The 72089-nt window shown below is 39.0% G+C and overlaps 1 protein-coding gene across 7 annotated transcripts; it reads right to left on the bottom strand.

The window, feature by feature from the left end:
- Positions 1 to 20198: 20198 nt before the first annotated feature.
- LOC131548308 (uncharacterized) lies at positions 20199 to 59624 on the bottom strand. 7 transcript variants are annotated; one of them, XM_058789537.1, is made up of 18 exons: positions 59393 to 59624; positions 58320 to 58439; positions 54161 to 54306; positions 53941 to 54031; positions 53556 to 53663; positions 48284 to 48350; positions 47636 to 47794; positions 31116 to 31223; positions 30780 to 30977; positions 30423 to 30661; positions 29735 to 29847; positions 29033 to 29169; positions 27564 to 27614; positions 27237 to 27414; positions 26820 to 26962; positions 26277 to 26576; positions 25984 to 26138; positions 20199 to 20827 (listed from the first exon to the last, which is right to left on the bottom strand). In XM_058789537.1, the coding sequence occupies exons 5-15, from the start codon at positions 53616 to 53618 to the stop codon at positions 26926 to 26928; spliced, it is 1350 nt and encodes a 449-aa protein (XP_058645520.1). In that variant the 5' UTR covers positions 53619 to 53663; positions 53941 to 54031; positions 54161 to 54306; positions 58320 to 58439; positions 59393 to 59624; the 3' UTR covers positions 20199 to 20827; positions 25984 to 26138; positions 26277 to 26576; positions 26820 to 26925. The 7 variants fall into 7 exon arrangements, with proteins under 7 accessions (XP_058645520.1, XP_058645515.1, XP_058645518.1 ...); XM_058789532.1 differs by having other exon boundaries at positions 27254 to 27414; XM_058789535.1 differs by having other exon boundaries at positions 25984 to 26135; positions 27254 to 27414.
- Positions 59625 to 72089: the final 12465 nt, after the last annotated feature.

Genomic DNA, 72089 nt, shown 5'->3' with positions numbered 1-72089 from the left:
GATTGTGTTACCATCTTCTAAGTTGTCTACCAACTACTCAAAATCAATGTGTCAGTTGAAAGTCTACAGTCATGTCAACTTATGATCAAGACCATATTACATCATCCTTAATCAAGAGTCTCAAACGTATCAGATTAATAAATATTTAACACCTCGTTTTTATCAAAATCACTAGTTTAATATCTGTTGATAGTCAACCAAAGATTAGTTGCATAGCTGTTGCTTTTCAACTAATCTAAAGTTTAGGATCAGCAGACTATTAGTAGGCATTCTCAACTAAACATTTGTAGATATATTTTAGGACCATCCAATTAAAGTGAAAAACAGTTGATAACAGTAGAAAGTCTATAAACTATCAACAGATCACATACAGTCATCCATTAATTATTTACATAATTTAACATATTTACCATTTGAAATGAGAAGTCAATACCAGACGATGCAGTACTATAGAATAAACACTATAGACAGGACATTAGAGAAAATTATTTTATTAATGTGATGCCCCAATTGTTGGTTATTCACAATTGTTGACACTAATATTGTTTCTGCATGTGTAAATGCATTAAGGGAATGGTGGTTCCACTAGACCAATAGAGGGCACTATGAGAGTGCAGTGTGTTGCAAGGCGTCTGCTGGGTTGCTGGTCATAACCCAGCAAGACGAGAGCTGATCACACGCACATTGTTGTCCTGTCTTTATTCCACCATTCCACAGGTTAGTCGACTGTTTAATGTGTCAATCTTTATGGATGTTGAAAGAACACATGTTAGTGCATATCCAGTGCTTTAAATCGATTTGTTTTGATAAAGTTTTGCATGTTTAATCATTAATTGAAATTGCGATGTTAACCCGCGATTGGAGGAGATGTGTGACCTGTGATGGTGGTTGCTGAAGGTGAATATGCTTTGATGTGTTCGTATAACAGTTCCTACAATGTTTTGTTTACTTTAAAAGTGCATGTGAGCGATCTAAAATGGGTAAAACATTCAGAGAATGTCATATTTGAATGTGTATTTGGAACAGTTGAATCGAGGGAAACTCAGAGTCATGTGACACCGAATAGCATGTGAATATGTAAACGAGTAAAACAGCAATTGGCTGATGGACAGATCTCCATGGAAATGCTGTGTATTTACAAGAAAGAGACTGAAACAATGGACATTTACATAAGAAAAAAAAGCAATTTATTGTTTTTTGACAGTTGTGTTTGTTCTAATGTGAACGTCTTTGAAAAATAGATATAACCCAGCAAGACGAGAGCTGAGCACACGCACATGGTTGTCCTGTCTTTATTCCACCATTCCACAGATTGCTGGGAACACTTAACTGTCAGCTGATGCAGAAGTCCTGTACCCGCTACAGTTCTTGGGGGCTCGTCCGGGATCAGCGCCATCTGCTGGAGGAGTGGAGCTCATTCGAAAGAATCCGAAGACCAGCTTGCCGTGGATCCCTGCATGGAATCCTTGCTGTCGTTTGAGTGTCGTTAACGGTGGCTCGGAGGTCAATACGATGGCAAACGAGAGAAGAAATTTGGTGAGAGAGATCAGGAAAGCACTCTGTGAACTGCCTGCTGATGAACTCTTCCTTATTGCTAAAAACATTGAACAAATCGACGAGAGGGAAGAATCACAAGTAGAACTGGGGGATGAAGAGGGATGTTTTGACTTTGTAAGTGGGTTTTTGTGCTGTAAGAGCCTGATGGGAAGGGAAGATGAGGGTATGTCTGTGTTACTTGATCTAAGAGATAAAATTTCACAAATTACTCAGTCCCAGCACAAAGCAGCCCAAAAAGACAAAACATATGACAAGAGTACAGGACACGCTCAGGGTCATCTTGATCGCACAACACCTGACACAAACACAACTACTAGTCATACCCACACATACGCAGCAGACACTGAATATCAACAGATGTTAAAGATGTACGAGGAGCTTGGCAGAAAGATTCAAGCAAAGAATCCCTACGCCATGTCCCCACCATCCAGCACTCTCCCACTTCCTCTTCAGACGTCCACAACTCCAGGCAGTGCAGAGGACCAGATGTTCAGGAGGGAACTTCCATATCTCTCACGGAGGGAGTTTAGAGTTCATGGAGGTCAGATTGGTGACTCTCTGAGCTCTGAGATTAGCTTCAACAGCTTATGCAGACAAATCGAAGAGGGTCTATACGAACAGTTTAGTGAGAGTGAAATCATCAGAGGGGTGCTAAAAATCACTAAACCTGGTCACTTCAAGGAGATGTTAATGGAAAAAGAGGATTTGACGGTGCAAGAGTTGAAAGGACTGCTGCAGTCTCACTTAGGTGATAAGAGTAGCACTGAGCTGTTCCAAAATTTGATGTGTGCACGTCAAGGAGAAAATGAAAATCCGCAGCAATTTCTTTATCGTGTCATTGGTCTTAAACAAAAGATCCAGTTTGCTTCCAAACACAGCACTGCTGATATAAGGTATGATGCTAAGACCATTCAAGAAGTATTTCTCCACACAGTTTACCAGGGTTTGGGGCCCAAGCACAGTGATCTTCGTCGTGAGTTTAAACAACTTGTTGCTGCTGGAGACGTAACCGATGACATGCTTCTGAGGCGGCTTGTAAAGGTTACAGGTGAGGAAGAGGAGAGACAGCGTCGGCTGCAATCACTTCCACGACCTAAAGTCACTCATGCTCGGAGTGCCCAGATTGAAGGTGTTTCAGAAATTAAGGCAGCAGCTGCAACTACGGAACAGACTGATAAAGAGATTCGCAAACTTATCACCCAAGTAGAAGCACTGACAAATGTAGTCAATTCACTGCAACAGGCCAAGGAGAAAGAACAGCAGTGTCAATGCATGGCTAAAGCACCTGAAAAGAGGAGAAGACCAGGTTGTCCCAACTGTATCAAGCAAGGGAAAGAGCAGACCTGCAGCCACTGTTTCTTTTGTGGTGAGGAGGGTCACCGAGCTGTTGGCTACCTCAACAGACAAAAAAGTTCAGTGCCCAACGTCAGGCCAAAGAGTACAACGCAGACAGCAGTCCCCGATTCAGAGTCGGCCTGCCGTAACTATACAGTTAATGCTGGGTCATGGAATCACATGGGTAGGACTGCAAGAAAACCACAGACAAGACAACCTCAAGATTCAGGAGAAAAGACTGTCCAGTTTGTTGGGAAGAAGTGTCTACTGGAAGGAGAAATTGGAGGTCATCAAGTAAGCATGCTTCTCGACACTGGAGCACAGGTTAGCATTATCAATCAAGACTGGAGGAAAAAGTACCTGCCAACACATGATGTTCAGCCTTTATCTGAAATAGTGGGACCCAGTGCTGGTCTGGAGGTATCCGCTATCAATGGGGAAATAATTCCATTTAGCGGCTGGGTCGAAGCCACAGTAAGCTTACCTGGACATAATGGGACTCGCTACTCCATCCAAGTCCCCTTTCTGGTCAGTCAGTTACAGTTGGAGAGGCCTCTGTTGGGGTTTAATGTTATCTCAGAGTTAATTACAGGACCTAGAGATAATGAAGGCATCCTTACCACCTTGCATTCCCTGATGAGTAGCACCGGAAATACACAAGATGACCTGGTTGAAGTGTCGGTTGGCTTCATCCGTGCAGATAAAGCATATGCAGACACCGCTCGGGTGAGGGTAGGGCCGCAAGGTGTCACCATTCGGCCTGATTAGGTCGTCAATGTAAAATGTAGGGTACCTCCTAACTTCAAGCTAACTTCAAGTCCTGTTTGAGCCAAGTGAAGAGATGTCACCTTTAGCACATCTTGACATTGGAGAAGGACTGATTGAAGTTCACAAAGGGGGGCAGTCATATATAAGAGTCCCAGTTGGGAATCACACCAAACATGATGTGACCATTCCAAAAAGAACTATACTTGGGGAAATAGCAGCCATTGCTAAGATTATACAGACAGACCAAGTTGAATCGAACAACCGACGGGAGACTACTTCATCCCAGCCAGCAGAGTCAGAGGATGGCGACATACTGTGGCATCCTCCTGTAGATCTGAGTCACCTGAAATCAAGTGATCAAACAGTTGTGAGACAACTACTTTATGAAGAGTCGGCTGTGTTTGCGCGTAACGAAAATGACATTGGGAACATCCCCAGCCTACAGATGACGCTGAGTTTAAAGGATGATATCCCTGTGCAGAAGGCCTACACTTCTATACCCAAGCCACTCTTAAAAGAAGTAAAAGAGTATGTTCAGGGCTTGCTTGCTAAGGGTTGGATAGTAAAATCTCGTTCACCCTATGCTGTGCCAGTAGTGTGCATCCGAAAAAAAGATGGCACACTGCGACTATGCGTAGACTACCGACAGCTTAACAGGAAGACTGTTCCCGATCGTCATCCTCTACCAAGAATCCAGGATCTCATGAACACCTTGGGTGGTTATCGCTGGTTCTCCATACTCGACCAGGGAAAGGCTTATCATCAGGGGTTTATGGCCGAAGGGTCGAGGCACTTGACAGCGTTTGTGACCCCTTGGGGCCTATTCGAATGGGTAAGGATACCCTTTGGCCTATCAAATGCCCCTGCCGCTTTTCAGCGGAGTATGGAAGAAATGTTAGAGTCCATTCGTGATGAGTCTTGCCTGCCCTACCTGGATGATGTTCTGTGCTTTGCCAAATCCTTTGAAGAGCATGTAGAGAGATTGTGCGTTGTGTTCAGAGTCCTTCGGCAGCACAGAGTCAAACTGCGTCCAGCGAAGTGTGAGTTGTTTAAGCAAGAGGTACGGTACCTGGGTCGTCTTGTGTCGGCAGAGGAAGTGAGAGTGGATCCAAAAGATCTGGAGGCTGTGAGAGTACTCCGTGACAAAACACCTCAGAACGTTGGAGAAGTTCGCCGTCTTGTAGGCTTCCTCAGTTACATTCAAGATTTTGCTAGGTTAGCTAAACCTATTTATGAGCTGCTTCAGGCACAGCAGAAACTCCATCACAAGTAGGAAGGAAGAAGGAAAGGAAGAGGGGTCCACAGCTACCATCTCGACATCCGGTTGTGTGGGAAGACAAACACCAGCAGAGCTTGGACATACTCATTGATATGCTCACCGACTACATGCGTACATGCGTGCCCTGACTTCGATTCCCCGTTTGTACTGCACACTGATGCTTCGGAGCAAGGATTAGGGGCAGTACTTTATCAGAGGCAAGAAGGGAGATTACGGGTCATTGCATACGGTTCAAGGGCATTGTCGCCTGCTGAGAAGAACTACAGACTCCATTCCGGCAAGCTGGAATTTCTTGCACTTAAGTGGGCGGTGTGTGAAAAGTTTTGTGACTACCTTTTCTATGCCCCGTATTTCACAATTTACACCGACAATAACCCTCTCACTTATGTGATGAGTTCCGCAAAGTTAAATGCAACAGGTTATCGTTGGGTGGGGGAACTTGCAGATTTCCGATTTGAGATCAAATACCGTCCCGGCAAGAGTAGCAATGATGCAGACATGTTGTCACGTTGTCCCTTGGACATGGACCGATACATCAGTGAGTGCACAGAGGGTCTGTCACAAAGTGCCATCCAAGCAACCTGGGAGGGCAACATGATGTCCAAGAATAGAGATGTAGCCTGGGTAGCAGCTCTAAACTCAACAGCGCTAGACACGGTTACTCTCCATGACAAGTTTGCACCGGCCATCAGTCCTGATGAATTGAGTAGAGCGCAGCGGGAGGATCTGATGATTGGGCCAGTAATCGAATTAAAGGAAGCTGGTAAGAAAGTGACCCCTGATGTTCGGAGCATGGCAGCTAGTGACACAATGAAGCTGTTAAGAGAATGGCACAAGCTGGTCCTAGAAAACAACATTCTGTATAGGAGAACGATGCAAAGGAGACAGCTGGTACTACCTGCAAAGTATCAGCAGATGGTCCTTCAGCAGCTGCATAACCACATGAATCATGCTGGAACAGAGAAAGTACTACAGTTGGCTCGAGAGAGGTTCTACTGGCCTGGGATGCGGAGGAATATGTGACCCGTCAGTGTCCATGCATAACCCAGAAACAGCCTGTAACGCATGGGCATGCACCAATGGGAGGAATCACCTCAAGCGCACCCCTGGAGTTGGTGTGTATTGATTACTTGCATCTAGAGGTCAGTCGCGGGGGGTATGAATACATCCTTATGGTAATTGATCACTTCACCAGATTTGCTCAGGCCTATCCTACCAGGAACAAATCTGGGAAGACTGCAGCTGATAAAATATTCAACGACTTCATACCTCGTTTCGGGTTCCCCGCAAAACTACACCATGACCAGGGGCGTGAGTTTGAAAACTCCCTCTTCCACACCCTGCAGAAGCTCTCTGGGATTGGTCGCTCCAGGACTACCCCATACCACCCCCAAGGTAATCCTGTAGAGAGACTGATCCGAACCTTGCTCCAGATGCTGCGGACACTGACTGAAAAGGACAAACAGAGCTGGAAGGAACATCTGCCGAAGGCGATCCACGCCTACAATTGCACCAAACATGAGTCGACAGGGTATTCTCCTTTCTACCTAATGTATGGTCGCCATCCGCGACTCCCTATTGACTTATTGTTTGGGCTAGTGCAGGAAGATGGATTCACCACCCCACGTGAGTATGCTGAACGCTGGGCAGATCGGATGGCTGAAGCCTATAGGATTGCAGCACAGAGTAGCAAGCAGAGGAGTCTGCGTAATAAAGAATACTACGATCGGAAAGCCAGCTGTATCATCCTACGACCTGGAGACCGTGTCTTGGTGAGGAATTTGAGTCAGAGAGGCGGCCCAGGGAAGTTGCGCTCTTATTGGGAGCCCACCATTTATGTGGTGAAGGAGCAGTTAGGTGACAACTTTGTATACAAAGTGCACCTTGAAAAGGATGAGCGCAAGATCAGAACACTGCACCGAAACCACCTCCTACTTGTGGATGACTTGCCAACACCAGAGAGCCTGGACCCAAGGAGACAGGAGGTCTCTAAAAGAGGAAATGTTGGGACAAGGGAACATCCAAAGAGAAAGGTGACACAAAAAGACGAGGTAGGAGAAGATGAAGAGTCTAGCTCTGACGAAGTGGAAGGATACTACTGGAGAAGAATAAGCTATCCAAAACATTCAGGATGTGAAGGAGAGGATCCAGAAAGTGGGCTGTCCCAGGGAGGACTCAAAGGAATTGACACCATGGAAAGAGATGATTCGCCGAGGGCTGGCACAAGAGGGATTTTAGGACAATTACCGACAGAACCAGAGTACATACCTCATGATGCTGACCTGACAGCAGATAACTCGCTACCTGAGGAATGTCAAGAGGCAGAACAAGGCATGGAGTCAGAAAGCGAAGGTCCACAAGAAGAGCAGACCATTGAGTATCAAGAGGAAGAGCCACTTCAGCGGGAACCCTACGGAACAAGCAGACGGTCACTCAGAGAAAGAAGACCTGCTCAAAGAATGACTTACCCATTCCTTGGACAACCCGCATTCCAAACATTCCCTACATTAAACACAATAACAGCCAACACAATTCAATCACAACCATTGACACCCACATCTGCACATACATGGTTGGGCCATGTCTGTAATCCATACCAAGTAGTGCCAATTTCAGTTATGGTTCCAAGTTATTAAAGATATATATATACAGTGAGGAAAATAAGTATTTGAACACCCTGCTATTTTGCAAGTTCTCCCACTTAGAAGTCATGGAGGGGTCTGAAATTGTCATCGTAGGTGCATGTCCACTGTGAGAGACATAATCTAAAAAAAAAAAAAATCCAGAAATCACAATGTATGATTTTTTTAACTATTTATTTGTATGATACAGCTGCAAATAAGTATTTGAACACCTGAGAAAATCAATGTTAATATTTGGTACAGTAGCCTTTGTTTGCAATTACAGAGGTCAAACGTTTCCTGTAGTTTTTCACCAGGTTTGCACACACTGCAGGAGGGATTTTGGCCCACTCCTCCACACAGATATTCTCTAGATCAGTCAGGTTTCTGGCCTGTCACTGAGAAACACGGAGTTTGAGCTCCCTCCAAAGATTCTCTATTGGGTTTAGGTCTGGAGACTGGCTAGGCCACACCAGAACCTTGATATGCTTCTTACAGAGCCACTCCTTGGTTATCCTAGCTGTGTGCTTCGGGTCATTGAAGATGGGTCGAGGCTGGGTCTTCCAACATGACAATGCTGTAACTGAGGGAAGGAGGTTGTTCCCCAAAATCTCGCAATACATGGCCCCGGTCATCCTCTCCTTAATACAGTGCAGTCGCCCTGTCCCATGTGCAGAAAAACATCCCCAAAGCATGATGCTACCACCCCCATGCTTCACAGTAGGGATGGTACTCATCATTCTTCTTCCTCCAAACACGTTTAGTGGAATTATGACCAAAAGTTCTATTTTGGTCTCATCTGACCACATGACTTTCTCCCATGACTCCTCTGGATCATCCAAATGGTCATTGGCAAACTTAAGTCGGGCCTGGACATGTGCTGGTTTAAGCAGGCGAACCTTCCGTGCCATGCATGATTTCAAACCATGACGTATTAGTGTATTACCAACAGTAACCTTGGAAGCGGTGGTCCCAGCTCTTTTCAGGTCATTGACCAGCTCCTCCCGTGTAGTTCTGGGCTGATTTCTCACCTTTCTTAGGATCATTGAGACCCCACGAGGTGAGATCTTGCATGGAGCCCCAGTCCGAGGAGATTGACAGTCATGTTTAGCTTCTTCCATTTTCTAATGATTGCTCCAACAGTGGACCTTTTTCACCAAGCTGCTTGGCAATTTCCCGTAGCCCTTTCCAGCCTTGTGGAGGTGTACAATTTTGTCTCTAGTGTCTTTGGACAGCTCTTTGGTCTTGGCCATGTTAGTAGTTGGATTCTTACTGATTGTATGGGGTGGACAGGTGTCTTTATGCAGCTAACGACCTCAAACAGGTGCATCTAATTTAGGATAATAAATGGAGTGGAGGTGGACATTTTAAAGGCAGACTAACAGGTCTTTGAGGGTCAGAATTCTAGCTGATAGACAGGTGTTCAAATACTTATTTGCAGCTGTATCATACAAATAAATAGTTAAAAAATCATACATTGTGATTTCTGAATTTTTTTTTTAAATTATGTCTCTCACAGTGGACATGCACCTACGATGACAATTTCAGACCCCTCCATGATTTCTAAGTGGGAGAACTTGCAAAATAGCAGGGTGTTCAAATACTAATTTTCCTCACTGTATATATATATGCATATAAGAAAAGTTAAGTGTTTCACCTTCTGTGGTGGGGAGAGTGTGATGCCCCAATTGTTGGTTCTTCACAATTGATGACACTAATATTGTTTCTGCATGTGTAAATGCATTAAGGGAATGGTGGTTTCATTAGACCAATAGAGGGCGCTATGAGAGTGCAGTGTGTTGCAAGGCATCATATTTTAGACCTGGTGATTTCAAGTGGTTCTCTTGTGTCTCAGTTGTCTACTGTTGATTTGGGATTGTCTGATCATCTGGCAATCTTTTTTGATCTGTATTTACCTGGTGTTAATATTTCCTCGTCTCGTATTATGACATATCGGAAATGGAGATCAATTGAGCTTTCTGATTTTTCTGTTTTTATTGATTCCTCATTAAGTAGTTTTTCTTTGTCTGATCCATTAGAGACAAAGGTTTCCATGTTAAATTCTGTTCTCCTGTCTGGCCTTGATACTTTTGCTCCTCAAAAGTCACGTTCTGTTTCTTTTGTGCGTCCTGCTCCTTGGTATAATGATGACTTGCGTATGATGAAAACATCTTGTCGTAAAATGGAGCGGAAGTGGCGTCTTTCTGGTTTGACTGTTAATTATGAAGCTTGGAAAGATTGTTTACAAGAGTATAAGCTTAGAATGGTTTCTGTTAGATCGGATTATTTTTCTAAGATGATTGATGACAACCAGAGAAACCCGAGACAACTGTTTAACTGTATTAACAGATTGCTGAAGTGTAATAGTTCTTTACATGTTACTGCTTCAACTCATCTTTGTAATAAGTTTCTTGACTCTCTTGCTACCAAGATTGATAATGTACGCAAGGGTATTTGTGCCTCTATTTTATTGTCGCCCTCTTCGGTTTCGTATTCGGTACTGTTTTTCAAATTTTTGTACACTTGATTCATATTCTCTTCAAAAGGAGGTTTCTCAAATGAAGCCAGTCACTTCTTTGCTTGACCCCATACCTACTAGTCTGTTTCAGTCATGTTTTGCTTCCTTGTGTCCTGTTGTTTTGAGCATTATAAATGATTCTTTGTGTACTGGGGTTGTCCCGCCAAGTTTTAAAATTGCTGCAGTTACCCCAGTACCAAAGAAGACAAATATTGACTGTGTAAACCTTTTACATTTTCGTCCAATATCTAATCTTCCTTTTCTTGCTAAAATTCTGGAGCGAGTGGTTGCTTCTCAGTTAATTTCTCATTTGACTGAAAACAATCTTTTGAACCTTTACAATCTGGCTTCCAAATTTTATAGTACTGAAACAGCACTGGTCAAGGTTACTAATGATTTGTTAATTGCTGCAGATTCTGGTTATCTTTCGATCTTGATCCTGCTTGATCTCAGTGCCGCTTTTGACACTGTAGATCATTCGGTTTTAATTACTCGTTTAGAAACTGTCTTTGGGGTCTCTGGTATTGCACTTAATTGGTTTAAGTCCTACCTCTCTGATCGTAAGCAATTTGTTGCCATGGGTGGATTTAGGTCTAAAATTGGTGTTGTGCAATCTGGAGTTCCTCAGGGATCAATTTTGGGCCCCTTGCTTTTTAACATCTATATTTTTACACTTGGTCAGCTTTTGAGATCTCTTGGTCTAAAATTTCACCTTTATGCAGATGATACTCAGATTTATATGCACACTAAACCTAACGATTTTGTGTCTGTTGATTTTCTTTCCACTTGTATTTCTAGGATAAAAGAATGGATGTCACAAAATTTTCTTTGTCTTAACAGTGAAAAACTGAGGTTATGCTCATTGGTTCACCTCACCAATTACGTAAAGCTGGGTCGATTACTTTGTCCGTTGATGGTTCAATTATGGAGTTTAAAACAAAACTAAAGAATTTGGGGGTTATTTTCGACTCCAATTTAACTTTTGAACCTCATGTTCAAAGCACTGTTAAAACATCTTTTTTTCATCTTAGAAATATTGCCAGACTACGTCCAATGCTGTCTTTTCCTGTTGCTGAGAGGTTGATTAACACTTTTGTGTTTACTCGGATCGATTATTGTAATGCCTTGTTGGCTGGGGCGTCAAAAGCTACCCTAAACAAATTGCAGGTCGTGCAAAACTCGGCTGCTAGAATCCTTACTAGAACTAGGATGAGAGATCATATTACACCAGTCTTGGAGTCTTTGCATTGGCTTCCTGTTAGTTTTAGGGTTGATTTTAAAATTCTGATGCTTACTTACAAGGCTTTACATGGGTTGGCACCTCAATATTTGTCTGAGCTTTTAATTCCTTATATTCCAACACGTGACCTTCGTTCTTCTGAAACTGGTCTTCTAACCGTTCCTTTAACCCGTTTAAGATTGATGGGCGATAGGGCTTTTTCATCATTAGCTCCAAAACTGTGGAATTTTTTACCGATTGAGATAAGGCAAGCTAAAAATCTTAGCACTTTTAAATCTCGTCTTAAAACTCATTTTTTAGGGTAGCTTTTAATTAAAAAATTTTTTGTTTTTATTTGTCGTGTTTTTGATTGTTATTGTGTATGGTTTTATTTGTTGTTGTAAAGCGCTTTGAGATCTCCATTTAAAAGCGCTATAGAAAATAAAGTTTATTATTATTATTATTATTATCTGCTGGGTTGCTGGTCATAACCCAGCAAGACGAGAGCTGATCACACGCACATTGTTGTCCTGTCTTTATTCCACCATTCCACAGATTGCTGGGAACACTTAACTGTCAGCTGATGCAGAAGTCCTGTACCGCTACATTAACAATATATTTATACAATCCATTGTTCACTAGGGTATCAGATCTAAACAGTCTTATTATATGTGGCAAACTTTACATGAATTAACATTATATGAAAAACTACACTGAGAAAAAAAAGAGAGGGAGAGAGAAAAAAAACATGCTGCACATATGTCTTTACATTGTTGCACACATGGCTTTACCATGTTGTCTTATTGGAGGTGTGGCATAGGGAAAAATCAACTTGAACAACAGCCACCACCATTTCAAATTATGAAAAATAAAACTTACCTAGTTAACACTAATCTACTTAGACTTATCTAGTTAACATCCTGTTGCCTATAGTCAGTCTTTCTTGGCAGAAAAGGGGATGAGCTGTTTGTTGTTTTTCATTTCAATGATCTTTTCTGCCAGTTCACCAACTATTTTTTTCTGACAAAGTTGTGCTAGTTTCAAAAGTGTGTATTTACCCTTGAACTGGTCTAGGACACTTTTGTTTGCTATGTAAATCTCTGCGATTGCTGCCGTGTCTTTCACAGCATTTCTTGAAACGTGAGCTTTCTTGAAAGCTGTGGTCATCCTGAAGCCTCTTTGCACAAGTTTGAGGACCCGTCGATATCTTTTCACCACATCTGAGATTGAATAAATCACCAACGAATGTTGTGTCTTTTGTGCTGTCATAGTTGCAGGGATGGATAACTTGGATGAAAGTGTGTGTAGCTTATCATTTGATTCAGAACATTTATCGTAATTTATAGTAGGTAGTGTGAGGGCAGTCTGCCAATTAAAGCTGATTATTTGTTTTAAATAAATTCTGGTAAACACTGACAAGAATAACTTCACCGTAATAGGTAAGTGCATACATAGTGTATCTCTATTTGCTTCATTCATAACATACACTATATTGCTAAAAGTATTGCGTCACCCCCTTCTAATGAACAGGTTTGACTACTTTAATAATTTCCATGAGTCCAAATCTTAATTTTTAAGCATATAATGATATTCTAGGGAATTGTGTGCTTCTAATTTTAAAGCAACAGTTTGGACAGGACCCTTTTCTATTCTAACATGACAATGCCTCTGTGTATAAGGCAAGTTTCAAAAAGAGATGATTGATTTAGTCAGTGTGGAAGAACTTGACTGGTCTGCAGAAATCCAAGTCCTAATCCCAGCTGAACACCTCTGGTGTGACTTTAAATGCAGATCTTGAGCCTAAAACTCTTTACCAAACACCAATGACTTGTACATATGGATGCGGTCATTTAGACACTTCAAAACTGTTGCAACAGAGATGGAAATACAATTTTTAAATGAATGCATTATGTTTCCATCTTTGTCACCTCAGTTTTGGAAGTGCCCTTTTCTGTTCTAAAGAAGGGGGTGTTCCAATACATTTGTCCATATAGTGAATGTACAAGTCATTGGTGTTTAGTGATGAGTTTTAGGCTCAAGATCTGCATTTAAAGTCACACCAGAGGTGTTCAGCTTGGATTAGGACGTGGCTTTCTGCAGAGCAGTCAAGTTCTTCCACACTGACTAAATCAATCATCTCTTTTTGAATCTTGCCTTATACACAGAGGCATTGTCATGCTAGAATAGAAAAGGGTTCTGTCCAAACTGTTGTTTTAAAATTAGAAGCAAACAATTCCCTAGAATATCATTATATGCTTAAAAATTAAGATTTGTACTCATGGAAATGACTAAAGTAGTCAAACCTGTTCATTAGAAGGGGTGGTTTCGAGCAGTTTTGTAATGATACAGCACACAGTGATTGCTTTTGATCTACGCAATGTATACAGTACTTGCAGTGTTCATATTGTAATTTATTGTAGATCTTTGTAAGAGCGCAATTTCTTATCATGATTTTACTTCCATTTTTAGCCAGCAGCTGGAAGTAGTAAAAACACAGATATTTCAAAATAAGAGTTTTTATAACATGGGCTGCCCATCATTAAAAAATCAAATAAAATCTTTAGTATTTATTTTTAACACATTAAGTATATAGATGTTACTATGAGCACAATAATCAATTTATTGTTTTTCTTTACACACCTGTATTTCATTATATATATATATATATATATATATATATATATATATATATATATATATATATATTTACATTAATTAAATATCCAACTTACTGTGTGTGTGTGTGTGTGTGTGTGTGTGTTGAAAGACAAATGTTAACATTTTTGTATATCATTCAATTTGATTTCCTAAAACTTCCCAGGGAGTGTCGACGTAAAAGATGTGGGCGGTTGAAAAGAAGTGTCAGGTCAAAGTCACTCTTTTCACAATCACACTGCAGTCTATTCACATGGATGAAGTACATTCACAGGTAAGCAATGCAAGTGCATTTCATAAGAACTATATTTGGAATATTACACTATTTGTATAGTGCTTTTGAGTGCATAAACTATTATAGCGTATGCTGTAGTGCAATTGTTCTATGTTGGCATGGATTTAAAAAGATATTGTGGTCCATCTAGCGTAGCATTATATTACAAAAGAATGTTCTGTAATATGTCACCGTAGTTTGCCATACATGTTACAATAACCAAAAAGTAAAATATAAAATATATATATATTTTTTTTTTTAATTGTATCAAGCTGCCTATATTTTGACCATAATTGTAACTATGTAATGTACATTTCTAACAGAAGATTATGGTGGTGACTGTATAGATGTGGCACTGTGTTGCAAGGAGCATCACTTTTAGTTACTGTACTATACAGTACTGTTTAGTCAGCTATGGTTGGTGGACAGAATGTGTTTTTATGCTTATGTTTTGTTATGTTTAGAATTTGAGCAGCAACACGTCAATAGTCAAAAAAAAACTAGTGTCCAAAATACAATCAACAAATTATGCTTTGCAGTCTACTATTTCATAAATCATAGATTTTCTGTATGTGAAATATACTGTTCTTATTTAATGGTAATCAATTTTGTTAATCCTTTGTAGATTTGCACAGGGTTTACATCTACGGCAAGTAGACATGCTTCAAGATGGCATTGCAAAGAGCACAGCAACACTTTCTATGATGTCAACGAAACTCAGAAGAATTTGTGTAAAAAGCCTGGAAAAGCACCGAAAGAAAAAAAGGCAGAAAGTTGGCGGAGTTAATGTCGTTGTTCACATTGATGAGAGCAAGTTCTGCCATAAACGCAAGGTAATGTAATCTAAATGTGCAATGCACTTGACAAAACGTGTTAAATTTTGTAGAACCTGAAAGAGCTGACATCAATATGTGTATCGTAGTTTATATTTATAAGTAGTGGGGGTGGACATCACTTTCCCCAAAGATGTCAATCAGTTTATACTGATTGATTGTAGTGCTGGGCGGTATGACCAAAAATGTATATCACGGTATTTTTCAAAATTATACCGGTTTCACGGTATTTGACGGTATTTATTTTTTTCATGCATTATCGGGTGTTAACCACATTTTCTACTGATTGAGAGAGGAAAAACTGCAGTAGATTGACTTCCATTAGAAGGTTCCATTAGTTAATGTTAATTAATTTATCAACTAAAATGAACAATAACTTTATTACAGTATACGTCCTTTGTTAATGTTATTGAAAATACAGTGGTTTATTGCCAGTTATGTCATGTTAGTTCACAGTACATTAATGTTAACAAACACACGTTTTGATTTTAATAATGCATTAGTAGATGTTGAAATGAACATTAACTAAAGTAGTTCTACACATAAGATGTGTTCTGTTTTAACTCCAGTTGCTCCATTTTGTTGTCTTTGATTTACAGTCATTAATTCAAAGACAATATTGTGTTTAATTGTTTAATTATCTTTTGATTAGTAATGGGCAACTTTAGTCCACTCACCCTCATGTTGTTCCAAACCTGTATAAATTTATTTGTTCTGCTGAACACAAATCTATTCATTATAGATAGTGATTCACGGTGGGATAGATGGCTTTAGCCGTCTGATTGTTTATCTGAATGCTGCCACAACAACCGAGCTTCTACAGTGATGAGAAGATTTCTTGAAGCAGTTGAAATGTATGGAGTGCCTTCACGTGTTAGGTCTGACAAAGGAGGAGAAAATGTTGAAGTGGCACGTTTCATGGTGTCCACCAGAGGAACAAATAGGAATTCTCACCTCACTGGAAGAAGTACACACAACCAGCGGTAATATGTCCTGTTAAATGTATGATTTATGTCTACAGTACCTGTAAGGCCTGTCTCGATAACCAAAAATATTTTGTGGCCTAATATAAATTTTCAGACTAAAGTTTATCTGGTAAACTTTTTTCTCATTTTCTAAGAGGTTACTTTCAAACATGCTTTGTGTTCAACAGAAATTGTTAGTGAATGTATGACAACATTTACAAATTATTCAGACACCAGATATAATTTTAGATTTTATTTTATTTTTACTAGTGGGTGCCAGACACTATAGTTCATTTATGTAAGTGAGGATAGCAAAATAAATGATGAAATATTATACCCAAAAACTCTTCATACAGTGGACTACCAGTAAAATTGATATAAATTTGGGACCAAAAATTATTCAGACGCTTTGAGAGCATGTTTTAGAGTGTTTTTCTTTAATTGATTGTGAATTTTTACACCCCAGACTGAACAAAATGAAGCATTTCTTAGTAATTGGTTGAGCTAAATTGGTTTTATCTAATTGTGTTCTTAAATTTAACAGCTGACAGCTATTCAGCCGAATTCATTACATAACTTTCTATCAAAGTTATCTGACATTATCGAGATGAATTTGTTCTGACACAGTTTAACTCTGAGTTTTGTCATTTTATTACCATTTTCTAAACTATAGTGAACAAACTAAATTTTGGTTTGACTATCTGTTCCTTATTAATTTTTTTTTTTTGGTTTGTTTGAATTTCGATTTTGTGTTTGATCATATTCAGCATTGAACGATTGTGGAGGGATGTCTTTGGGGGAGTGTTGGACCTCTTCTACAGTTGCTTCTGAAACCTTGAGAGGGAGGGCCTGCTTAACCCTGACAGCGAAGTACAAATGTATGCACTACACTGGACCTTTTTTCCACACATCCAGAAACACCTGCAGTTCTTCAAGAATGGTTGGAATTACCATGGTTTGCGCACTGAAAGGCACCAATCACCACATCAGTTATGGTCTGAAAACCAAAAGGAAGGCCATGATTCCCTCCAGGTCTGTACCCTTAAACTTTGAACTTTTGTGTAATGGATATTCCACAATGTTTGTACAGAGTAGCATATTAAAAGGATAGTTGACTCAAAATTATAAGTGCCCATTTACTTTCATTACTTTTCATTGCCGGTTTCACAGATAGGGCTTAGCTCAGGGAAACGCAATGTTGGTCCTGCAAAGCCACATTCCTGCAGAGTTTGCATCACTTAAAGCACCGCTCTATGTTGACATCAGCTTGTCAGATAGTTTGTTCTGCCCATTAGGACCAATGTTGCCGTGTGTGTATAATATATATATATATATTTATCATACATTAGGTTGATCCAGAGCATGGCATTGACTGGGAAGGCCCAAGTGGCCACCATCTTGAGGGAGTTACAGTCCCTGAAGTTCACCTTCCAAGGCAACTGACTGACGTCGAACTTCAGAGACTGGCAGATCCACATGGTTCTTTCTCCAGTGTGCTGAATGTGTACAGTGAAACAGTTGCTATATTGTCTGAGATCATGAATGTTTAAATGCCAGAAATCTAAAGAGTTAAGAACATAATGTTTAAATAAAATACAAGAGTAGGAAGACAAAGCATTGTAGACTGTTGGATTTTTTTTTTTTTTTTTTGGGGGAAATTTCATTGGAACTCATTACAAACAATCACCAAATACACGTTAAGCAAACCTCTGTCATCATAACTTTGGCCTCTTGGTAATACAAAACACATTAAATGCTAGCCGTGAACTAATTTTTACTGGAAACCATAGCCATCAACTTTGGCTCTGAGGTAATTCAAACTGTGGAGTCAGCCATCATAACTATTGGCTCAAGGTAATATGCAAACTGTAAACACTCAAAATGTCAAAACTGCTTCAGCATGAAATGTTTAAATTTGACCAAAACCAGAGTAAATGGAGCTAATGCTTGCCATCAGGTCACGCTCAAAATTCTCATGTTGTCACATTTTTTGATGATTTTAGAGTTAAAAAACATGTTGATGCCTGTGGCAAAGGACATTCAACTACTTCAACTTCCAGGTCTGATGATAACACATCCCACCCAGTCCAGAATGTGAGCAGTGACTTCAAAAGCTCTCCATATCCTGGAAGAGCATTAAAGTATTAGAAAATAATCTTCATGGGGATTTGGCAATATGTGGTCAAGCGAAAAAATAAAAAAAAGGAAATGCCCAATACTAGGGATGTCCCAAGCCAATCTCAAGGATCAATATTGAGGCAAATCAAGCATATTTTGACCTGATCTGTATTGGTTCTCATAAGCTTGATCCATTTTATGTCAGCTGCCATGTATTGTGGAGTAGGTGCGCTTTGCACCTTCAAGTTAGTTTGCCAACCAACCAATTTTTATTTTTATTTTTATTTTTTGCATATTTTAACTCCCTGCCAAATTATTACCCCTCGGATTGAATGTACCTGATTGCCTGCAAGTAGTTTATATACTACTTATTTTCATCTGCCATATTGGAATAAAACAACATTGCGAAAATGCACTGCTAAGGCTATATCTTCCTTCAGGCTTGTGTATCAGACTTGCATTCTGACACTGCTAGGTTCAGGCTTTGTATCTTTTGCTCCGTGTGTTTTTATTTATTTATTTTTTTCCTTTTTGTTTCAATTATTCTGTTTATTGTACATGCAAAACACAAGAAGTTTATCCTGTTAACCCATGGGAGGATAGCGGCCCACTGAAACATTCTTTGTTAGTTCAAAGATTTGAGTATATTTACAAGGATTAATAAACTATACATCATTAAAAAAGGTCTAAGACTCCAGCATTATGGAGCCTTAAACACTGTCATATAATGTCACGTCACAGGATTTTCTATGTCAAGAATAGTGTTTGTGGTTGATCTGTGATCGATACCAGCTGCCTCCTGGTTTGGAATGCATGTAATTCACAAATGAATTGCAAAGTTCAGATACATATCACACCAAAACACAATTTGTCTCTTTTTCTCCAATATTTTGCAGCCCTAATAAGACTGGGAGTATTGGAACTAATGTCTAAAATCAGCTTGATTACAAATGTGATGTTGGAGAAAAATGGCATTCTATCTGTGTTATTGGTGAACTATATTAAATGATATAAATACAAAAGGTCACACAGGGCCATTTTTGCCCTTTATCTTGATTTTTGAGGGCATTCTAAATGCATATTAATAGTCTAATAACAGTGAAAGTGTGCAGTCTTAAATGTGCAGGCGCTGTAATCTAACCTAAGACTACATCACAGTGCATGCGTGCACTCATTGGGAGTGCTTTTGTTTTGTTTTTTTATAAAGTGAGGGATGTACTCTAATATGAGATCGCACCATTAAAACAAAAATTACAGTACTGTCATAGTCAGTTCATATATCGCACACCCCTACTGCAAATGTGTGTGTATAAACTTGTAAAATGGCTAATCAGGTATCTCTATGCCAATGGGATCACGTATGGTCCAATAATGGAGACCCAATTTGCAATCAGGAAAATGGCCCAGGGAAATTAGTTCTCAGGGAACTGGTGGCTAGTTCCCTGAATTCCTATAAATTAATACAATTAAAAAATTCGAACAGTAGTGCATATAGTTACAAAAGATTGCCAATTTGAATAAATGCTGTTCTTTTTAAGTTTCTATATAACAAAGAATCCTGAATGTATCACAGGTTATAAAAAATATTAAGCAGCACAACTGTTTCCAACACTGATAATAAATCAGCATATTAGAATGATTTCTGAAGGATCATGTGGCACTGAATCCGGCTAAAGTGAGGCGATAGTTTTGAACACTGGCTGGTTATGTATTTGCTCAAATATTGATTTTGGGTCATTTTTAACCCAAAAAAGTTACGGACTGCAGCTTTAAATTATAATAGTATTTCACTCTGTTAGTATTTTTTTCTGTTTTTGATTTTTTTAAAAATGCATAAGAGACCAATGTAAAAAACATAAAAAATATTTACAGACTTTTATATATTAGGGCTGGGACAACAAATCGATGCATTGTGATTGTCCAATGTTTATGGATCGATTCTGAGATTTTCAGTATGCATTGCGTCTGTCAAAAACAGGGGCGTGAACCAAGAGTGAGAAGTGAACAGAGATGTTTATTGTCAGACAGTGCGATAATGATAATAATGAGCGTGAGTGTAGAGTGAGAGCAGTCCAATAGGGGAATAACTGGGTCTTCGGGTAGCTGATAGTATTCCGATGGATATCCAAAGGGCTAAGGAGTCTGTCGCGGGAATCGCTGGAGAGACACGGGAGAATCACTGCCGAGTAGCTGGAGAGTAAACACATAAAGGTTAGTGTGGAGGAGAGGCAGGTTACTGTTCCACATGTGAACCGTAGACCGGACGATGAATGTCAGAGAGTGTGGGTGCTTTATGGGAGTGCTGATGAGGGCGAGCAGGTGCAGGTGATTAGAACACAGGTGACTGTGATCTGGTGATTGCTGGTGACGACGGTGACAATGACTCTCTGACACTACCCCCCCCTCCAGGGGCGGCTCCTGACGCCCTTACACGGCGACGGGGGCGACCTCGACCTCTGGGTGCGGGACGATCGGGATGATCGCGATGGAATTCTTGTAGTAACAGGGGGTCAAGGATGTCGTCCCGGGCCACCCAGGATCGTTCCTCCGGTCCATAGCCTTCCCAGTCCACAAGGTATTCCAGTCGGCCTCCCAGTCGCCGTGAATCAATAATCTCGTGGACCTGGTAGATGGAAGGCTGTTCAAGGATTTCTGGAGGAGGAGGCTCGTCCGGCTCGTGTGGGTCTGGGGTGAGAGAAGAACAAGGTTTTAGTAATGACACGTGGAATGTGGGGTGAATTCGATACCTGGGGGGGAGTTGGAGCTGGTACGAGATCTCGTTGATCTGCCTCTGGATCTTGAACGGACCTATGTAGCGGGGACTCAGCTTTTTACAAGGCAGGCGGAGTCGCAGATCTCAGGTGGAGAGCCATACCCGATCCCCAGGGTGGTAAATGGGAGTGGGATTGTGGCGGGCGTCTGCAAAGGCCTTATGTCTCCGCACTGCCCATTGCAGGTGGATGTGTGCTGAGTCCCACACTCTCTCGCTCACCCGGAACCAGTGGTCTACAGCTGGAACCTCTGATGGCTCTCCTGTCCACGGGAAGAGCGGTGGTTGGTAACCGAGTATGCATTGGAACGGTGTTAGGCCGGTGGTGTTCTGCCAGAGGGAATTTTGTGCATACTCGGCCCACGGGAGGAAACGGCTCCAGCTGTACTGATCTTCTTGACAGTATGCCCAGAGGTACCGTCCGAGTTCTTGGATCTTCCACTCAGTCTGGCCGTTAGTCTGGGGATGATAACCTGAGGATAGACTCACTGTAACTCCCAATAGGCGGAAGAATGCTTTCCATACGTGGGAGATGAATTGAGGCCCACGGTCGGACACAATGTCTTCAGGTATCCCGTAATTCCGGAAGACATTGTGGAACAGGTGTTCTGCTGTTTCCATAGCAGTGGGCAAGCCGGGGAGAGGAATAAGCCTGCATCCCTTGGAAAATCGGTCAACTACTAGGAGGATACAGGTGTTCCCATTGGAGTCAGGCAGATCGGATACAAAATCAATTCCAATGTGGGACCAAGGTCTACGTGGAACGGGGAGAGGAATGAGCTTGCCAACAGGTAGTTGTCGGGGAGTGGAAGACATGGCACAGACTGAGCAACTGCGGCCGTACCTGGTGACGTCACGGGACATACTGGGCAACCAGTACCGAGCTTGGAGGAGCGAGAGGGTCCGTTGTCTGCCTGGGTGTCCAGAGCCCGGTACAGAGTGCACTGAGCCCAGAAGGGTTTGCCGAAGGGAAGTAGGGACAAATGTTTTCCCTTCTGGGCCTCCCAGCGGAGCAGGCTCAGTGAGGGTGGCGGCTCTGATGTCGTCATCAATATCCCAGACAATGGGGTTAACAATTAAGGCTGGAGGGAGAATGGGTTCCGGATCTGAGGGCGAGTCGGGTGAGTGAAGACGGGAGAGGGCATCAGCCTTATTATTGCGATTTCCAGGACGGTAGGTGATGGTGAAATGGAACCTAGTGAAGAATAAGGCCCATCGGGCTTGTCGGGGGTTGAGTCGTCTGGCTTCACGGATGTATTGGAGATTCTTATGGTCTGTAATGACAGTGAAGGGATGGTTGGCTCCCTCCAGCCAATGCCGCCACTCCTCAAGGGCTAACTTGATGGCCAGTAGCTCCCTGTTGCCGATGTCATAGTTCTGCTCTGCTGGGGTCAGTTTCTTCAAGTAGTAAGCGCAAGGCTGGAGGCTGGGAGGCTCACCATGTTGCTGTGACAGGACGGCCCCAACTCCGGTGGTGGAGGCATCCACTTCCACAATAAATGGCAGATCCGGGTTGGGATGGCGGAGGATGGGGGCCGTACTGAAGGCGATCTTAATCCTCTGGGGTCGACAAACGCGTATACGCGTTTTGAGGCAGATTTTCCTGATAAGCCTAAAATGAGCTTGAATTACTCTGCCATTTTTGATCGTACATATAAGAGAAATACACCATTCGAATCTGTAAGGGGTCTACTTTTATTTGTATACACTCATAATAACAACTAAACTTTGTGCTTTTGAAGAATAAAGAAAACAAACAGGGTGCGCTCTCGGTCTTCTCCATCTCCACGAAGTGCTTTTTGAAACACGTCACTAAAATGAACTGTAACTCAGCAAATACTTCACACAGAGACATGATAAATATATCTATAGAAAGCGTGACATGTCTACTGTTAAATGAAGTAAGTCTTACCGAAAACAAATATTCTCTGATAAAGTAATCCGTATGAAACCAAGGACATGTCCAGTTTTTCCGTCTGGTCTCATTATCTCTAATTAGGTTACGCCCACGTGCTGCTCGTGCTATTGTTATTACAAATCTCCACGTGAGAAACGCGGCATGTAAACGCCCACACCACCGTAAACAAAGCAACGCATTCATCTCGGATACTTTTCAGTTTTGGAAGAACACGCTGAGAGGAAAAAGAGTTGTATTTACCGCCTGAAGACGCGCTGAGAGGAAAAAGCTTTGTTTATCTCACAGAGCGCAGCTGGAGCCGGCAGAGGAGGAGATACTTTATACCGAGTAAGTAATGTTTCTTATTGGCATTCAATAATGTGTTGTTGTGACAAAGTTGAAGGCATTTACTAGGTGAACTTTTCCCAAACTATAACTCCAGAATAAAATGTGTGAAATCGAGTGAAACATTTTGAAATATGATAGGCAACCTTTCATTGCATTTAAATGTTGCACGACGTGAGGATAGTTATATGTTCTATAAACAATGATCTAAAAGTAATGTCTAAGAAAGTTTAGACCAATCTTTACTGTGAAGTAGCCTACTCTGTTTGCAAATACCTGCTCAGACATGTTTATAATAAGCTTAATAATAATAATTTAGTTTCTCAGTTATAAAATGTTGTTTTTGTATTGTATGATAATACATGCAAAGCATGTGTGCATCTATGTTATAAAATCACGTGGGCAATATTGGTGATTGCTAATGTAATAATATAGTTGCTCCTGATAAGCCTATCAACATGCTCACTAATTTATTTAGTAATTTTAGTGGGGGGTTGCTTTATTTATTTTGAATGGTAACAATATGTAGGCCTATACAGTATATTATAATAAATATAATGTACTGTTTTTGCTGTTCTTTGTATCAAATAAATGAGCTGAAGACACTTCTTAAAAAAGAACACATTACAAATCTTACTGTTTAAATAATTTGACTGGTAGTGTATGTATTGTCACCATGTTTGCTTTGTCCGTTCATTGTGTTGCTCACGTCTGTTTTGTGTTTTCTCATGCAGTTTCTGCTGTCTCCCGTTTTCCTGGGTTCCAGTTTCCTGCCACTGTTTTGGATATTTTGGATATTGCACCCACAATGTCTTGACTTGTCTTGTTGTTTATTTGTTTGTTTGTTCCTAATAAACTGTTTAACTGTACTCGCAAGTGAATCTCAAGTTATTTTATGTGATAGTTATATGTATACACATTTCTTTTTTCCTCACATTCTTTCTTGTAACTCTTCTCTCTCAGTCACACACCTGACTGAATGGCTCATTATGGAGCTCATTATGAGGGCCTTTGTCTTCTCAGGTGTGAGTCACGCCCTCTCGCATAGAGCCTTTCCACTCAAAAAGTGACTTAGAAAATTTAAATCAATATATTGTTTTCTCTGAATGAGTGAATGAGTATGAGCAAATATTCTAGGCTACAAGATCCAGTTCTCAAAAGTCTTGTGAACAAATGTTCTGTATGTGTTTTATGGCCTTATTTCAGTTACTTTAAAATTTTAGTTTTTTTCAAACCACGCATAAACGTTGTTTTCTCAAAAACACAATCATGTACGTACATGCTGCTCACATATTATTGTAGCCCAGTTTGTGCTGAATACAGTGTTTTTAGACTTTAGACATTAAAATATTTATAAGCAACTGAAAAAAGCACAAATGTCAGGGCATGTCAAAACTTCTCCGGGGCCCCAAAACACCCTCAGACCCCAGAGGGTTAAGTTCTTCAAAGGCTTCGTGGGCACTGGAGTCAAAGGACAGGGACTTGGGCTTTCCTCGGAGCAGGGTGGTGAGTGGTGCTGTGAGCATGCTGAAGTTTTTTTATGAAACGGCGATAGAAGTTGGCAAATCCCAAGAATCTTTGGAGCTCTTTGACAGTTTGAGGTATGGGCCAGTTGGAGACGGCTGTTACCTTCGCCTGGTCCATCTGGATTCCCTCCTTGCCGATGATGTATCCGAGGAACTGCACCGTGGGGCGATGGAACTCGCACTTTTCTAATTTGAGGTAGAGATGGTGTTGTCTGAGCTTCTTTAGGACCTGCGCAACGTGATGGCGATGGTCGGCCAGGTTCCGGGAGTATATCAGGATATCATCAATGTAAACTATGACGAAGTGATATAAGAACTCCCGGAACACCTCGTTCATAAAGCCTTGGAACACAGAAGGGGCGTTGGCAAGGCCATACGGCATCACCAAGTATTCGTAGTGGCCGGAAGGGGTAATGAAGGCTGCTTTCCACTCGTCTCCTTTCCTGATCCGAACGAGGTTATAAGCGCTGCGCCGGTCCAGCTTCGTGAAGATGCGGGCCCCACGGAGTTCCTCGAGGGCGGCCGGGACCAGGGGAAGTGGATAGGGGAGCTTGACGGTTTGAGAATTGAGGGCACGGTAATCAATGCATGGCCGCAAGCCCCCGTCCTTCTTACCCACGAAGAAGAAGCTTGATGCCGCTGGAGAACTGGATGGCCGGATATATCCCTGTTTAAGAGCCTCCTGCATGTATTCCTCCATAGCCTTGCGCTCCGGGATGGACAATGGATATACTCTACCCTTGGGGAGTTTGTACCCAGGCAGCAGATCTATGGCACAGTCCCATGGCCGATGTGGTGGTAACTGCGTGTCTGCCTGCTAACTGAAGACACCCTGGAATGCCTTATAATCAGATGGGATTACGGGAACTTCATCGGAGTCTGGACTTTCAATCCGACTTGAAGCTCGGAGGACTTGAGAGGAGGTCGTGGAACTTCCTTGAGACAATGTTGATGGCACCATTCGCTCCAGCGAATGAGTTACCTCACTTGAATCCCATCTGATTTCCGGAGAATGGAGTATAAGCCAGGGGTGTCCCAGGATGATGTCCACGGTGGAGCCCTCCAGTACCAGAAACTTAATCTCCTCCTCATGTAGAACTCCGATCTTGATCTTCATCGACGGAGCTTCATACTTGACATGCCCACGTCCTAGCAGCTTTCCAAGGCAAGTTAATGCTCTCCCGGAGAGAAGGGAAATTAAAAAAGCTACCTTGGAGCGCTCGGTGGGAAACTTTTGTGGTTGCATTTCCAAATAGAGAGACAACTGATGTAAAAAGCCGCCACACTCAGCCGAATCACCCACATAGGAAGCAGGCAGTGCCATGGGACTGGCAGAGGCAGATTGGGGCGCTGGTGGTGGAAGTAATGAGGCCCGCAGAGTGTTGACCAGCTCCTCCAGGATCTCAGAGGTTGAAGAGGGCCGGGGATCCATGCTGGTGACGGTGTTGGTCCGGTCTTCTGTCACAAACAGAGACGTGAACCAAGAGTGAGAAGTGAACAGAGATGTTTATTGTCAGACAGTTCGATAATGATAATGATGAGCGTGAGTGTAGAGTGAGAGCAGTCCAATAGGGGAATAACTGGGTCTTCGGGTACCTGATAGTATTCCGATGGATATCCAAAGGGCTAAGGAGTCTGTCGCGGGAATCGCTGGAGAGACACGGGAGAATCACTGCCGAGTAGCTGGAGAGTAAACACATAAAGGTTAGTGTGGAGGAGAGGCAGGTTACTGTTCCGCATGTGAACCGGAGACCGGACGATGAATGTCAGAGAGCGTGGGTGCTTTATGGGAGTGCTGATGAGGGTGAGCAGGTGCAGGTGATTAGAACACAGGTCACTGTGATCTGGTGATTGCTGGTGACGACGGTGACAATGACTCTCTGACAGCGTCTCTCTCTGCAATCAATTTTTGAGATTTATTTTAGATGCAATTTTGATGAACTTTCAATTTGATAAACAATTAATCGATCTGACAGCCCTAGAACATTTATACAAGTATACCCACACACACACATATATACTGTATATATGTATATATAATAAACTATTTATAATTACACATTAAATATTTACATGTTTACCTTTTAAATATTACTTTCTAGTAATGACGCTTTAGTTTGACTAGCATATTAGGATTACCTGTGGTGTTAACACTGTATCACTGGTCCTAGGGAACAAGAATGGGATGCCATCTGGCCTGGAGCTAAAAAAAAATCCCAGACCCCGGTGTCTTTCAAACCCCTCCTCATTTGTTTAACCTGCAGAGTTGTTCTTCGCAGTACCTTAACATAAATAAATAGACACATAAATAAACAAAGTACACACACACACACACACAGTGGAGATATAAATTACAGAACAGAAAATTAAAAATTACATAACATGCCTGTTGACACCATCGCCAATCGCACAATCACCTTTCAATAACAAATACATTTATACACACAAACTAAAAAAAAAAAAAAAAAGAGTCTTGCATTGGAACAATAATAATACAATTAGAGAAAGTAACTGATAAGAACTATTTATTATGTTTGAAGAATTTGTTATTATTACCAATCAGCCCACTCCACCTTTGGCTTTTTGTAGAAATGAATGCTGGCCCTGTTTCTGTCTTCCAAAGATTCTCTTAGATTCAGGTTGAAGTTCAGACTTTCGTTGTTGTTTTTTTCCTCAAGTGCTGACTCTACATACAGTTGAGCTGACTTGTCTGGATTTGGTTCTGTAACCCAAGCTTAAAGAAAACAATGAATGTTAATATTGTATTTAAATACACATTGAATAAATAATCCATTTTGAAATGCAAATACATCACTAACACATAATAAATCGAGTCCAACAAGGCTTAACTGTTAAGTTATTCAATCTTCATGATTTGCTTACCCTTGACAGTGAAATCTAATTTCCCCAAGACACAAGCAGTGGGAGAATTATCTGTTGATAAGGAAAAAGCCTGTAGCATTACATGTAGCAATAACAAGTGTTAAATGTTATGTATGTGAGGTCTTAAAAGTGCAATATGTAAGATTGACAGCTAGCAGTTAAAATATATGCTGTAGTCCAAGTTCAAATTATTAGATAGTTGTTCCCCAGATTCTTTATCTTCAGACATGAAACTTTCACATTGCCAGACTGAGGACATGCAACAAGAATACGTGCAATTGACAGTGGTAAGCAATGAGCCTTACACTGTGATATGTATCCGTGTTTTACTCTGCCTTTGGTAAAGAAGCTATGTGCACGAATGCCAAGGCTTTTTAGGTCAGGTAGAGTCTGCAATCTCTGACCACTTTCTTTGTTGGCTTCCATGGCAGCAACACACTTTGTTTTCCACAAACTGGCTATCCAACATGTCTTCCAACCAATACGCCAGTATAGGTCGTTTGTCACTTCTCTGAAATATGACCCTTAGGAGTGTTTAGTATGTTTGATCCCCTATCGACAACAGGACACTTTCATACTAATGCATTGTACCCTTTTATCTGCATAATTTTTTGGGATTTGAGTATCTCAATTGATATTGGAGTATTGCATTATAGCCCGGAACATACCAAACTGACAATGATGAACTAGTGGTGACGAAAGCAGACTATGGGGTCAGCTCACGTCAAAGGCCACCCAAAGGCCAAGTAGCATGCCTATTCTGCACCTGCGTAAGAATTTTTTTTTTTCTCGTGCACTGGTTCACCAGCTGAACAGCCAATCAGAATAATCAGATGGCCCGACTGACCAATGAGCTCTGACATGTTGAATCGGCCAAAAAAAAGCAGACGAGGACCAACTTCAGCCGAAGGTGTGGAACACACTGAAAAAAATTTGTTGGCCGACTATCAAAAACTCCCCAGACAGCCAACCGTTGGCTTGGTATGTCCTGGGCTATGATATGCAATCATGTCACACTGCATTTAAATGAACATGCATTTTTATTGGTAATATATAGTAATTGGTAATATGTCATTTTATGGCGACAGATGCAAGACGACACTGTCATTATTTTTACGCCAGGTAGAGGGCACTTAACTTTAAAACATAAATATAGGTCATAATAAGGTAATTGCACAAACGACCTGTAGGGTTGTTTTTTGGAGGAAGACAGTTTCGGCAATCTGGGGTCTTTAAATACTATTGGCTAAATTGTCAGTGGGCGGGATCACACAGACCAAACCAAAAACAGTACCGGCCAGATTGCAGAGACATTTTGCAGTAGAACAACTGTATGTAGTATAATTTCAGACAAATGTATTTAAACTTAGCATGTTTCCTAAATCTCTGCTAACATGTCATAGTAATTTTATGCTTTAATACAGTTAAAATACATATAGCACCTTTAAATCAATGTAATGAAACCTTACTGAACAAATCCTGATCTGTGCCTGCCTCCTGATTGTCCAAATTAATAACTTGATCCTGTGAGGTGGAGGCACATGTCGTACTTGTTGTAGGCACTGCTGCATCCTCATTTTGCATTTCAATTTCACCCTGTGACTGCCTTAAAAAAAAATTTGTTGTTACTTAAAATTCAAACATTAGGCAAAATTATGTAAATGACACCTGCCATACTACCCTATTACTTTAAAGTAGTAATACCTAAATTACTAACACATTTCAAACATGTTCATTTCTTATAAGTAGGTCTATGCGATTATAGGGTACACCCAAGGTGCAAAATTAGCCTAACTCTTTCCAAAGGACATTAATGAAAACATGCTTTGCCAAACTAATTATTTCTTAACTACAACATTACTTGGTTTGCAATGAAATGTTAGATTGATCATCCGCTCTCCATTTATTTTAGTGGAATAAAACTGGAAAATGGAAGAAACTTATTTCTTCCTCTATCAAATGCTTAAGTTTTGCTAAAGTACTATACTACAAGACAATCATGTTCAAAATCGGTGGCTATTTCTTGTGATACACATAGATTTGCTCACTTTTTATAATTTTGGACCATAAGAAGAACACTATATGGAAATAGTAAAATATATCCTATCATGTAGCAGCAATGTTAACATACCCTTAATATGACAATTACATCTTTAGATTTTGAGTATTACCTTGAACATGCGTCACTATGTGATCTGATTTGTGAGAAAGGAAATTTTTCTCCACAAATCAGACATTCTGTAGAGGGTCCAGGTTGAGCGTCTACTGGTTCATCATTCAACACCTATTTAAAATAAAGACATTTCAAAAATGCATTTAAAAAAAAGTTGATTCAACTTTTACAAGACCCAATTAAAACAAATTTCTCAATTTACTCTAAATGAATCATTATTATAACAGTTATCACTTAACAGCATTCAGCATCAGTGGTTCTCAAGCAGATCTGTAGGGTCCACATGGTGGGCCTAAGCAAACTTGCAAGGGAGACACTGGATGACTAAAAATGATTTAATACCAAAGGAAATATCTTAGTGACACAGGGTGACCTTTGAGACAAAAATGTTGAGAACCACTGTGTTATATACTTTGAAGCATTTATGTGTGCTTATATCAAGGACAGACAACTGTGGTCCTGAAGGGCCACTGTCCTGCAGAGTTTATCTCTATCCCTGATAAAAAACTTGCATGCCTGCAGCTTTATAGTAATGCTAAAGACACTAATTACCATGTTCAGTTGTGTTTGACTGGGTTTGGAGCAAAACTCTGCAGGACAATGGCCCTTAAGGACCGAAGCTACCCATCCCTGATATACATAATACAGTAAATCACCCAAAAGTAAAAAAGGAAATGCAGTCTTACATTCTCCATATTCAAATTCCTTTGCAGTGGGCGAATGTAAATTGTAGAATTATTTATAAAGACAGCAGGATCTTTCAGATATCTCACACTGTAACCCTGATTAGGGCATGGGATTAAGGAGAGATTGCGGTTATGTGTGGTTCCTGAAATTTTCAGCAACTCAAAACCACCTGCATCTCTCATCTCTGGATAGGTAGAAAGAATGAAGTCCATAAAATCTGCTGAACTGTCTTGATTACCTGTAAAGTAAAGACAAAGTCAACTTAGTTTTATATTTGTTTTTCACATTACAGTCAGACAATGATCTGTCAAAATCACATATCCCAGCAGTGACTACTTTTTAGTCAAAAGACATACCTCGAAAGACTAGGCGCTTGTCACCCAACCCCAATCTTTGGAGTTGGTCTTTGCCAACCCTACTTGGGACAGTACTTGCATCTTTCCGCCCAAGGCAACAAAATGTGTGTGTGTAAGTGGAAAGTGTATGTGTGTTTCTTGCTGGTCGCCTTGTCCTGCTTTGATTGTTATATGCAGCAAATAACCTGGAAACCTCAGCTGGTAAGGGTGAAAAAAATAATTGAATAACACAAGACAGCAATGTTTCGCAATATTCTAAACCAGCACATATACAGCTGTTTAAACTGTACATACAAACACATTCAAAAAAAAAAAAAAAATTGTGTATTCCTCTACCTTCGACAGGATGTGTGCCTGATGCACCCCGAACAGAGCCAGATGAAGAAGTTGATGGAGTGGCAGATGGAATGGTGGCTGAAGAGCCAGATGAATTTGCTGTTGACCCTGGCATAAATGATCAGCGTGTATTAGTAACATGTAGTATTTTGTGTCTAGAATAGAAGACATTTTAAACCGTTCAAAAAATAGCAATACTGAGTTTTTTAAAAAAACAAAAAAAAAAACAAATCAAGTATACAAATTATAATTTAAATGAAAAAAAAATTGGTAATTCAGATGTAAAGTTTACCACATCACTTCAACACTCTACTGACCTACTACTTGTAAAGGTAACTGGGATATATAATAATATAGCCTAATCACTGTCATGCAACAAGTGTAAAATTTAACTTTTAATGTACGTTTAAGCAATTGTTGCTGTTTCCAGTTCAGCAAACAGACAACAATGCTATTACTATGTTCCAATACATGTAAATTAAATGCCAGTTAAGCTGTTAACCACAGCGGAGTTATTTATATATATATATATATATATATATTAGGGCTGACAGTCAATAATATATATATTTTTAAATCTAATTAATTGCAAGATGTTTTGATTAATTAATCTAATTAATTGTAATTAATCGCAAAATAAATTTGACTGTGAAAATACCCACAAAAGATTATTTAAAGCTGTTTAATATGAAAGTATCAAGTAGACATTACAAATTGTAGCTTTAGAAATATTTGATTTGATTCAACATAAAATTTATTGCACAGAACTTTAGGCTACAACGGCCTAACATAAACTATGGAACATAAAATAAGATAATTTGAGAAACATCTCAGCAGTGTTGCCAGATTGGAAATCTACCAGAAGCTCAATATTATCGTATTTGGAAGAAAATTATCAAACACGAGTCCAGCATTCAGAATACAGCTATTTATCTAGATGTTACAGCTATTTATCCTTTTCAGCACTCATTTTCTATACTTTATTGCTAAACTATCGACCTCAGCTTTGAAACAACTGACCTAAGTGCGGCAGGAACGTGAGAGAGAGTCAATCTCCACGATGATTGGTCAAGAAGATGTGAGATGAGATGAAAGACATGCGTAACAGCACGTTCAAGTCTCCTCACAATCATGAATTGTGAGAATTCTAACCCTAACCCAATCATGAAGGTTGACGTAGGATCCACACAGCTAGATCAATGAGTATAGAAGCCCTATGATTACAACGACTATCATTTGGTGTCACAAAATTCTGAAATTATCGTACATTATGGTAGTATTGATCGTACAGAGGTCAATATTATGGTACAAATACGATAATTATGGTATGTCTGGCAACACTGCATCTCAGTATTTTTGTTCATACAATGAAAGTCATTGGTAACCAAAACAGCTTTGTTACCAACAGTCTTCAAAATACCTTCTTTTATGTTCCAAAAAAGAAAGTAAGTCTTTCAGGTTTGAGTAAATGATGACAGAATTTATTTATTTATTTATTTTGGGTGAACTATCCCTTTAAAGTTTTTATTATGATGATTATTATTATTATTATTAATTAGTTTTATTTAATTTAATTTTGTATTAAATTATATTCTAAATAAGAAACTAATTCTGCCAGCAGGTGGCGGTAAATATCTTTACGAGTCATTTGATTTATTCAAATGGCTGATTCATTCAGGAATTAAGTAAATATTAATTGGCCTTTGAATCATTGATTCACACTATTCGTTCAAAACGCGGATTCATTCAGAAACTAAACACCTCTGTGTTGCTCGAAGATGCACAACAATTCTGCTATGGCTTTAAAGGTCTACCAATCATATATTTGAAAAGACCAAAATGAGCCAAGCTATTAGTTCCGCCCACTCACAGAAAGCACTGACAATGACGCAAGTCGCTCTCCCTATGTAGTCAAAATATATATATATGTATGCATATTTTGCGATTAACTTAAAATGTATTATTTTGATATATAAATTGAAATTAAAATGTATTTTGTTATGATTCACCTAGTAATTTATTTGCTTGGTTCATGGCTTATAATGCTGTAGAATGATGACTTGGAAAAATCATAAAATTACTTTTTGCAAACATTTTTACAAATCCTATAAAATCTATTATTCACTGCTTACACATTTAATCCACAATCTATCTTCTTGGAGACATACAGAGATGAGTCTGGATTATATATATATATATATATATATATATATATATTTGATAAAATGAATATACACAATGATTTTCAGGTCTTCCTCACGGTGCTCCATTTCTTCAAGTTTATCAGCTGCCTCTCTAAGCAGCTCAGACACACGTCGCCCCGCAATAATTCTGGTCTTCAGGTCCTCGAGGCCCGAGCTGCAAGATGTGCTTTTGGGGGAAAACGTGCACTCATCTTCTTATTTGGTTTATTGGTATTCATATGCGATTCATATCGCCACCTACTGGATTGTTATTTCTGGGATCACTTCCGTTTTTTGGCTTTTTTTCAGATGCGGAAGTAAAATTTTCTCACAAAACGACTCCAGAAGCCTCGGTAGCGTGTTTATAAATATTTTCTAGTTCCTACATTTATTAATCTAGTTTCTACATTATTTTTCTAAACAATGACTTACTGGGTGTCTAACCTGCAATAGCCTATGTTCTTTATCATTTTGAGGAAACAATATATTTTTCTCGTGGCCACGAATTTTATGTGCAAACGAACCTGCGTAACCATAGTAACCTTGGATATTCAGAAATGGATTTACGAATACATTAATAAAATTTTTGAATTTAATAAAGCGCAGAATTAAGAAAATATTATATTAACCTACCTGTACATTAGTGCGTGATATGTTGCAGATATATAGGCTACAGTCCACAGACAACATTTATGAACCTTGTTATAATCAATACATTTAAAAATAAGACATGTAACATGCCTAGAAAAAAACAAAAACATTACTATCTTTCCCATCCATCCAGGTTTTTAAATCAATTTAGTGATCATTTCTTTCTTTCTTTCTTTCTTTCTTTCTTTCTTTAATTAAATTACGGAATTTTACGGGTTCTCTGTACAGGAATTTAACATAGGCTAGGCCTAGGCTATACATTTTTTTTGATAGCCTAGTAATAGGTTATATGCTAATAATAATATATAGCCTATAATATATATAATATATAGTCTAATTTCTGCACTTTCTTAAATTCAAAACAAAATGTAAAAAGAATTTAAGCTAAAATATTAATCTCATCCCAAAGTCTTTTAAATCCATTCACGTAGGTTATTCACGCACCTGCGCTTTTTTGAACGAAAAAATAAAACCCAGGATAAATTCATAGGCTACATACAAAAGGATGTGGCTCTCCAGGACCGACTTTGGCCACCCCTGGTTTAATCGAATTAAAATTCTTACGCTGCTTTTACAGTTAGGCTACACTGCCTATAGCCTATTAGACCCACGCCAAGCTTTGATAGGCACACTGAGTGTTACGGATTCACTTTAATTTAACATGGGCTATGCATCAATTGTAATGGACATCACATGATTTTTTTTTTGTTTAAACCAATAAAATCATATGTTTTTATATTATGTGTAATGCCCGGTCACTGCTTGGTCCTTGATCAACCAACCACAATGCAGATATGATTCCTAACTTAATCTGATGAGCTACAGGCATCACAAAAGAAAGAGATGACTAACCAACTAGACCACTTTTTACCTTTTATATGCAGATTTATATTCATGGTAGCCTCATCAACTTGCACCTATTATAAGACTATCAAGTGATAATTTTCAAAGTCATTTTGAAGATCCTTCAGAGTTGCAGAGCACAGGTGTTTTTTTTTGTTTTTATTTAATGTCCATCAATGGACATCAGGTCTTGAAAGTTAGTCAGCAGGAACCTCATGAATTAAATAAAATCAAAATAAAATAAAATCTCTTTATTGTCACACATCGTGTACACGAGTGTGTTTTTGTACAAATCGTATCCTACGAGTGAGGTAGTACAATTCGTAATTAGCCACCTCATAAAATACATACAAACTGTTCATGAGATAGCATTGACAAATCCCAAAACCTAAAGTACTGTTTAAATTGTATCTGTGTTCTGTTTTTTTTTTTCTTTTTTGTGTGTGTGTGTTTTGTTCTTATATTTACTGACTGTTCACTTTGATGTTTGAACTTTATATTTATTAGTAGTTTTTGTTGTGGTATCTAGATTTGTAAAACTGAACTGTTATCTAAAATTTGGGAATCAAAAATAACGATAACAACACTATTTTATATTTTTGTTGCAGGGCAAGTAAACATTTTGAACCACTATCCCGACACTCACTGGTCAAGAGCAGTGATTTCCCTCTTTTCTTTATTAACATGACACAGAGAGCAGCAGTACTATATTAATATCCAAATAACAGATCTAATGTTACACATCAAAATTTAACACAGTTGTTTGCTTTCACTGAAGTAATTCAGTGTTGCATAAGTAGCTTTCCATGCACGCAGAGTCAGTCAACGCCAGTAACACATTGAGATCTTTTTTGTGGCTTAGCCTATTGCATTTAAAAGCTAGCTCTTCCCACATTATTTTCTCATTTATGCATGTTCTTTTCATAAAAACAAAATGCGCGCACATATATCGCTTTAAACTTTAAAGTTTAAAGACATTTGTTATCTGGTAGGCCTATTATCTGGAAACATCAGACACAATTAATTGCTTTGCTTCCAAAGTCATACGCAACTTTTGTTAACTAATATAGCATATAACAAGAGTTATTTTATTTACAACAGTAAGTTAATATGTATGATAGGCCTATTTAGTAAAATTTATGCAGAATCGCTTAGACTACATCAGGATTACAATGCGTCATTAGACCTAAATTCCACATGCTTATTTCATATAGGCTTGCCTATTTAATTTTATTTTGGATATAGGCTATGATAATGATGATAATGATGATAATGCTGATGATGATAATACTAACAGTACTACAACTCATAGTAAAGAAAGGAAGAATAGCCTATTAGGCTACATATTGGTCTGCATGGTATGTGCAGTATGGGTTAATATAACATTTTCTTAATTCTGCGCTTTATTAAATTCAAAACATTTTATTAATTTATTCATAATATTCATGTCTGAATATACAAGGTTGCTATAGTCACGCAGGTTCGTGCAATAAACGCATGGCCACGAGAAATAAATGTTGTTCTCTCAGCATAAGAAGTTGTGTTCGCCGAACATGTCCCCTACCCTACCTGCCATCTTTTTGATCATTTTATCATGAAAATAGGTTTTATTTCTTTAAAAAAACACCTTAGGCCTACATATAATTATCACAGAAACAAATCCACAGCTGAACCGTGGCAACAAGTAGTGGTGTTTTCGTAATCAGCGTAACCTATTTGAAGGAATCAGTTGAATGGATTGAACTCACTCGTTAAGACAGTGACTTGGCGCCACCTAGTGTCTGTTTTAGTTTCATATTAAACGTATCATTTAACTGATAAATATTGACATATTTCTGCCTTCAAAATTTAAAACATTAATTTCATAACATTTTATGCATTTGTAGGTTTATTGCAGTGTAAATGCTTTCAGTAATGATGTCTCTAAAGGCTTTTGTTGACACTGATTGGATTTTTACTAGTAACAGCCCTTTATTATTTTAACTGAGTTTATCGATTGGAATTAAGAACGTGGCATTCCATATACATGATGCATACATTAATACGTTTTTTTTTTTTTTTTAAATGCCCCTGGACATCAGTTTACAGGTTTGTTTCTGATGCTGTCAATGTTGTTTTTGGTTTTTGGTTACATTAAAAAAATGCAGTTAGCTCAAAAAACTGAGGGCACACGTCAGGCGCTGTTTGGATGAGCGTGATGCTTGTGTGTTCAGTGCATGTGGTGTGTGTTTCACCAGCTCCGTTCCCGTGGGCACCTCTTGTCTGACCTAATTCTGGATATTTCCAGCCTAAGACGTGTGATTAATCCGTATCTAAAGCTGTGTCTACACCAAGAGAACCCATTATAATCAGTTGATGTGGTGACTGTCCACACGGGAAGAGGCGCGAGGCGACCGATCTTCTACAGTAACCTCCTTCTATTCCGAATATTGGAAACATGCCTTGTATGCTTTGAAAGTGAAACCTAAAAAAACAGCGAGCATAAGAGAGCGATTGCACGCTTTCGCGAGCTTCAGAAAATGCACGCGATCACAGATTGCAGGCTTCCCAGCCGAAACAACCCCCCACGTGAAACTGAAATAATAACGGTAATATAAGATTTTGGTCATATCGCCCATCTAAGTCATTCATCCCACACTATCAACAGGCGCGTCATGTAGGCTACACTTCTTGTACTTCATTTGGGCACCACAAGGTGTCACTGTGGCCTCAAGCTGGACACTAGAGACAGCATCTGTTAAATTGATTAAAATACACATTATTTGTATAACTTTTGAAATATTTAAACCACAAATGTCATGGATGACAATTTTAACACGAAACAAAAAGATATATATCTCGTTATAATATGTTAATATGGTGTTTTAATATCTGGAAATTAATAAAACGGGTTTAAGAATGATATTTGCGCAAGAGACTTTATTTTAAAGTGTGACCACATGGTGTCGCTCGTGCTCCATGATAAACCCCCATGTCCACATCAGACGTATTTGGTCATTCGCAAACCGTAACAGTTAAATATTCAAGTAAAATTATTTTTAAAAACGAACATCTTCGTAAAATATGCAGAACTACCCAGGGCCCTAATAAAAAAGACGTGATATTAATTTAAATACATGAAACGTAATATATTTATTAGCCACATAATAGAGTTAAAATTTAAATAAATTAAATAATATTATGTAGAACTTAAATAATTAAACGTTCATAGTTTAAATATTTTATTAGTATTTTAAATATATAATCTAAATCTTAAATATCTCTTCCACCATGTATCTGTAAAATAACAGAGATCGTGAGAAATGTGTACTGTTTAGACCGTAAAAATACGCTTCCATATGTGAAAACACCGTACATAATCAGTTTCTAAAATTCTATAAGGTTAAAGAGGCTAGCAACGTGTAAAGCGCCATTAAATTGATAAATTGTGACTGCTTGTTCCTGTGTAAGCTTACCGCTAAAATAAAATTGGCAGTACAGGCCTTTAAATAGCATAAAACGTTTTTTAGATGCTGCAGTTACACAAGACTCACCTAACTTTTGGAACTCTTCAGACGATTTTTGACGATTAGGTTTGTGACTTTTTTCTTGAAAAAAAAAAAAAAAGAACAACATCGGTAAGTCCTATTTATTTTCCTCGAAATTCAATGTCACTCTGTTTGAATTATATAGTTAATACTCTTTAAAAGCTTAGTATATTTTCAACAGAGCTCTATTGATTTAAACTATTTTAATAGTTTTCCTATTATAGGGGAATCAAATGGGGAACAAAGTGTTTTTAGCCAGATTGATTTGTGTAAGTCTCTTAAGTCTTTTATGATATTTTGATATCGTTGAACAATTTTAAATATTTAAATGAAGATGATTTCTGGTTTATTTTTAGTGACAGCGCAGCTGATGAGTGAGCAAGCATCACAAAATGGTAAAATATTCATCTTTTGAATTGTAACTTTGACGGCATTGTTAAAGCACCAGCTACTTTGTGATGGTTAAAACTCTAACGCTGTCGAGGATCTGTTTAACCTAGAGTCTGATGGTCTTTTGATAACTATATAACTATATGATATTATTTATTTTTCTTCTTCTAGAGATAATCGACCTCACTGATGAATGCGGTGCTTGTTTTGAACAGGCAGGACTGAGTTTTTCTGACAACGTACGGATTCCTTTGAAGAAGAAGAAAAAAAGGAACGTCGCTTGTATTATTCCAAATCTGAGAGAAGATTTGCATAGAGGTGAGAGACTATTGTATTTTTTTATTATTATAAATCATGTGGTGCTCGTGTGAACTGCTAGATCATTTTGATGCATATATCTTAAAGATGTCTATGGTGATAATTAAGTTAATTAATTAAATTTGGTAGTGTTTTTTAATTTTAATTTTTTTCTTTAAATGGAAACCGTGTCACAGTTTTGTCATTGTGAATTGGAGCTATCTGTTTATATTTTTTAATGATGTTCTCCCCATTACCGACGGGATTGGTGACGGGGGTTCGGAAGACGTCGTAGACGAAGTTCTGAAGAACGTGCCGGCGAGAAGTGTGAAAAACAGTCGATACAATTAGACAAAATGTCTAAAGCTAAAGGACTCAGCACTTGGAACGAATTGGGCGAATTCGTGTTTAAGGGTAAAGCAGTGCCAGGCTCACACATGCTCGATCTGCTAAAAAATGTTACAGCGCCGGGTCCGGGATGACCGAAGACCTCTAGGATGATCGGAGTTTCTGCAGGCGTTTGCCGAATTAAACATACCATTTTCTACTGTACCGAATAATCATGTTAGAAGCACGATTAGTTCTTTAAAAAGCAAGCCTGGAGATATCGTATACACACCGGAACCCTCGCGTCCTTCTAAAAAGATGCCAAAAGAGAATTTCACGAGCTCTGAGGACCGATGGACCTGCGTTCAAATCACCGACTATCGATCGGAGGCCGTGGTTAGAATTTTAGCGATGTAATCTTTAAATGTTGTGTATACTAGCGTTTCAATATTTTTAAATAAATGTCTGTAAACCGATGTCGGCTTTAAGAGTCTTTATTTACGATCAATCAAATACATTGGATAATTCAATCATGCAACACAGATGAAATACACGCCTGCACACAATGAATACACGAAAACATTTTTTCATTACAAACATTAGATCCAAGTCTTTTCACAAATAGCGACACCATTTTATCATTTTTAATATAATCGCCGCTGTACAAATTCATCACTTGGCTATACTCATGACCCTTGGCTATGTGATATAGGAAAACACACAGTGCTGACCGCACACGTCCAAGTAAAATCCTGGACCCGCTTTGGTAGAATATAACACAACGGAGGTATTGGTTATTAAAAAGTTTTTGATGGATGTTGGAAAGTGATTGCTGTCAGGCGCGTTGCCGAAGCTATCGAAAAAACACCCGGAACCCTCTTGAGTTAAATAAGTTACCCAGTGCTGTCCCGGACGGTTTCAGAAGGGTCCGTATTAACGATAGCCAGTGCCGGTAAGGTCTTTAACAGCCGTTCAGGCAGATGATCGCTCGGAAGAACTCTGAGTGTTACACAAAATTTTGTCCATGATGGCCATGAGTTGTATCGTGTTCATATTTCTGTTCAGTAGTAATCGACCAGGACCTGTCTGTGGTAAGACACCTCAATGATGCTGTTAAACACGGCGTAAACGATGAGATTAATATTATGCGTCAGTGGTTGTTTGAAACGTGCTTCGAGTCGGATATTCCCGGACTTGATGAGCGATATGTGCTGACCGCAGTCTTCGTCAGGCGTGAGGTTAAAGGCGTAAAGCGAATACCCTCTCAGAAAATCAGCCCTGTTGATAGAGAGAGCCTGATTTTTAAGATGCCTTCCGGTAGTGGTCGCCAACTGATAAAATTCTCGTACGGCCGCTCCTGCGGCAAAGTTTGGCTGGAGAGGCTTGGTGGGAAATTGCTGTCCGTCTACGTAGACGGCCAGGAACTCCAAATCGTAATGTTTGAACGCGAACAGGTTTTTATTGTAGGACCCGGTGAACGCGTCATTATCTACCATAGCCAGGACGATAGATTTTGGTAATGTCCCCAAAAAAAAATTTTCTTGATTTGATACGCGGGAACCTACGGGTAAGGAGAAATTTTTTAGACAGACCCTATCTATGGGGTACTTGGCCGTGGTCGAGAGCAAGGACTGGGCATGCGCCAGTCTCACGGACGGCGATACGGACACTTTCTTGACGAAAAGGGATGCTGACACGATATTTAGTTTATAGGCCACGTCCTCGCCGGTCATCAGGCAGAATTCATCTTTGTGAATAGGAGCCAGCAAATCCACAACACCGCTCCCGGTGGTGTAGAGCGATCTCTTGGTCAGACCGGCGTTACGTCCCACAGGGTCGGTTTCATCCATGTGACCCGCCGTGTCTTTGAAAAACAGACCGGCTAAGAAAAGCGATTCCAGCGCATCTTTGCTGTAGTTGATAAGACTCTCGATGATACATCGGTAAGGCTAGGTGCTCGAGCTCTGAGATATCAATCGGTCGCCGAGACTGATGTCAACTTGTGAAAATATAGTAGCTCCTGGGTAGTTGATTAGGGCTACCTTTGCAGGGTCTGGGATGTCTCCCCCATTAGGTCTTGTGATTTTAAGACGTAGAAACATCAACGTGTTATTTAGGTCGATGTAATCTTCGCAGGTTCCTGGGATAAAAAACTCCAAAGGCGACGAGTCAATATAACCGATAAAGGTGGTACTTCTAAATAGGCGTTTTTCTGCATCAGCGGGACTGTAAACAAATCCAATTTGGACTTAATACACTCTCCCGACATGCGGTGAAGTAACGCCATGTTTGAAAATTGTTCTCTTAGCCGAGACTTTTGTTTCGTAGTCTTCTTACACTTTCTGCTTTTGACTGAGACCTTCTTGGGTCCACGCCTTGTTTTCTTAATAGAACGGTCACGCCTCCTCATACCGGGAGATTTAGACATTCTCTTACGAGCCATAACCGTTTATTGGAAAAAAACGAATATATTAATTATTCGAACTGAGCTTTAGAAAAATCGTTATAGGATCTTGACAGAACGTTTGAGACAACATCGTTTGCTATATTTGTACCGATTTCAGGTGCGGTTTAGCGATGCTGAACCCCCTTTTTAACAACAGTATGGCCAACCTAAACAGACCTCTGAAAAGACCTCCTAGACCGGCCTCGTACATAACGGCACCGCCCGCATATCCCGGTAGTCCACCGCCGGCCTGATTTCGATAATAATCGACATAATCAGCGGCATTCATCCCACGTGGGTTGTAATAAGCCATTTTTAAAGCGCCGATTGTTTCACAGGCCTAAAGTGTAGTTTTACCATAACTTTCCCGTAAGAAAATGGTATTTCACGGTTTTGGTCGTCCTTTAATTCTATGACGATGTTCGTGATGAGCGACTTGTTGACTGGTGCGTAATGGGGTTTGTCGTATCTAATACTGACGGTATCATTGTCGCCCCTCTTTATATGTACGCATCTTAAAAGGGGTACGTATGAATCACCGACCGATTGGTATTCGATAATGTCGGTATAAACGTACATCGTATAGAAACCCGCGTTGATATCGGCCTGGTGAGGAGCATCCGTAATAACGCTCTTTGTAAAATCAGCTTTTTCGTGATAGGCGGAACATCCTAAAGCCTCGCCGGGTTTCATCCCTAAAATAGCGGCTAGTTTCCCGTGGAAGCTTACCAAAATGTTGGGCTTTGCTACCAGTTGGACTTTGTTTTTTAAATTTATCGTAGCCTAATACAGCCCCGGGGGCGATAATCGCATTTATCGCACCGATCACTGCACGAACATTCTCATAGTACCCCCGTTATTTGGATATTCCTTGATAGGACATCCCCGATAACCGTTTAAACATGTCTTCGCCTGGTTTATTAGCGTGTTTCTGGGATGGGGCGGGTAGACTTGCAAGCTGAAAATCCCGTCGTCATCGTTAAAGCTGTACCAGCTTCTAGGATATTCAATCTCAGCAAGACCTACTTGCCACTCTCCTTTCAGGTTTATAGTCTTTGCTAGCCTGGTCGTATAACTAGATATGCGATTTTCAGGATAAACTGATAAAGAGGCGTTGCACGGCAACGTGACGTAGAAACCGCGGCCATCCATGGTAATCCTTTACTCAAATGATCTCTTTTGGTAAAGGCGTGTGCGTTTTAAGGTTTTAGAAGTCCAACACAGCTTTTTTGTCTATATAGCTATTACATTTCGAAGGCCATCCTAACTATTTCACTAAAACTAGCGTAGATCGCCCCTGTTTTTTCTCCCCTAAAATCTTTTCCACCTTAAATGCCTTGTTTTCGTAACTCTTCTTCGTAAAACACACCGTCGATGACATTGCCGTCATAATCAGACAACCTGTATACGGGAGGATTACGTGGAATACACACGGATACAGTGAAAAATTCTTCGGTGTAGTTCTGTTCATAACCCTTGCCGAACGGTCCTCGCACTTTAGAAATCTTGACGACATCCCCTACTCTATATTTAAATACGGGACGATTGTTCTTCTTCATACCTCCGTACAGGTTTTGAAACACTACGCCTTCATTTTCTTTGTCGACGTCCACAGGTCTCATCTTAATACTCCGATGGTAGCTGGAGTTGTACCCCTGCATAACATCTTGCAACACATCTGTGTATCTCCGTGAATTTGTAGCGGTTAAAAATCTGCACATTCGGCTTTTTAACAACCTATTAAATCGTTCCACAACGCTGGCCTTCAAATCGGTAGCCGTAGCAAAATACTGAACGTCGTGCTTTTTCATCAAATCTTGAAAATGTTTGTTAAAAAGTTCGGTTCCCCTATCCGTCTGCAATTTCTTTGGAACGCACCCCTCTTCGAGTATAGACTCAAACGCTTTAGTAACCTCGACCCCGCTCTTATTCTTTAACGTTCAAGCCCACACGCGTACTTGCTAAATACGTCGATGCATGCCAGCAGATATTTATTATTATCATTTTCCTTGGAATAGGCCGACATGTCGACCAGACCCGCTTGAAACTGCGTATCCATCCTGTACACCATGACTCTATTACGTTTGTAGTTAATAGGTGCCGTTCTGTGTAGCGTGTACTCATCCTCCCCAGCCAGCCAGTCCGAGACCTGCTTATCGCTCAGGCGAACGCCGGTATCCTTTAAGACCGCATCTTTTAACCGTTTTTTACCTCCTAAAGAACCGGGGTTGGCAGGCGTGTAATAAACTTTTTTCATGAGCTCGGACATGTTGTTATCGTTTCAATCGTCCTCAAAAGAATAACACGCACAAGCGTTACGTTTCAGTCTTTTATTAAAAAATAATAATAAAGAGATAGTTTTTCAAATGGTTACATAGTGACGAAAATTAAATTAAAATTGGTTACATAATAACAAGAATAGAAATAAAAATGTTACATTGCAACATGAATAGAATTCAAAATGAGTACATAGTGATAAGAACAGATTTCAAAATGAATACATAGTATGTAACCCATTTTATTTCTATTCTCATTACTATCTAACCAGTAAAGACAATTTACACAGGCCGTATAGCTGCGATCTAGTATGTAGTTTACCAGAATTTCAACCATCTCGTACACCTTGTTTTTCTCATCGTTTACGTACGTGCACATACAAAGGACGTCGCTAACTCTTATCTCTTCACCGGCTGCAGATATGTCATCTAGAATTTTTCGGAGCATTGCAGAGGAGCGATCAGAACTGTTTACACAAATGTCAGTCAATTCAGACCAAGAGTCGGTCAGACTTCTTATAACACACATTTGTTTCATGAGATTTTTTATAGTTAGTTAAGTTAAGTCGTGACGTATTGTCAAGTATGGTGACCCATACTCGAAATGGTACACACACACACACACACACACACACACTCATACACCACACACACTCACACACCACACACATTAGGCCACGACTACCCCTAGGTGTCGTTTGTCCCTCGTAATCTTTCTCCGGATCACATGCACGATCGATGGCCGCAAGCATCATTTTGATCATCTGTCCTTTATAATGAGGGGTAAACAAGATGTCTCTGAAAAATTGTATTCCGCTACACACAGACCCCATGTTGTCACACTCCTGGGGCGGTCACGCTGCTTTGCCAGAGATCCACGGCGTCGTAAACGACTTTCTTGTAGGACTTGTCCAGCAGCTTTTCCCTGATTTCTTGCAGCTTTGCGACAATGAATGGTTTGTCTCTTAATTCGTGAAGGATAGCACCGGTAGTTCCTTGAATCCTCAGAATGTTGTTGGTCATTAAATCATAGAGTGAAGTCAATAATGGTCTGAAGATTGGGTTTGAACAGTTTGCGGCACAGTTCGTCAAAGCGTGAGTCGAAATAGTGGGCGTCAGGTTCAAACAGACAGGAATGTTGCAGCTGGCTCGGATGGTCCGTTGCGCACCCCTCGCACTTGTCCCTTAGTTTGTTGTCGATGATGTGTTGCAGCAGCAGCACGATCATAGCTTTTATGATTCTGAAACCTTTTCAGAATGGGTGTTGTCTGTCGAAAGATGATCGACAGCGTTATCATCAGAAGCTTTGAGGTTGAAAGGAGCATAATCACATTGTAGAGAGTCTTCTTGAGACATGTTGGAAATACTGTGTGGGAGTGTCGACTTACTGTTCTTTATAATGGCTGTAGTAGATGGGCGGGGACAGTAACACCCCCTCACGGGGGTTTCTCTCGGGGTGAAACAGCTGTGTTTTAATTTTGCTGTATCCGTCATGTATGCTGCACCACTTGAACATTTTGTTTACGATCGAAAAAAGAGCACTCAGCAAATGCAGATCGCACCACTTGAACAAAAACTTAAGGCTGAACATTTTGTGGTATTCTTTATGTGGGTCGCCCTCCGAAAGGTCACTAAGCTTTGTCTTGTCTTCGCAGGTGAATATGTACACGTAGTCCTCCAGGTTCTTTTGAGCATGGTCACCGACCACTCGGTACCGGATATTCGGTGCTACCCCGTCCCACTCCCCAATGTACAAAGGCTCTTCTCCACAATCCTTCAGATCTTTCCAGATACGATTGAAAAATAATTGCCAATCTTTTTCAGGAAATACCAGGCAGGGGTCTTGATCCTGTCCAAATTCGTTGGTTTCGTCAGATGTGTAGAGCGTAACCGTTCGATCCAATTTGTGAAATATGTAGCCGAATATACGACCGCTGATCAGGAAAAATTCGTCTCTCACGCATTCAGAATTTTCGTGGAGAAACCTTGTCAAGCACAAATTACCGCTGTATGGCTTTCTCGGTGCCAAAGTCAGATTTTCCATCATCTCTTCATCCCATTCCTTCTCAGGAGTTTTAGGTGAATATGAGGCATTCGTGTCTATGTGTTTCACAGCTCTTTTCTGATTTCCCCCAGAAATACCTCGGTCTATTTATCTAAGAGCTCCTCAGAATGCAACCAGATACTGCTGTCACGTGATCCACAGATGGGAAAACCCCCACTGGATGAGCATAATATCTTCAAAAACATTACTTGACAGCTCATTTATGGGTTTTTCCACCGCCGCAAAGTTTCACGCTTGACCGATTTCCACATCCAAAACTTGTTATGAGATCAAAGGTCACATATGGATATTATTATTATTAATAATAATAATATTATGAGGTCACGAAAGGTCAAAGCAATAAATCTTTTTGTCACAGTGTACTCCATATTCACTACTTAAGGGTTTTATACTGTAAAAAATGTCCTGTAAAAAAACGGTCAAATGACTGGCAGCTATGGCTGCCAAACAAAAACCGTAAAATTAAAGTAAAATATCGTAATTGAAACAAGGAAAAATCTCTAAAATAACAGTTTTTTTTTGGTAAAACCTTCAATGAAAATTTCTGTAAAATTATTGTTTTTGCACTTTATTTCAATTAAGGTATTTTATTGTAATTTTAGGTTTTTGTTTGGCAGCCGTAGCTGCCAGTCATTTGACCGCTTTTTACAATTTTTTTTTTACAGTGTGTGTAAAACACAGAAAAGTAACCTATTCCTACTTGCTCGTAGAAGAAAATGAACTTGAGGTATTTAACATTAACAAATTTAACAACGTAACATTTAGAATTACATTGGCTTTTCCATTGTTTTTCTTAAATATATAATGTCATTGTATGCATGTACTATATTGTATGTCGATTTGGACAAAAGCATCTGCAAAATACCTTAACCATACTTCAAAAAATTTGACTTAATTAGTTAATTAATGAAAGTCGTAATGTTAAACTGTTGTCTGTCAAGACTCTTCTGTGTTTACATAAATGTCCTGCAGGGGAATACCAACTCTAGGTAGAACAGACACTTAACGGCAATAGCTGTGTCTCCATCTAGCTTTTTAATGCACATTTTAACCATTTGAAAAGAAAAAAAAAAGAACTGACTGAAAATGGTTAAAATTCACATAAAATATTCTAATGTGAATAAAAACTTTTCTGTTGATCGATTAGATATTTTGTTGATGGGAACGGATGTATTTGCATAAATTCACATTTGTTGCAGTTTTATCAAATGTTTTAAGTTGCCTCTTACGTTTTGATCCCACAGCTGTTCACGACTCCTTTCCTGTCCATTTCTAATTTGCATAACAGAGCTGATGGAAACGCTCTCCAAGTATAGTTTTTTTTTTTGCCAAATTTTTACGAATGCACTTAAAAGATGCAAATGAATTGGATGGAAGCCTGTCTTTTGACATCAATGCATAGAGTATATCATAGAGCCTAACAATACTGAACAAAAAGAAAGTAATTCATGGGATATTCCATATGAGAATGATGGATCTATTTTCTTTATTAATGTGTAAACAGTTTAAACATACCTTTGGACAAATTCAAGAGTGCTTGAGGCATCTTTAGATACTGCAGGTTGAACACATAGTAAGCAGCGAAGGTCGCTCCATTCAAAAGATTGTTGTGGGGCCCCATCACAATAGTTCCTTCCATGGACATCATCCACTTGTCTGCGCTTAGTATCTCTCCTGAAATGCATTAACACAATATGATAACTAAAAGAGCACTAGAGAGTTGCACTATATAAACACACACACGCACGAGTTCAGGGTGCAATATTTTTTTTTTTTTAAAAGTCTAATTTTTTTATTTTTTAAATTTGGCTGCTATCCCCTTCAAAGTAGTCTCCTTGTGCTGTGATACACAGTTCTCAGTGCTCCTCGCTTGGTTGGAACGCTCCCTGGAAGCCTAGCTATTTAAGTCAATCCAGCACCATCTAAGATGTGTTTTGGATCTCCTCTACTGTGTCACTGGACAAGGAGACTACTTTAAAGGGGATAGTGGCCAAAATTAAATCAGGTATATTTTTGCTTTTTATAGTCACAGTCTCAATACTTTGATTTCACCTCATAATATTTTTTTTTTAATCTACAATGGCCATGCGCCAGAATTCCGACACAGTGCCGAAAAACATTAAGCCCTGTAATAAACCTTAAACAAATTAGGGAAGAACATACCTTGCACAATTAAGCAAGGTGTGCTGGGTAGGGTCTCTTTCTGGAGATCAGCAGCTGTGGCAGAGGACTAGGGCAAAAAAAACAACAACAACATAAACATTACAAAATCTATTACCAATTACACAACAAATACCGATTACAAACCTATTATTATTTTAATATTCCATACAGTCTGGCTTTGAGACAAAGAAAATGGTCGACTCAACACCGAATAAAAACAATGGCTAATGTTTTAAATATATGTATGCTAAGCTGTCTAAAACAGTAAAACCAGTCAACGGATTAACCACTCTCTATAGCGGTTCAGACTGTCTATGGAATATCAGAATAATTTGGAATAGATAGTCTGTGTGGAGACTATATTACCAACACTACGGTACTGCACGAGCAATTTACAAAATAACTGTTAGAAGAGAGAACGAGCCAAAGTAAGTGTGTGTGTGTGTGTGTACATGCAAGTTATAGTCACATCAGCCTTAAGAAAGATGCCATTCTCATTAAAGTGGGCAGTAGGTATAGGAGAATGCAGACGGCCTTGCTGCACTACAAAATGCTTTTCTTACTTAGATTTCTTGTCTTGTTTCCAGCCAAAATATAAAAAATCTTAAATCAAGAAGGATTTTTTAGACAATTAAAAATTATAGTCTTGTTTTCAGAAAAAAACAAGTCAAAATTAAGTGAGTTTTTGCTCGAAACAAGCAAAATAATCTGCCAATGGGGTAAGCAAAATAATTGTTTTTTGTTTGAACTAAGATTATTTTGCTTGTTTCGAAGTACTCAATTATGGTCTTGCTTCCTTGCTCAATGGCTGCTGGCAGCTTCTCCAGGATGGAAACTCACTGAAGTGAGAGAACAGGCCCTTAAAACAGAAATAGCCAGTCCTTACTGTTGCCAATCATACTAGTGTGCAAACCACAATGACTTCAAGACCCCCGATTAAAAGACAGCTAAACAGAAGTCATAATAACGTTACAGTAGGCTGTCCGGTAGCACGTGTAATCAATGCAATAATAACCTGAGCTGAGGAAGCTGACTGGGCTAATGCTTATTTTTATAGTCTACGGGCTAATGCTAATTATGCTAACATTATTTGAGCTGTCGTCACTGTGGTTTTGCAGAATCAGAATGAGCTTTTATTGTCAGGTATGTTTACACATACGAGGAATTTGTTTTCGTTACAGAAGCTTCCACAGTGCGACAGAACAAAAAACACAGATAATAAAAATAATAATAAAAAAAAAATAGAACAAATAAATTGCATGTGGTAACGTTACCTTTTTCCATATCACCTCCATCGAGGTTCCAGCGAGTAGAGGCGAGCGGGGGGTTGACGTTTAGATATAATCAACAACAAATCAGTGTCTGAAATAATCCAGCTAGCAGCCGGTGTGCAGCTGCTGCCGCGCAGTTTGCCTTTTCCTTCGGTGTTGTCAATCAGGACTGTGGTGAAGTTAGTTTTAAATTGGATAGAGTAAGAAGACGCCATATGAAACTAATTTCACCGTGGTCAGTTCAAGAGAAATCTGAAAATATACCACTGAAATATACAAAACAAAACAATCAGCACTTACTCAGATCACCGATAATATATCCATAGACGTATAAAATAGAATTTATGTTACATACCTGAGACGTGTTCCTTCTTCCAAAATTGTTTAAATACTTCTGGTACCGTTGGCCGTGTAATTTCAAAATTCAAACAATGGCAATCCCACAATGCTATGCGGTGGCTGTAAAATAATGCTTCTTCGGTGTAGTTACAACAATATTACAGGACTGTCCGTAAATTTCCCATCATGCATTTGCATTTACAGTAAAAACATGAATACAATACGTTGTTGTAAAATTTAATGTAAAAATTACATCAATTACTAACAGTGTAGGGTTGGGAATCGAAAATCGATTCAGATTCCAGAATCGGATACTTGTTGTCAAATTAAAATTTAGATTCCTGTGCGCTTTTTTCTTCTTCATCTGTGAGGACCGGACCTAGCGATCTGCCAGGACCTTGCTCGCTGATCTAAGCGCTCCAAAGTTTGGCTACATTTGCAATCAGAAGCAAAACAATCTAAGTATAATATCTGTGATAGCTAAACATGTTGCAAGAGAGGTGTCGCCACCAACATGACATTAATTTAATAGATTGTTAAAGATCGCGAACATGATTCAAACACCAACGTGACTCTATTCCTAAATTACAACGATTCATCTGTTTCATTCCTCGACCTTTGACCTCCGTGCAGCTTACAATCACACCAGAGCGAAAAGGGGCTGTTAAAATGTATTTGTCTTTGAATCATACAAGAGATTTGTTCAAGGACGCCGATTTATCCAGTAATGACACAAGTACATCTTGAGTGAGTCATGTGATTTTGTTTAGTTGTCTAATATTTTTTTCTTCAGAATCATGAGAGAACCACAACTTCCACTGGGAAAAAAAATCAATTTATCCAGAATCATGCAGTTCTATTTTGCACACAATCAGCTCTTAAAGAGTCCAGTTTTTATGTAGCCTGTTGATTTTTGTTCATGGTATTCAGCTCCAATAAATGGTTTGCAGAAAAAGAGACACATGATAAATGTTTGATATCATTATTTAATCACATTGGAATCGAAAAGAATCGTAATCTAAAAGAATCGGAATCCCTAAAATTCAAACGATACCCAACCCTACTCGTTACTGAAAAAAATAACGCTGTTTATTTATAACAGCGTTATTCCCATGACTGGCTATATGGCACCTCTAATGGTTTTACATAGCATCTCTTAGATCGTATCATAGTACTGAGACTGCTCTCATTAGAGTTACAAATGACCTGCTTCTATCATCTGATCATGGTTGTATCTCTTTATTAGTTCTACTGGATCTTAGCGCTGCGTTCGACACTATCGACCACAACATTCTTTTGAATAGACTACAAAACTTTGTTGGCATTAGTGGAAGTGCCTTAGCATGGTTCAAATCATATTTATCTGACCGCCATCAGTTCGTAGTAGTGAATGAAGAGGTATCATATCGATCACAAGTGCAATATGGAGTACCTCAAGGCTCAGTACTAGGGTCGTTACTTTTCACGCTTTACATGTTACCCTTGGGAGATATTATCAGGAGACATGGTGTTAGCTTTCACTGTTATGCTGATGATACTCAGCTCTATATTTCTTCGCCCGGTGAAACACACCAAATTGAGAAACTAACGGAATGCATAGTCGATATAAAAACTGGATGACGAGTAATTTTTACTGCTAAATTCTGAAAAACAGAGGTGTTAATTATCGGACCTAAAACCCCACATGTAATAACCTAGAACATTATCTAACACTTGACGGCTGCTCTGTCAATTCTTCTTCATCAGTCAGGAACCTAGGTGTGCTGTTCGATAGCAATCTGTCATTTGAAAGCCATGTTTCTAGCATCTGTAAAACTGCATTTTTCATCTCAAAAGCATATCTAAATTGCGACCAATGCTCTCAACGTCAAATGCAGAAATGTTAATTCATGCTTATGACCTCAAGGTTAGACTATTGTAATGCTTTATTGGGTGGTTGTTCTGCACGCTTGATCAACAAACTACAGTTGGTCCAAAATGCAGCAGCTAGAGTCCTTACTAGAACCAGGAAATATGACCATATTAGCCCGGTTCTGTCAACACTGCACTGGCTCCCTATCAAACATCGGATAGATTTTAAAATCTTGTTAATTACTTATAAAGCCCTGAATGGTTTAGCTCCTCAGTACTTGAGTGAGCTCTTATCGCATTATAGTCCTCCACGTCCACTGCGTTCTCAAAACTCTGGCCGTTTGATAATACCTAGAATATCAAAATCGGCTGCGGGCGGCAGATCCTATTCCTATTTAGGACCCAAACTCTGGAACAATCTACCTATCACTGTTCGGGAGGCAGACACACTCTGTCAGTTCAAATCTAGATTAAAGACCCATCTCTTTATCCTGGCGTACACATAACACACTAATACGCTTCTATAATTCAAATCCGTTAAAGGGTTGTTAGGCTGCATTAATTAGATCAACCGGAACCAGGAACACTGCCCATAACACACGATGTACTCGTTACATCGTAAGTAGAATGGCATCTACGCTAATATTTGTCTGTTTCTTTCCTGTTCTGTTTCTCAGTCCGTATCCGATCGGATGGTGGATCAGCACCAAGAGATGATGTCTATAGCCCTGATCGTCAGCGGAAACCAGGACACCCAGATGACCCCCAGAGACATATCCCCAGCGAAAACCTAGATTAAAATACAATAAAACTAAAAAATATAACAAAATAACTAAAAATATAATGAAATACCTAACTACATAATACTACTATTGTTAGAACTTGCAACAAAATTTAAATAGAAATATAAACTTTTGAACTGTGGGTTTCGTCTGGTCAGAGGAGAACTGGCCCCGACTGAGCCTGGTTTCTCCCAAGGTTTTTCTCCATTCTGTCACAGAGGAGTTTTGGTTCCTTGCCGCTGTCGCCTCTGGCTTGCTCAGTTGGGGACACTTAATTTCTAGCGATTATCGCCGATTTGATTGCACAGATACTATTTAAACTAAACTTAGCTAGACAATGACATCTCTGAATTCAATAATGAAATGCCTTTAACTGAAAATTGAGTGTTTAATCTTATCATTATACATTACTGACACTCTATCCTCCAATTTGATACTGTTAAGTGCTTTGACACAATCTGTATTGTTAAAAGCGCTATATAAATAAAGGTGACTTGACTTGACTTAACGGAGCGGTACGGGTCAGTACAGTACGGTACGGTTCGGGACCGAACACTGATCCAGCTTGCGTTTCCATCGCCAGCAGTACCCTTACTTGATAGGCGTGGTGTGCTGGAAAGTAGCGATCAACTGTACCGAACCGTACCGCTCAGTGGAAACGAGCCAATATGGTGCTAAATAGCACCATTTGAAAAAGCACCAAAAGTGGTTCCCCTATGATTACGAGCCAAAGAACCACTTTTGATGCTATATAGCACCTTTTTAGAGTGTAGACTTGAGCAGAACAGACCACGGAGAAGTCTTCTGTGATCTGTTTTAGGAGTATGAAAATTCAAATGCTTATTAGATAGGACAGACTTTCTTTACCTAACCTGAGAATAAATGAAATAAGGTAGAAGGTGTAGGGAATTTAGCACCAGAAAACAGTATCCACAGCTGTTTTTTTTCAGACCCGAGTAAACGCATCCATCCCATCTCAATGTCTCACACTCTCTCTCTCTCTCGTTTTTGAGCTTGTGTCTCACACACATTGCCAGTGTCTCCTCTGCTTCTCATCCGATCTTCACTGGGATCTTGTTCTTCTGGATCCATGAAGAGCCAGTCGTCATCTTCCTTCAGCTGCTCGTCACCAATAGACTGTAAAACACTTATAAGTTCACCATTTTCTAATGACAGTAAAATTCCGAAATATGATTGATTTGACTGAACTGAACTGAACTGAGGATGACGTCACTGTTTCTGCAGAGCTGCTTTAGAGCTGAAATGAGCTCATTTCATAACTGATCTTAAAAAGTTATTAAACTGAACTAACACACCATTTATTATTTTGCTGTTTCTACATGTACAGCTGCTTTGAAACAGTATGTATTATATTACGCTCTACAGAAATAAAGTTGACTTGACTGTAACGTACAGTATAAGGAATAATGTACAATCAGGGTTGTTATAATCCTGGGGTTATAGTGAGCTATAGAGGCGTTCTCAGTATTCAGCACTCGGTGGATCTAGAAAGAAACCAGAAAGAGCAGTTTAAGCACTTCTGGAGAAATTCACACACAATCTATTGCTCAAAGTCTAGGACTTCAATTTTAGGGACGACACCAGTGATGCTTATTTATCAGTTTCATGAACACCTGATCCTGCTGTATGATGTCACCAGAAGCGTTTCTCGACAAAGCTCATCATGCCATACAGAAATGGGTTGGACTGGGGTTAAAATTCGGCCCTGGACAAATCCGGCCCACAAGTTCCTCGTGAATGTTTTGCTGGGTTATAGGGCCTTAAATTGGAGTAAATAAATTAATAAATTAAGCAGGACAGAAACAAATAATGATAGATATTACTGAATTCTTAATAATGAACTTAATAAAGCATTTTTGTCACATAGAAAAGAACTTGACAGTAAATCAATGATTTTGAGCTACAATGCAGAAAATGTACTGCTATCATTTCCACTCTCATGTCGTTCCAAACATGTATGACTTGCTTTCTTCTCTGGAACACAAAAGAAGATCATTTGTAGAATGCTATCAAACCACTTTGGTTACCCTTGATTTCTATTGTATTCTACTCTTTGTATACTGTACAGAAATTTCTTGAAATTTGGAATGACTTCATGGTGTCAGACTGTGGCTGTGTTCGAAATGGCATACTTGCTTACTGCTTACTGCCCAGTACACAGTGCATACTGCCTACAGTTTTTTAAAGAATAGTGTGTGAAACGGTATATAATAAGCAACATATGTTTCAGAGTAGTATGCTTAATTGTCACATGACAAACACAAACATTAATTCAGCACAGCTGTCAAGGTTGTTACCTTACAAACAAATGTGCTAACTATTCTTTTTACAAAGGCTTGTTATAAGGCTTCATATTAGTAAACAATGCTAAATTGCCCAATTGAACTCACTCATAATTGAAGAACTTTACATAGGCTATTGGACTGAACTGAATCAACACTGAGCTGACTTTAACTGAACATTGATATTTTTGGCAGTTACACTAATTGGAAAAAGTGATATATTCTAGTTACACTAAGTGCAACTAATGATAAATTCTGTTTACACTAAAATAGCAGCATTTTCTTTAGCAACAAGTGTGTAAATAGTAGTTAGGTGGAAGATATTTATACTTAAGTTCTGTAGTACATTAAAAAAAAGTGTGCAATAACTTATTGAGCGTAAATTATCATACATTTTATTTGATGAACGCCACTTTATTGGGACAAAAATCTACCTACCGCTAAACAGTGGTATTATTAATGAGGCATTTAATTTCCACTTTTCAAATATTTATTTAATTTTTTATTGAAAACAAATGCCTTTCTGATCTGGTATGTGATGGGAAAAGGAGTTGCACGAGATTGACACAAGGCAGACTCGAACTCGGATCGCTCGCATCAACAACACACGTTTCACGTCTTTTACTCACTGCGTCACCGATACTATAGGAATACACGTGTCTTTTACTCACTGCGTCACCGATACTATAGTAATACACGTGTCTTCTGCAGTGCTGTTTATCACAGTCAGGCATTGGTGGGCAGAGTTAATGTAAAAAGCCTCGGCTAAAAATTGGTCTATTTGTCCTTAGAGTAAATACATTCCATTTCTTTTAGAGCTGCTTGACAGCAGAATTTAATTATGTTTGCATAATTGAAATATTAACTTTATTTATATATTATATTACTGCAATATTAATATTACAATTTAATATCTTTGAAACAATGTATAAAGCGCTATAGAAATAAAGGTGAGGTGATTTGACTTGATCGGAAAAGTGCCTTAGAGATTAAAGTACAATTTATGTCCTACTAATGATATTGTTTTTACATGCACAGCGACGGTTTGTAGTTTACATGTATATACGTACATATACAAGTCTTACATTTATAACTATTCCCGCCTCCAGTTCACTCACGCGTTTGAAGATGAAAGCGTCACATGGGCGCGTTGCTTTCTGGGAAACAGTATCCCATGCAGCGTCTTCAGATGCATACATCAAATTTCAGCAAATGTAGCAGGTAATCCGGGCATTCCATGCACACAGAAAATTCACATACTATTCACAGTATTCACACAGCATACTGCAATATAGTAGGAGTTGTATGATAGTATGCCATTCGGAACACAGCTTCTGTACTGATTTCAGTGTACTTGAGTTATATCTAGCAGATTTGGGCAAATATAGTAGGTCATCCGGGTATTCCATGCATACAGAAAATGTGCATACTATGCGCAGCATACATACTGGATACTGCAGAAATAGTAAGAGTAGTATGATAGTATGGCATTTCGAACACAACCTGTGTCTCAGCGTCTTGTTTCCCCTCCTCTCGTGGCCATATTTGGAGTTCCTGTTACTGTTCCTGTCCTTGTTTGTCATGTTCATTAGTTAATTAGTCCCCAGCCCTGTGTTATTAATTATCTAGTCTCCCCAGTGTTCTTAAAAATGATGACCATTTAAATTTTTGGGTGAACTGTCCCTTTAAGAACTTTAACATTTGTAAATAGTTAACACCTAATTTATATAAGATGCTATTTATCTTTAATCGGGCTCTAATTGAATGAACATTTTACTTCAATTAACATTAATTAGAACTAAACATTTAAAGCTATTCTGTTAAATTATACTTTGCCCTAATGAAATTTAATATAGTTCATAGAATCCAGAGTTTACATTATATTTACATTTAGTCATACATTTTATCCAAAGCAACTTACAAATGAGGACAATAAAAGCAATCAAAATCAACAAAAGAGCAATAATATGCAAGTGCTGTAACAAGTCTCATTTAGTTTAAAGCATTACACACAGCAGGTTTTATTTTAAATTAAATAAATAAAAATAAATCAGATAGAATAGAAAAAGAATGGAGCACATTAGTGTTAGAGGCCTTTTTGTTAATTGTATAAAAATACAAAGAAAAACAAATAGAATGCAAAAGATTAGAGAAGCTATTATTATTATTATTATTTTTTTTAAGAACAGAATTCGAATGGAGAGTGCTAGAGTGAGTTAGTTTAACTGATAGTATTAATAAGTTGGTGGTCACAAGTAAAACCATGGTCCTCGTATATCAGTTTGTATTAGCTATTATTTATTTTAAATACCATATATGGAATTTGTAATAAAAAATAAAATAAAATAAACATGTAGAAACTACAAAACAAATTCCCCAATATTTCAAATAAGTAATAACAGTAGGCTAACATTTATAATAAATATACAGCCAAAAAAAAAAAACACAGTAGGCTATTTGTACATTGTTAATAACTGCAAGTTAAATGATTATGGTGCTGAATTGACAAGTAATTATGTATTGGCGTTTTCCAATTTACCTCGTCAGTATACATAGTCATGCTGTGTTCAGCCAGCATCCAGAACCTTTAATGTTCTCACATCACACAACTGTAAACACAGTTTAGTATCACATCTGAATGGATCAAGCGACTCGCGCTGTTTATCTCTTTAAAGCGCAGCGCGGTGCGGGAGACTGAAATCTCTGCTTTAACGCTTCACACTTCTGGAGTATTTGCTTTTTGCAGTTTCACAGAAACCGGCTGGTGTACCGACAAAACATGCTACCGATCAGACCACCGGCCCGTGCCACAGGTGCAAAATCACTAGGACGCGACGCACTACAGTTAGTTTTTTTTTCTCGGAAGAGCGCCTCATATATTCAAGTCTATTCAAGTCACCTTTATTTATATAGCGCTTTTAACAATACAGATTGTGTCAAAGCACTTAACAGTATCAAATTGGAGGATAGAGTGTCAGTAATGTATAATGATAAGATTAAACACTCAATTGTCAGTTAAAGGCATTTCATTATTGAATTCAGAGATGTCATTGTCTAGCTCAGTTTAGTTTAAATGGTATCTGTGCAATCAAATCGGCGATAATCGCTAGAAATTAAGTGTCCCCAACTGAGCAAGCCAGAGGCGACAGCGGCAAGGAACCAAAACTCCCTCTGTGACAGAATGGAGAAAAAAACCTTGGGAGAAACCAGGCTCAGTCGGGGGTCAGTTCTCCTCTGGCCAGACGAAACCCACAGTTCAAAAGTTTACATTTCTATTTTTTATTTATATTATATTTATATTAAGCAAAATGATTACTGACTGTTAACAATTTTAGTACTGATCGAACTGATTAAAATAATGTTAGAATAAAATCAAATTGACAAACAAAAAAACATAAGATTTGACAACATGTCATTTTGGACTAATTTAAACACTCTGCGTCATGACGTAATTATACCAACACGTTCTCACTCCCAACTCGTCACATACTGATGCTTGGTCAGGATCCTTTGGCGTCATGTTTTAACTCGCAGATAGACTTCTGACCGGAGCCCGCAGCGATGACATCTGACCTGCAGGAGCTGACCGCAGTGTGTACGGGACTCCAGACTATGATAAATGGGAATAAAAAAGAAAAGGCTGCAATAAATTAGTTATGGCAGGGCGAGTCGAGGTCATATTTAACTGATTTTTTTTTATTTTAAAAACCACTCGTTGTCTGATATCAAAGTGCGTCTGTGAAACAGCGTTCAGCAGTGACTTTAACAATGCTCCAGCGAGCAACAGCAGTAACCCTGCTTCCCAGTGTGCAAATTCTATGTAATAGTAGTAATTCTCAATACTATTTAGGGCAGATAGGGTGGATAGTATGCACATTGGGACGCAGGCTAAATGTATTCCTCGGTAATTAATGCTGGTATTTTTGTCGAGGCTTGTTGATGATGATAAACGTATTTAATGTGCTGTGATTATGTTTGGTTAATCAGTGATTAATCAGCGCAATGCGACGTAATCAACCTAATATTTATTTATGTATTTGTTTATTGATTGATTTATTATTTTTATTTATTAATCAGTCAATCAATCAGTGGTGCTGACGTCATTGTAAGGCGCGATCCCAAGGTGCACTGCGATTTCCAGCTTGGTAAGTAGAACAGTTAATTAACTTAACTTCTTGACCTGATTAAACAGTTTTTGTTCCGTAAATTTGTGTTTAGAACCTTAAGAATCGCAAGCTAGCAGTTTCGTGATGCAGTAAATGACAGCAGAAATTATAAAAATATAACGTGCTGCACCAAATGTGTAGTTGGCTAGCTTAAGCTAGCTAATTAAATTCAAGCTTGTTTATTTATTTTACATATATTCATGCAGGGTAATATCATAGGAGACTGTATGATTTGTAATTATGATGTGTGTTCAGTTACCCATATTACAGTAAGTTAGCTCGATCACAACACTTTAGCCATTTATAAATGTTCAGATGAAGAACCGTGTTGCCAGATTGGTGTGTTTTCCAGTAACTGATCAAAATCCACACAAAATTATATAGTAAACACACAAACCCCACACAAAAGTTTATCCCGCAGGAAAAGTGTCTGAAGTGCCGAGTCAGCTTTTCAGCAGGGCTGGACTGGTAATCTGGCATACCGGGCATTTTCCCGGTGGGCCGATGCACTGAAGGCGCCGACAGAATTAGTTTTGTTTGTTTTCTTTTTGCCAAGGACCATCACAAGCAGCCAGTGGCCCATTGGTTTGTCTCCTGTATTGACAGCGTAAACCACCCAATCACAATGCGCTATAGACGGAGCCATGAAGTGTTTTGCTCCGCCTGTAAAGAACGCTTCACCCCAACTTCTTCCTCGTCGGTTTTTCCCACGTTTTCACAGCAGCTTCATCAAGAACAGGCTCGCTCTGCGGTGAGTGATGCGGCGTGGAGAGCAGCTGAATCGGTAAAGTGCTTGATAAGGACTCGTAGTGGAGGCAGGCATCTATCCTGTGTGCGCGCGCCATTAGTGCAGAATACGCAAACACTTCTTAATAAAACGTACATTCATCCACAGCGAAGTCATGTCAAGTGTGTTCATAGAGGTTTCCATGAGCCAATGCGAATAAATCTAGATTTAAATTCGAAAAGACACGATATCAGACCTGACGTTTTTTTTTTTTTTTATTATCCAAAACAACCAGATGCATTGATACATATCTACATTACCAGTCAAAAGTTATTGAACAGTAAGATTTTGAATGTTTGTTTATTTATTTATTTTTAAGAATTCTATTCTGCTCACCAAGCCTGCATTTATTTTATCCAAAATACAGCAAAACGGTAATATTATGAAATATTTTTACTATTTAAAATAACTTCTTTCTATTTGAATATATTTTAAAATATAATTTATTCCTGTGATAAAAGATGAATCTTCAGTATCATTACTCCAGTCTTCAGTGTCACACGATCCTTCAGAAATCATTCTGATTTGCTGCTCAAGAAATATTTATTATTATTATTATTATTAATGGATTCATTGATGAATAGAAAGATCTAAGATGCTGAAAATTCATCTTTGATCACAGGAATAAATTACATTTTAAAATATATTCAAATAGAAAACAGTTATTTTAAATAGTAAAAATATTTCACAATATTACTGTTTTTGCTGTATTTTGGATCAAAGAAATGCAGACTTGGTTAGCAGAAGAGACTACTTTAAAAATAACAATAATAATGAAACATCTTACTGTTTAAAATTTTTTGAATGGTAGTGTATATCATTATCTATCGATCGATCGGCCACCAGGACTAAAAAAATGCCAGGGGCGTTTTTTTTGTTTTTTTTTTTGTCCCGCCCTGCTTTTCAGGATACGTGACGCTCAGGTCATTGGCTACTCTCCTCGATGGCTGATAAAGAAACTAAACTACGGTTGATTTTGAGTGATTTCGGTTTTGTCATCATGCATGCAGACACTTTAGGGTGATGCATAGCATTCTGTGGTTGTGCGGATTAGATTCTATGTTCAATCAAGATTCTCACACAAGTCTCTAATTGATTGCGCCAGCGGCGCAGTCATTCAGTGTAAATGGGGACCGAAAATGTATTTGTCATGCCAGATGAGGCTTGCACAGCCTGAGTGAGTGTGTGAGAGAGACAGCACACAAAGTAACTCACAGAAACTTATAGATGCATACTGCGGTAGAAAAAAAAAAGATATTTACAAAATATGATTTAGACAAGCAACATTATTCGGCCGTGATGTTTCCCCGAATATCAATATCAACACGATTGCAATGTGACAATGATTTTATACAATAGTATTTCAATAAACAAGAAGTTAAAATTAAGTGACTTAGATTTTAGACAAAATATTGACTGTTTTTGCTCAGTTTCGCTGACGAAAATAGTTCCGATCAAAGCCACAGCAGAACTGTTGTGTCTCCGAGCAACACAGCGGTGTTTCGTTACTGAATGAATCCAGATTTTTGAACTAATCAAGTGAGTCAGTGATTCAGTGTCCCATTCATAAGTCACTTGCCTCGTTTCGGGAATGAATATAATATCCTCATTTACACTCTTTTGCAGAACACCAAAGAATTACTGCAATAATAAAGGATATAATCAACCTGGAACTACAGCCTGAATGACATCTGAATGGCAGGAGAGATTGTTGGTAACCAAACCGTTTTTGTTCGAACTGGCTTCCACAGGCACATGGGGGAAAAAAATAGTATGAAAATCAATGCAACCTGAAACTGTTCGGTAATCAACAATCTCACCTTCCATTCAGACGTCATTCAGGTTCTAGTTCCAGGTTTTGAATACAGGCTATCAATTATAATCGTAGTTAATTGTATGGGATATAATGGTTTGGAGTAGATGTAAACAAAAGTCTCTTATTAGCAGTCAGCATTTGGAAGTTTAGAGTAACATTACTCTGTTTTTGTCTTCAGGCAGAACAATCTGATGAACCGGACACTGATGATTTATCCCTTTGTTTCCTCTCCGTTAGTGACAATTCAACAGTTGCCACGTTCTTCGGCTCAGAGAAGACTGAAATTGTACTTTGGGTAACATAGTTAAAAATTTCCCACATTGGCTCACGCATTTGTCATGCTTTTTGGACTAACGTCTGCCTTGGATCCAAGTTTTCCAAAAGAGTTGGACCATACATTTGACTTCACCCGGAAGCTCTCGATGGGTCTGGAGGACGGGAAGCTGAGACCCAGAGCGTCCACCCGCTTCGGATGTTATCACACTATTGAATAAGTGCTGTGGATATCAGGTTATAGATATGGGAAAGAAGAGGTCTGCCGAGCCTGCTGGTAGGCTCAGAAGGCTGTTATCATCTTTCGACATGGTTAATCACCGATTCAAATGCAAGACTCCAGATCCAATCCCAGAGGAATCCAGCTCACCGGTAAGCGGAAGTCTAGTGGAACGCTGCGACGTTGCGTTATTTCTCGGTTGATATTTTCAGGTAAGAGCATTTAAATGATAAGACCGAACATTTAGACTGTGATTAATTAGTCAATAAGCAAAAACAACACAGAAAATGTTTTAAAGTGGCGTGACATGAGAGAAACCCTGTTAGCATGTAATTGAAATAAGTTCATAATAAGGGGAAATATATATGACGTGAACTATGACGTGAAAATTGGCCCTATCGAAGCCCGGCCCTAGAGGCGTAAAAAAATCGGGGCCCGTTAGGGCCGGGCTGAAATGCAGGGCTCTAGCGTTCTGCCGGTAGAAATCACGCCCCTGCCCCCATCATCGGAATCATTAGAATCGCCCTAACCCCATACCCCCCTTACGGTGCCTCTGTTTGAAGCTAATGGGGAAATTTAGTTTACTAGTTAAACGTAAAGTTAGCCTTTAAAAATGACTCTTTTCCATACTGTAAAACAATTAGGCTTCTTGCTTATTGTCTATCTGCTCAGTAATGCTTCACTAAAGCTAAAACGTAGCTTATACTCATACTCATGTTGAGTGAAATATTCAAACCCAGGACATATTTTATGGCTGTTTGGAAACCTTGGGATCTTGACTAGAATGTAAAAAGTTCTGTGGGTTTGAACAAAGAATTTGGTCATGCATGAGGAAACTTAGGGTAGCGTTATAACGCTGAATTTAATCAGGCTGCTGCTCTACTAGCACACCTGTCACCTGTGACTGTTAGCTAGAAGCTTACAATTACATTCATGCAAAAGACGAACACTGGCAATCTATTAGAAATAAATAGACTGTGGTGTCTCTGTGTGTCAGCAGTGATTTAGGCTAACATAAACATTTATTGCTGTCCACGACATTGAACTTAAAAGATAAAACCTAAAGGCACAGGGGCCTGTTCCATAAAACTAGTTTACCAAATAAGCCAGGCTTATTTCAGTAATTCTGACTTATTTTCACTTGATTTGGTTTCTGAAAGCAAAATTACCATAGCTCAAGCTCAGTCACTGTGGCAACTTATGCTGGCAAACTAACCTGGTCAGGAGCAGGCTAACTGTCCGGCTAAGCTGAGCTCCTCTAACACTGACCAATAGGAACGCATTGATATTACCACTGACTCTCTCACATACAATTAGTTGACTTTATTATTAGTCCAAAAATAAAAGCATACAGAAAATACACCTTAAATAATCAAATAAATAAAAAATAGGCTACAACCGACTGTATTTAATGTATTGTCCCCAAAATGTAGGCTAATGACATTTTAACATAGTTGCTACTTGCGCGTTTGGTTGATCAGCGGTTTCTAGCGATGCAGCCTTTCTCTCTGAATTTATGACAGCTGCACCTTTTATGGTTATTAGAACATTAAAACATTGCAATCTAAAATGGCTCTTTAAAGCATTAAAAACACTACATCAAAAGTTAAAATCACTGAATTAAAAAATAAAATAAAATAAATGATAGAAATCAGACTACATTTTAACTAATAAGAGGAACACACATTTAACTCATTTGAGCTAGTATGGCTGTATTAGCCAGGTTACATTTGATTTACAGTTACTGCTATCATAAAAATACACTTATATGTAGGATTGAAATTCTATGTGTCACATTTAATGTCCAACAACACATATTTGAGCAGAATTTATATTGTATTCTGAATTCTTGCGCTATTGTAACGGGGCTGACGAGACGTGAGACATGCGGATCCAAATGCAAGCTTTTATTTACAGGTATGGTCATAAATACAGGCAGGGTCGAGCAATGGCAAACAGGTATGGCAGGGACAAGACAAATAGTAATCCTAGGGCAAGCGAAGGTCGACGATGGGCGAACAGTATCCAAAAGGGCAAGGCAGAGAGATAATCCAGGGAACACAGGCTATAATCCAGGCAAGGGAATAAACAGAGTCTGAACAGTGAGACAGGGGTAAATACAGGGAACGCAGACTAGAAAATAACAAACGTTCCGTAAGGCAGCTGACACTAGGGGAGTGAAAAACGCAGGACAATACAGGAACTGAACAGAAACACTGAATGGCACGGAAAGGGTTAATCCAGGAAACACGGGCTCGGTAGAGTTGCTACGGCTAGGGGAGCAGTAAACGCATACAATACTCGGCAGTGAGGGAAACAAAGTCCAGGGTTTAAATAGAGGCTGCATCCGAAACCGCCTACTTCTCTACTATATAGCGAAAAGCAGTAGGTGAAAAGCAGTAGGCGAGCGAAGAAGTATGTCCGAAACCTCAGTATTCATATTAGAGTAGGCAAGAATTACCTGGGTGACGTACTAATTCTCGCGAGATTCGGACGTGCGTCTACTTAAAGTGCGTCCGAATATGCCTACTTCTCTACTATATAGTAGGCGAAAAGCAGTAGGCGAGCAAAGAAGTATGTCCGAAACCTCAGTATTCTTAAAATAGTCGAGAAGTTCCCGGATGTCCTACTGCTTTAGCCCAGATTCTTTAGTGCTCGTCGATGGATACTTTTCAATCCCAGAAGCCCACGGGAGATCAATACATCATCACCGAACGTGATGGAGAACAGCGACGCGGGTGTTTACAAATGTGAGTATTACAAACCAAAAACACGGTTTCCTGTGTTAAAATCACATTTGTTGAGCTACTGTAGAGTAAACTGTTGCTGAAGGTGTAAAGACGCTAGACAGTAATGTTACAGTATATTTGTGATTTTGCTGTAAAAACACGTCTTATTATGTAGCCTATAGTGAACAGGGGAGCTCCAGTAAACACATGCACGTCTCCAGAGTGCATTTACATAAACCATATTCATCTTAAAGACGATTACTAAATGTCTATTTAATATTAGACAGGAAAATGTACTAAAAGAATTACAGATGAGCACATCACAACATGAACACACATCTGAGTGAGTGATGTATGTGTTATTATGTAGAATTCAATGTCAACACTGCTTTAGATGAATGTAATGTAAATATACAAATCTACGTGGAGTAACTAAACATAACTTATCTGTTTTATTTGTCCATTAGTATTGTAGATAAACTGAGGAACATTTGTGTTGAATAAAAGTGAGTTAACGCATCAGCAACTGCCTCAACATGTAAATATAGTATTGATCAGATAAATCACAGACTTGCTGACTCTTGTCTGATGTTACAGAGACACATGCGTGTTTATCCGCTGAAGACTGACTGATGGAGGAATGCTGCCATCAAAGGCTTTGAGTGAGTACACTATAGAAATGAATAAAACATCTCTTGAATCTTAAGGTGTAGTTTATTTTGGGTTGGGGGGAACACGCGCACACACACACAAGGATTGAACAGCATTGAGGCAAGTAAATAACGACTGAATATATATATATATGTTTGAAGAAATAAACTAAGATATAAACAGCTTTATTGAGCGTTTGTGCTAAGGCACAAAAAAGCATTTACATTTAAATTTTTAAATTTGAATTTATTCATTTTTTTTTACAATTATGCATTTGGCAGACACTTTTATCTGAAGTGACTTACAATGCTCTTATTACAGGGACCCCGATCCCCCCGCAGCAGCTCGGAGTAAAGATTAGATTAGATTCAACTTTATTGTCATTACACAAGTACAGGTACAGGGCAACAAAATGCAGTTTAGGTCTAACCAGAAGTGCAATAGTAGCAAGTGCAGTATATACAATGGTTGAATAAGTGCAGGACAAGGATATGTACTGAATATATGTATAAATATATATAGAAAGATGGTTATTAATATAAACAGAATTTACAGGTGAATATGTATAGTGAATAAATATACAGAATTTACAGGTGAATATGTATAGTGAATAAATATACAGAATTTACAGGTGAATATGTATAGTGAATAAATATACAGATGGCTATTACTATAAGCAGAATTTACAGGTGATATGTACTATCAATATAATATATATACAGATGACTATTACTATAAACAAGGTGTAAAAGTGCAGTGGAAGTGATTGCGTATTACAATTAGACATACGGTGCAAAATGTTGATGTAAGCATTGATAATGTAACAACAGTCGGCAGTGCAAATGAGCATAATCCAATTTAGGTATGGTAGTGCAAGATACAAAAGTAAACAGTTGTTACTGTAATAAAAGTTTACATTCAGTAGTGCAAATAAGGCAGATGTGAGGTAGGAGAGAAGAGTTAATAATATATGAGGGAGTGGATCAACGGGGGTTAAAGTTCAGTAAAGAGACAGCTCTGGGGAAGAAACTGTTCTTTAGTCTGCTGGTCCTGGTCCGGAGGCACCTGAAACGCCTACCGGAGGGCAGGAGAGAAAACAGTCTGTGGGCTGGGTGAGAGGAGTCCTTAAGGATGCTGCGAGCTCGATGCAGACAGCGTTTCCTCTGGATGTGTTCGATGGCAGGTAGTGGAGTCCCTGTGATGCGCTGGGCAGTTTTCACCACCCGCTGCAGTGCCTGCGGGTAAAGACACCGGTGACGACTGCGGAGATCAAACCAGCAACCTTCTGCTGACCAGCTCATTACACCACAGAAGTGATGAAGCTATATCAAAAAATAGCATGTAATTGTAAACATATGAAATTTAAATTTGTCAAGAAATGGAATGCTGACAACATGAGATGTGAAGTGTTTTGCTCTGTGTAAATGTGTTACAGGTAGTTGTTCTCATAGAGAGCAGAACACAGATGTTTGGAGCACACACAGCAGCAGCCAGATTGTCCCACACGCGTTCTTCTGCTCTTGTTCAAGATTGTGTGGTACGGGGAGCCTCATCCTCTCTGTGCTCTCAGACAATGATAGCCTCGATGTCCCTTTCTCATCCATGATCAGATTCAGTGTGACTGCAGCAGTGAGGGACGTGATGGACGGCAGAGACATGTGAAGGTGGACGCGGTGGTCAGCTGCTTCATCAGAATAAAGCTGCAGAACTGGACCAGCTGTGTTGAGATGGCAGTAGGATGTGGGCTCACCGTCTGTAAATGCATGATTGTTAAAACAATATGTTTGTATAAAGCTTTGTTTCATGTGTTGTTGACTTGTATTTATTTATTGTCATGGTTACTTTTATTTACATTTTACTAATTTATTCATGTTTCCTGTTGTTGTCAGTAAATAAAATATAATTGTTTCATTAACGCATGCATTAATTCATTACTTGTCTGAAAATTGAGATGTATTCACCTTGGCTGCATTTGTCTAGTGTGTGTAGTCATGCATAGCTGTGGCATATGAAAAAGCAAATTACATTTTGCTTGTTTTACTAAAAAAAAAAATAATTATTGGTCAGCATTTATCATTATTATTGTTCATAAGTGTTGGGCTACCACTTCTTTCTGAGGTAATCTTAATTTCTAAGTAGTAATATTCACATTTTTCGATTGTAAAATCAACAGTCTTCTCCAGAGATGAGATCTTTTGAGCTGATCGACGTCTCGTTTGTGCAGATATTACCAACATTGCAAACATGGAGGAAAACGTACTAGGTAGGGTTGTGGATTTATAGATGCTATGAGGTGTTTGTGCACCTGTTGCTCTTATTTTCCTTTTATTATTATTACTGAAGAACATACAAGCTCAGGGAAATATGGTAGTATCTTTAACAATGAACAATCATAATGACCAAAAAAAAGAAAAAGAAAACATAACTATAATGGGTTTGCGTACATCGTAGTATAATATTATACACAGGGAAAAAAAGATTGAATATCTTTGAATAATCATATAATGCATTAAAATTGCATTTGTTTTTGTTATTTATAAGCCTCAGGGATGAAACGAGAGAGATATTCAACCAAAAAAAAGAGGACAAGGAAATTTAAGCCAGTTTTACGTGTGGGTGAACAATTTTGCACATGAAATTAAGAAATTAATAACATATTCAAGAGATAACGATTTATAATTTATTTTTAATAAAAATATCTTTAAGGATTAAACTGTGGGTTAGTCTATATTAGTAGTTAAAAATATAAAAACTTAAATCAATCCCAAATTTATTGGTTATAGCCTACTACAATCATAAGGGCAGCTGTTTCTTCAACAAGACCAAAAATGAGTAAATTTCATCAACATCAAAATTTACAGATAGATGAATTAAACCTGTCGCTCATATCTTTTAAGTTTGTGTTTGCGTTTGTTATAACGTCATAAATCACATGATAACGTAAACATGGCGGACCGCATTCATACTCAACGAGATTTGGCTGTAGAGTACGTACTCTTTTAGCGTGTGTTAAGTAAGTACTTCTTGAAATTAAGTACCTACTCATTGAGTAGGCGGTTTCGGATGCAGCCAGAGTGTGTGATTAGTGATGCTGTGTGATCAGTGCCTTCAGCTGTGTGTGCAATCAGTGCAATGGATGATGGGAAATTGAGTCCAGTGTGCTGTGTGCTGTGAGTCAATGTGGTGAGCGAGTGACCTCTGGTGGTGAATGAATGGAAGTGCAGACCAGATTCGTGACAGCTATTATTCAATTCTGCTCCGTCTGTGCTGTGCGCATGCGCTCAGCAGCGCTCGTTCGCTCGCTAAGCCTCGCCCACTCCTGACAGCAAAATGGATATATTTGCATGACTTTCTAACATTTACAGATGAAAAATACACCTGTGACGTGTCAGTTATACACTTGAGGAAAACATAACGTCTCAAATGCATTAAACAACACAAATATTTGCTGTTTGCCATGGTGGATCGATTTGATCCATGATCGACATTAAGGGCTGCTTAAGAATAAGCGTGCACATTAAATTATCCTGACTCATTGAACCTGGCTCGAATTAGTGAAATTGCATGAACTTGAAATTGTCGTTTATGAAACCGCTTTAGTCCCGATTGATTTGTTAGGTTATTTCAAGTCAGGTTTTGGACTTTAATCCCCGCTTTTCTTAGCGTCTTTTATGGAACAGGCCCCTGGTCTGTCTGTCTGTCTGTCTGTTTATTTATCTGTCTGCCTGTGTAACTTTAATATCTCCTTACCTAATTTTTTGTCTCCCTTTACAGCATCAATTTCCAGAGGGTTTCTTTAAGTGCAAGGACTTCTGTGGTAAGTATTTTTTATTACTTGCATGCTCTATATCCATGTAAAACAATCCAAAATTAGGTTTTTGGCCAAGCTGTTTAGAGAGAGTGCCATTCACAAATCTGGACTGTGTTTCCCAAAAGCATCGTAAGCTTAAGTACATCGTAGACCCATTTAAACCAATGGAGCTACGATCAACTTAAGCTTACGATGCTTTTGAGAAACGCAGCCCTGTCTTGTGCAAGTTTCTCTCTGTGTATGTTTTAGGTTGAAGATGTCCCAGAGAGGTAAGCCTTACAGTTGCTAATCTACACGCATTAGGCGAGTGTGAGAATGATTGTATGATCTGCAAAATCCACACGTACCCTCTTTTTTTGTAATCAGATCCTGGACTCCAGTGTCATAGAAGTAAGGTTTACTTTAGTGCCACTCTAACAATCAACATGTCAGATAAATATATCATTCTGCTGTACTGCTGGTTTAAATGAAGGGTTTTGTTAACATTCAGTTTAAGTGGTGTAATACTCCTTCATTATTTTTCGTTTTTCTCTTTCAGAACTGGATCGGTAATTACAAAAGGTCATTTAAAACTTCGTCTGATCCCCGGCCATCAAAGGCCAAAGTTCACATCCGAGAGCTGTCACCATACAATCTTTTTTTGTAGGGACACTCTCAGAAACAAAGGTAAGAGACTATATTTAACGGATACTTTTAATTGTTATAGTAAATGGTTTGTTGTTGTACATAGCGGCCTTGTTTACATCAGGGAATTACAAGAATCGTGAAACTGATTTTCAGGATAGTATTTGGCTAGTACTTCACATGCAAGTTGCATTCATCAGTGTAAGACTGCTGTGTGTATTGAAAAGAGTCATCAGGTCATCTGCTTCACACGTTATCTTGTTTTTACAGAGTTGTTACAGAGAAATGGGTTTCACAACCCAAGTGAACCAGTGTGTCAGACAAACTGTCTCTGTATGAATTTACTTTAAAAAAAGAGATGCTGTGACTCTAAAGTGTTACGTTTACTGTGTATCTATTTTTCCTCAGGCACAATGAAAGATTTTAAGGGCAGGTGGTCCACATTAGTGAAAGATGTGAAGCAGAAATACTGTCAAGAGGCAGCAGCACTGGGGGCGCACGGGCAGGCACAGGACCTTAGCCCTGAGATGAGGGGACTCAGAATTAAAATGCATCTGAAGAAGCTGAAGTTAGAGGTTTGGAAGAAGCTTCATGTGCTAGGCATTAGTGGTATCATTATAGTGTTAAGGTACGGTCACACTGCACTTTTCATTCCGTTGACTTCCATTCATACACATGTGAATGCGTCATGGAAACGCAAGGCCATGCGAAAAGTTTTCGCATATCGCTGTGTTCCAAAGTTCAAGCTTGGTGACCTCTGACCTGCGAATTCGCATGATGTGAAACAGTGTTACCAACAACAGATCGATACCTCACAGCATGACCTCGTTGCTGAATTAAGAGAACATAAAATTAAAACTGCAGAGCTGCAGGAAAGTGTAGTATATTGTATGTTTTTACATTTTAGATGTATTATTATGTTATGTCTTAAATATAAGTTTTCAAAAAGACACTGCAGAGCATAACGTCACGTCAGGACTGTTGCAGCATGCGAGGGGAATTTTGCATGCTCAAAGTAGTATGACTTTAGATGCAAAGATGATCGACAGCAATTGTGAATGATGTGAGCAGAACATTGTGACGGACAACTAGATTGTTTATCTGTAGATTATTATTTTTTTTTTTATATAATTTCAAATGAATTCAACCCAAATAAATATTCCAGCTGATCTTTGTTTATAAGGCTATCAGCATCAAATATTCTCACACTGAAGAGATTGTCAAAGGCTCATACCACCCTCTCAAACAAAATTCCTACTGGCTGGGCTAGTCTAAGATCAAGGTGGTCAGTTGAAGCATTAGTAATCCACATATGGCTATGAGTCAAATTATTAGTTGGATATTGGACTCTATGTAAACACAGCTAATGTATAGTTAGTGTAACCCTGGTGGTCCCTGACCACTTATTTGACACCTGTGATAGCACTGTTTGCATGTATTGCCCATCCCTGTTAAGAGTTGTTTCTTCAGTGCATGTTGGATTTTTAAAAGTAGGTTTTGTGTCTGTGTATAATCAATTATTTACTACTTTTGTGGTTGTCTTGTTTATCTAATATTGTAAAAGTGTCCAAGCTTGAGGTTTTGGGTTTGGAAACGGCCATTTTATTATTTGACCGCGAAAAGTCCAGCTTAGAGGTGTATGAACTGAGCAGCAAAGGAGCCACTGATTTCCTTGACTCACCGGACACGGTGAACAACTTTGCACTGCATTTCAAAGGTAATATTGGTTATATGAAAATCCACAGAAATGGACTCAGGCCCATAATAGTACAAATATACAGGTGCATCTCAATAAATTAGAATGTTGTAAGTTATTTCAAAAAGTTAAACTTTCATATATTTTAGATTCATTGCATGTTGTTACGTCCTGTGACGTAATTTGTACTGTTCTGGAGTCAGTTAAGAGTTTTTGTATATTCTTTTTTCGTTTGTCTTCTGTGCTGCTGCTTTAATGGGAGTTGATTACTGACACCTGATACTCGTTTGCTGATGACCAACTAACTCCTCATTCATTGGCTCCTCCGGAGAGGAAACCAGCTATAAGAGCAATCAAGAAAGCGCAGTTGAGGAGAGAGAGGAAAGGAGTCTCTCAATTTTTTTTTTTCAATTCAAATTAGCTTTATTGGCATGACTGTGTAACATCACAATGTTGCCAAAGCAATACATATGTTATACAGATAAAT

Source organism: Onychostoma macrolepis, chromosome 10, assembly GCF_012432095.1.
Source record: "Onychostoma macrolepis isolate SWU-2019 chromosome 10, ASM1243209v1, whole genome shotgun sequence".
Taxonomy (NCBI): Eukaryota; Metazoa; Chordata; class Actinopteri; order Cypriniformes; family Cyprinidae; genus Onychostoma; species Onychostoma macrolepis.
The sequence above is the reverse complement of the archived record's forward strand: the minus strand, read 5'-3'. Positions and strand labels throughout refer to the sequence as shown.

Coding starts and splice junctions, on each gene's coding strand:
- LOC131548308 (XM_058789532.1), bottom strand. CDS start 53,618: ATGGATCCAGAAGAACAAGATCCCAGTGAAGATCGGATGAGAAGCAGA. Junction 30,978..31,115: donor AGGCACACATCCTGTCGAAG/GTAGAGGAATAC, acceptor CACCCTTACCAG/CTGAGGTTTCCAGGTTATTT. Junction 26,963..27,253: donor ATTTCTACAAAAAGCCAAAG/GTGGAGTGGGCT, acceptor ATTTATGTTAAG/GTACTGCGAAGAACAACTCT.